The sequence below is a fragment of the Rousettus aegyptiacus genome, unplaced genomic scaffold (genome assembly GCF_014176215.1).
Source record: "Rousettus aegyptiacus isolate mRouAeg1 unplaced genomic scaffold, mRouAeg1.p scaffold_m13_p_7, whole genome shotgun sequence".
Lineage (NCBI taxonomy): Eukaryota > Metazoa > Chordata > Mammalia > Chiroptera > Pteropodidae > Rousettus > Rousettus aegyptiacus.
Genome location: NW_023416310.1, coordinates 43,778,527 through 43,843,457, shown reverse-complemented (window position 1 = coordinate 43,843,457; position 64,931 = coordinate 43,778,527). Strand labels below are relative to the sequence as shown.

Here is a 64,931-nt window from a genome sequence, read left to right as displayed (position 1 = left end):
GGGGCTAACGGCCATTGAGGTCGGAGAACTGTTTATACTGATTCTTGGGAGCCTGCTGCAAGTGTTAGGACAATGCGTTATGAGAAGGGCCATGCACTAGGGCAGCAGTCAAGATGGGCCTATCTGTTTAGCTCATTCTCAGTCTCATCAATTAACGAGAAAGCAAGGCGCCAATGAGAGGAGGAGGAAGAAGAATGGCAGCACGCAGAGCTGGGAGCACTAGTGAGGACCAAAAGCCTCTGGTAGTGTTGCATTGGGGTGATGTTTGGGCAGAGGCTTTCTGGATGGCCCTGGGGATCTGGGATAGAGGTTAGGAGGGAAAAGGAGACTCAACCGAAGGAGGGACTGGGACAAGCTTTGCTTGTTCACCTGTTTTTGCTTAAGCCAACCTTAATTGCTGGGATTTAACTTCTGAATAATGAATTAAAACTCCTACTAGGAATAAATAATGACCTCAGATGTTGATATGAATGATGTGACACATTACTAGGGCCAATGGTCCATTCTCAACAGTCTTACTGGCATGTGTGTTGGCAGATGAAAAGATAGCACTCTGGTGTGACCCAAAAGGGTTTGGCAGTCTGTCCCCAGTCTATCTCTCCCAGGTCACCTTTCTCCGCCTTCCCCCAACCCCTTCTTCTTGTCCTTCTGGACTCATCCCCGTCCCCAGGCACAACTTCATTCATATGAATGTGCTGAGAGTGTCCTCACTGCCCGGTGCGAGTCCTCTCTCTACTCTCTGGAAAATTCTTATTATTCATTCTTCATGTTCCCTGTCGAGTTCTAGCTCCCTGGACAAAATTAGCCCTATTCTTCTCTGAACTTCTACTTTTATTGTAGCACAATTATAATTATTTCTTCACTGGTATTGCTCTGCTAGATCACATATGCTTCAAGCAGGAAAACCAAATTAAATCACGTTCCCTTGCCCTGCATTAAACTAAACGAATGGTCTGAGATAGTCTCTTAGTATTTGGTAGGTGTTTTTAAAAGAAGGGAAGAGAATAAGGGTAGAGAAGCTCTATCTCTGCTATCAATATTGCATGCTGGGATACACATATACTCATTAAAAATGTATATATGTATACACACACATATAGGTGTATTGAAGTACTTGCTGTGTATTATGTAGGTGCTAAGCAATTTTACATGGAGGATTTTATTTAATCCTCATGAGAGCCTCTAAGGCAGGCTACAGTACTTTCTCTATTTCAGAGGTGAAGAAATAGAAATCCTTAGGTATTTAAGTAATTTGACTAAGGTCACATAGCTAGTTATAGAGCGTAAATTCAAATTCAGATACTCATCTGTTACTATTAGTTACCTCCCTTTCTCATACATGTAATGGACAGCTGTTATTTTCTTAGCTGCCTGCCTCCCACTTTAGGAGCTGAAAAGTCCAGACATTGTCAAAGTCTCCCTACAGCTAGGGCGCAGGCACTCTACCTAGGCTTGACTAAACAGATGCATCTGCTAGTGACTTTGAATTGGGCGCTGGTGACATAACTAGGCAGAGACACTGGAGAATCTAGAGGCATCGAGGTGATGGTAGCACGAGCAGCACCACCCAAAGTTCAGTGCTGGGCAAACTGCAGCATCCGTTGTTCAGCGCTGGGGACAGTGGTGGTGGTTTCTTCACTAGAGGGGTTAGATGGCGTGTTTTGGGTTGGGTTTACCTGCTTCCCAACTTTCCTTCTCTGGTCTTTTTCTCTAGCCTGGTCCCAGTAATGTCGAGCTACCCACCAATTTGACAACAAATGCTTTTTTCTGCTTAATCAATCAGAGTTAGTTTTTGTTGCTTGCAGCTAACAACTCCAACTGGTATAATATCCAAACTCATTATCTTGTCTTGAATATAGGTTGACCTCCACATACAACCATTCATACCTGGAAGAGAAAACATGTATATACCCAGAATTTTATAAAAGTTCAACAGAGTAGAGGGTGAAGGTGGAAGATTATGTATCCCTGGGAATAATTTCTAATTTATCTACCCAACTGCCTATTTGTGATCCATATTGCCATTTGCATGGATGATTATGAAAGTTTTAGGTATGTTGCTACAAAACTAGTATCCAGAAATGAATTTTTATCTTCTAAGTGTAATTTGATTTCCCAACTCTAACTCTGGGCTTTAAAAGTTTTGTAATGAATTTAATTTTTACTTTACTAAATCTTTCCTGCTCATTATTGGCAAAAAGTCTTTCTCAAATTGTGGTATTTAAAAAACAAAGATCACAGAGGAAGCTGAATCGCTGGATTATTTAATACAATCTGACTCATTAGAGCCTTAGCTTCTGAGATGGAAAAAGATATGATAGTTTACATAAAAGTTATTGATCCTAAGATGAAATTCACTTTGAAGAGAATGAAATGGGGTTGGGGGATAACTAATCTTTGTGGCCTAATGCAATGAGGGAATTGAGTTTACAGTTTGACAAAAGGGTTATAATTACAAGGCATCTCTGAACTTCTGGAAGAAGCTGCTGCTTCAAATGGCCAAGTGGTCTACTAAGATGTCAGATATTAGACAGGAATAAACCTTGCAAAGGCCAGGGATTTGACCTTGGTATGTCTAGACATGCTAACATGATTACCATCACTCTAATTAGATTATAAAGTAAACATACACTCTACAAAGCAAAGAATTTCATGGGGTTGTTATTTAGAAAATGACGACAAGCTGCTTTCTATCTACTGAGGACACAATGGAAAGGAATGGAGTGGTTCCCAGCAAGGAAAACTTTGTTAGATCAATGGCTCTCAATTAGCGGTGATTGGGCAATGCTGATGGAGGGAGGGAAGTGGATGGTGCTACTGACATCTCGTGGGTAGGCCAAGAATGCTGCTAAACATCCAACGGTACCCAAGACAAACCCCCACAACAAGAATTATCAGGCATCCAAAATGTCAGTAGTGCCGAGGTTAAGAGACCCTGCCTTAGACATAAGGAAGAAATTTCTGAATCTGGAGTTTTATAAATATTGGAATGGGTTTATAGCTCCAGGACTATTGTGAGGTGAGTGAAACACTTGCCTCAGGATGCAAAATTTAAGAATACCAATAACTTCAGTAATCGAGGTAAGTACTATTTTCAAATATCGAAATAAATGTAAAATTTCTACGATGAACAATACGTCAAAATTTTATATAAAGACAGGATCCAACAGAAGTGGGATTTGGGTAGAGGAGGTTAAAATATTATTTACCTCAACTGCTGATGTTTTGAGCACCACATCCCCTTACATTTTGTGCCTCTGTCCCCTCACCATAATTCTGGGCTCCATTGATTTTGACATTATTCTACATTACGTGCCCCTTCTGCTTCCCAAAATGTCTTCAATGGAATTTATTGGAGTGGGATTTTAAATATTTTTTCCTTCTAATAGGCTTGGAGAAATAGTCTGTCTATATCTAATTAAGTTTATATATATGGGATATCAAGTACTTACAACATAATACTGACCCCCTCAGAAATGTCAGGTGAAAGTTTCTAAGATAATTTACTATCCTGGGCAGGGCAAGATAGACAGCTATAAAAAATTATAGTAGTATTACTAATCAGGAGAAATGTGGGCTTGGATCCATGTCAGAATGAACACTCTAACCGTTGTAGATTGCCCTCCATTAATTTCCCTGGCTTCCATCTACGCGTAGCTAGCCGGTTAAGAAGGACCTGCATTCAGCAAATGTACTCGTGCATAAAGTAACTGGATATGGGACCCCACTTAATCTAACTGACATGTGTACAATTCCTTTTGATCTATGCTAACCATCTTATCTCGATGTAGATCTCAACTTTCTATCTGTTATTTTAAAAAATGCTTTAATCAGAGGGTAGCGACATGTTGGGTTGAATTATAGGGTTTGAGTTTAGGATTTTTTTTTTCCATTCTGTTAGAAATAAGGCAACGTCAAGCTTGGGCTTCTTCTTCCCAACCACTTATTCATTGCTATTTTGATGAGCCATTTTGCATTTATTTCTTTAAAAAGGAACAAAAAGAAAGAAAGAAAAGAAAAAGGAACTAAGGAACTCAGTGGTAGATGGGTAAATGAAGAATAATTCTAATTTAATTTGAATTACTGAAGCTAGACAGATCCGCATGTTTTCTTTTCTTTACTTATTATTTTACTTTTCATTTTCTTATTTCTTCTTGGTCCAGAAGTGAATGGAAGTTCATGTACATCCGCCTACTGCTTAAGTGAAGGATGCATTTATTTGTCTAAGATTTGGGACTCTTGAGCTGCCCGGATGTGAACTTTAGTGCACCAGGAGAGGGCAATGTAGAACACTGAGTGGAGAGACTACTCCCCTGGGGCAGAAGTCCTGCAGCCCATTTTGGATTATGCATTATGCGTTTTGACCAACAACAGGTCATAGAATCTAAATTATTTGTGCCTAAGATCTCCTAGTCACAAAATGATGATGAAAATGGTTAAAGATTTCTTAAGGAAATACTGTCTATGTGAATATTAGGTTTGTGGGCTACCTATTGTTTAACGGAAAAGAAACTGTGACCTCAGAGAATTTTAGTTAGATCTTCAGAAAGAAGCTCAAATGAAAAGAATGAGGGCGTTTGTGCTGTCTTCTAGATTCCTGTCCTCTAAAAAGATGTTACTCCGTCATTTTATATAATTGTATAAACATAGACTGAACAAATGAAGGAGCAAGTGGATAAATCAGAGTTTGTTGCACATAGTAGAGATTATTTTATGAAACTTTGGTCTCAGCCATACAGAAAGTATAGGTCACTAGGTACAATGTATTTCTTACTGTGGTTCGTGTTAATCACTGCTGGTAAAAGAGTATCACACAGCATTTTAAACAGAATCCTACAACTACAGTTCATCCTTAAACAATACAAGGATTAGGGGTGCTGATCCCTGCAGTCAAAAATCCAGGTATAACTTTTGACTCCTCAGTATCAATCTATAGTGATAAAAAAGGGGTGTTTGCCTAAGATGCCAGTGGGGGGATTGACTGGAAAAGGCCATGAGCGAACTTTCCAAGACATGTTTCACAGCTCGATTGGAATGGTCCCACATTTGCCAAAACTCATCGAATGTGCAGTTACAATGAATGCATTTTATTATATTTAAATTATACCTTGATAAAGTTGATTTTTAAAAAAATCTTCTGACCTAAAGTACTTTGTCCCTCGGGTCCTGGCAAAATGTTTTCAGCTTTAGATACATTTTGTGTACAGTAGGCACATACTGGCTTAAAACCTAAACTTCCTGTTTAGCCGCCTGCGTAGCCTACAAAGCAATGATTATTGTATTAGTTTTCTTGGGTTATCCTAACAAAGTACTGTAAACTGGGTGGCTTAAACAACAGAAATTTGTCTCACACTTCTGGAGGCCAAAAGTCTAAGATCAAGATGTTGTCAGGGTTGGTTCCTTCGGAGTGCTGTGACGGGGCATCTATTCCATGCCTATCCCCTGCCTTCTGGATGTTTGCTGGCAGTTTTTGGTGTTCCTTGGCTTTAGGTGCATCACTCTGATTTCTGCCTTCCTCCTATGTATGTGTCTGTCTCTGTCTCCAATTTTCCCCATTTTATAAGAATACTAGTTCTAATAGATTAGGGATCACCCTAATGATCTCAGCTTGATTATCCGCAAAGACCCCATTATAAAATATTCACAGGTACTGGGGGTTAGGACTTTACACAATTTAACCTATGACAGTTGTTTACAAATTAACGTAGAGATATAGGATTTGCCCTTGTGAATGTGCTTGTCTCAACAAATACTCTTCCTTAAGCCACAGTCTTGGGAATATTCGCCTGTCTTTCCTGCCTGTTATGTTATCTTGATCTAGGCCAAGTTCTACAATGTCAGCAAAATTGAATTGATTCCGTTTAAGACAAACATTTAGACAGAGAAAAGACAAACATATGTACTCAGTGTTCAGCTATACTGTTCATTCATTCACTGATTTACATTAAAGGCTTAAAGTAAATATCACCCATCCAGAAAGGTTGCTTTCTCTAAAAGAGCATGGCTGCAGCTGCAGTCACCTTTACAAAGTCCACTTTTGAGACCGCTGAGCTGTAATAGCCATAAGCCTTACCAATAAACCAATGGAAAAAGTTATTTTTATCAATATAATTTTACTTCCCTTTTCAGAGTGAAAAGTTCCCAAAGACTGACTTTTCCCCATCTATTTATTTTTCAATGGAATACTTTATTTATTGCTAAAAATTTTAAATGAAGGAGCCAAAACATTTTTAATAGACATACTATATCTGCCTTGTTTTTTCCTTGGTATGTATTAATTTTAACATATAAACTATCATGGAATATTTGGGGAACAGAATTAAAAAATCACCCAAATGTCATTACCCTATAGAACTCTCTCTATTTTTTTTTTCTGAAGTTCTATTCATATAACATTTAGATGCACCAATTGGACAGAAAGTAGCCTTTTCCTTCATAGTTTAGATGAACTTCTTCCTCTTGACAATTTTATTAGTATAACATTTGTGCTATATTTTTGTTCATGGTGAGGATATGATTTCAGATTTCTTTTTTAAACTAACCAGTTTACGCATTCCCTAGGCTTTTCTTTGTATAATGGCTAAAAGGGTGAATCTAATTATTAACTAACCAATCAACAGCTAGATGGGATTATGGTAATGTACCAGGCACAGGAAAAGAAATTAGAGAGGAAGAAAGAGGTCACTGTCCTTAAGAACTCAGAATCCAGTCGAGGAGTTTACAGAAGTGCCAGATCTGAGCACAGATCGAATTCCCTACTGTGTCTATTTACACATGATACTTTTATGCCACCTGCTCTGAATTGCAATTAGATGTTTGCAACAATGGCCAAAGACACCGAGGAAAGTGATAGTGAAAAAGAGGAGTCAGGCTGGGGAAGGTACCCCAGTACTAGCTATGTGTTGACTGCCATAGGAGAGATTCAGTGCCACTTGATCTTGTCAAGACTTTTGCTCCTGAGACCAACAGGCACTTGGGGAGAATGTAGTAAAAAGAATACTAAGAAAGTATTAGGATGCCATATATTACTTGATATGAAAGGAACATATGCTAGTGACATAAGACATAAAAACAAATTTCTCCCCCATTTGGAATTAAAGAAACACATATCAAGGATGGTTGCTAATGAAAATAAGTTTCCATTATCTACCCTGTGAAACAAAGCAAAACAAGTAACTTAAACCGCAGAACACCCCTTTTTAACATTAAATACTTTGTTTCTGAATGTGGAGAAGTAATTATGTTGTTGATGAGATTAAGCAAATTTTGGTAATTAGGATTTTCAAACCCATTATCTCTTATATCTAGATATAAATATTTTACTCTAAGGACAGAGACTTCACAGGAGATCTATCAAAGAATGAGGCCCTCTTCATGGATAGCTATTTATGTTCCAGTTAGCAAAAGTCACAGCTTAGAGCAAGTCCTCAAATTACTCAAATGCTTCAAACATTTCCAATCTTGTTATCAGGATAATCATTTCCACATTTTCGTTCAGGAGTGTGTGAGATTTGCCTCTCTAGAGGCTTTCTGCCAAATTCACCCTTTTTGTAGAAACTGTCACATAACCCAACCCTTACTTCTAAATTAGTCTAGTTATTGAACTACAGTCATAAATAGCAGCATACCCATTTTTCCATTTTTATTGGTAACCAAAAGTACTTTCTAATCATGACTTACTTAATCAGGTCAGGTCTGGTATTGTTGTCCTATCTCTGTCGTTAAAAGTAGCCCCACCAAGTCAGCCAAGGAGAGCTTGGGTACAGAATCCCAGCCTTGCTTGAAATTTGGATTCCAAATGCTATTGGAATTGTTTATAATTTGTTATTAGTGATAAATGACAAAGAGGAGTAGGAGTGTCTTTGTAATTCATGGTGGGTCCCTCAGATCTACCTGAGTTTATGCTAATGAGGTGACTCATGGTGGGCCCAAGAAAGTTTCAGAATAGGAGATGGCCATTATAAAAAGGTCAACCATGTGATTAGAGGGTTAGAACTTAGAGCCAAATGATATCAGCCCAACCTCCAGCGAGGGGAGGAGAACTGGAGATTGAGTTCAGTTATGTGGCCAATGATTCAATCATTATGTCTATGTAAGGAATGTAATGTCAACAAAAACTCTGGACTCCTGGAGCTTGGGTGAGTTTCCTTGCTGGTGATAGACTTTGATGTGCTGGGAGGATGACTTGTCCTGAGGACACAGAGGGTTTGTGTTTGAGACCCTCCCAGATCTTGCCCTATGTGTATCCTCATTTGGCTGGTTCCAATTTTGTCTTTTATATTAAAATTGTAATTATAAGTATACCACTTTCCTGAGTTCTTCATTCCTTCTAGCAAATTATTGAACCTGAGGAGGTAGTGGAAACCTCCAAATCTTTAACCAGTTGGTCAGAAGTGCAGCAGCCTGAGAACCCTGGAGCTTGGGCTGGTGTTTGAATTGAGGAGAGTCTTCTGGAAGACTGTATCCTTAGCCTGTGAAATATGACCTAATTCTGGGTAGTTAGTGTCAGAATTGTATTGCAACAAAGAACTTACTTTTTAATTTTTTAACAGAAGTGGAGGAAGAATTTCTTATGTATACATGAGAACACATAGACTGGTCAATTGCCCGATTAGTTTTCTTCTCTAAGTTTTTTGTTTTGTTTTGTTTTGTTTTGTTTTGTTTTGTTTTGTTTTGTTTTTACACAATAGACTTCCAAGTCCATATTAAAGAAAACAGGTTTTTTTTTGTATATTAAAATGTAGCATGATATTATATTAATGGGGTTATTTAATGCAGCCATTGTTTCAACAGGTTTGGGGTTATAACTAGCTAGATTATTTTTAGTTCTCAAATAGAAATGAGATGATTGGGTCTTTTAAACAACCACTTACAGGACTTGGACACTAAAGCTCTAAGAAATGGGAACTCCACAGAACCATTGAGAAAAACAGTACCTGTGGTTGGAGGTTCCTTGGAGACAAAGACACAAGGGTGGTACCAAAATGGATACTTCTACTTGTTTTGGGAACTTCAGAGGAGAAAAGAAGAAGTTTCCATGTCTCTCACCACAGAGACTCTTATAACAGAAGATTCTGCATACAGTAGGTGCCAATAAAGGAGATACCATGAATAAGGTCCTTAAAGGTTGTATGAAGGCCTTATGTGAGCCCATGTGTTTGATTCTGGTTTCTTGACGTAGCCAGTAGGTTCTTTATGTAATTCGCTAAGCTTCAAGGACTGGCGACTGGAGACAGGGAGCTAGAAGTAGTGAGAGGAGTCATGGCTTCTTAATTATGCTTCTCAAATTTCTATTTATGTTTTCTATTTAAATTAGTGCTGTAAGTACTGACACTTCCAACATGGCCCCCCATCTGGACGGTTGGAGAATACAGGGCAAAGTCAAACAGTCTTTTCTGCTGGGAATGTCCCCTCCTGTCCCTTGGAGAATGGTGAGGAATCTTGGGTAGAGAGTGTGATGCTGAGGCCAATACGAGTCAACTATCAAATACGATATGTGAAAAAAAGAGTTCAAGTCCAAATACTTATGAAATGGTAAATACATTATTCGAGGTCAAAGAACCTTACACTATTCCTTCATTCTTTTCTCCTTAAAAGTGATATTTTAACTTAATTATGTAATTATTAATATTTTAAAAGAGCTGATATTGGAAACATTAACTTTGAACTGTATTTTCCTGTTGTTTTATATTAAAAAGAGAATAGTATGATGAATCCCTATGTTCTCATCACGTAGTTGTGTGAATTTCAGTCATGAGATCTGAGCCAACGATGCTCTAGGAAGTAAAGATGAATGGAAAAATGATCACTTAAACAGTAAGGATGAGATTCTTTGTGAAGAAATAAGACACTGACATTTTTTTAAGTGTGTCTGTTTGGTCCAAATAAGAGGCACAGCTACAGCTGAGACTTCAGAGGGCAGTTGTGGAGCTCCTTCAAAAATGGCCTTGCCTTATGAATAAGTATTTTCAAAATTTTCAGGTAGATACTCAGAAGAAGGGTTGCTCTATTCTTAACTTTTTGAGGCATCTCCATACTGTTTTCCATAGTGGCTACACCAATTTATATTCCTACTAGCAGTGTACACAGGTTCCCTTTTTTCCCATATGCTTTCCAACACTTGTTATTTCTTGTCTTATTGATAATAGTCATTTTAACAGGTGTGAAGTGATATCTCATTGTGGTTTTGATATACATTTCCCTTGTAACTAGGGATGCTGAGTATCTTTTAATATATCAGTTGGCTACCTGTATGTCTTCCTTGAAAAAGTGTCTAGGTCCTCTGCCCATTTTTAATTTTAATTTTTTTAAATTAAGTTTATTGGGGTAACATTGGTTAATACAATTATAAATTTTCAGGTGCACATTATCATTTGACACCTGTTTATTCTATTGTGTGTTTAACACCCAAAGTCCAGTTTCCTTCAACTACCATATATTTGATTCCCTTTACCCACTTCACCCTCTCCCTAACCCTATATTTGACTCCCTTTACCCCATGTACCTCCCCCCATTTTCCTCACCCCACTAGTAACCACTAGTCTTTAGTTCTCTGGTAACCACTAGCCTGTAGTCCATGGCCATGAGTCTCTGTTTGTTTGTCCTGCTCATTTGTTGCTTTTAGGTTTATATCCTACATAATAAGTGATATCATGTGATTTTCAACTTTGTCTGTCTGGCTTATTTCACTTAGCATGATTATCTAGAGGTCCATCCATGTTGTTGCAAGTGGCAGTATTTCATCTCTTCTCATGGCTGAGTAATATTCCATTGTATATATGTACCACAGCTTATTTAGCCTATCATCTATCACAGGACACTTCAGTTGCTTTCATGTCCTGGATACTGTGAATAATGCTGCTATGAACATCGATGTACAAATATATTTTCGGGTATGGGTTTTCAAGTCTTTGGGGTAAATACCCTAAGGGGATTGCTGGATCATATGGTAGATCAATTCCTAGTTTTTTGAGGAACCTCCATACTGTTTTCCATAGTGACTGTACCGATTTGCAGTCCCAACAGCAGTGTATGAGGGTTCCTTTTTCTCTGCATCCTCTCCAACATTTGGTACATGTATATAATGGAGTAGTACAAAGCTATAAAAAAGATGAAATGTTGCCATTTGCAACAACCTGGATGAATCTTGTGAATATCATGTTAAGTGAAATAAATCAGATGGAAAAGGACAAGAACTGTATAATTTCACTCATTTGTGAGATATAAAACAAAATGAAAAGAATAAGCAAACAAACTCATAGACACAGACAAAGGTATGGTGGTTACCAGAGGGGAAGGTGGGTGGAGGGAGGATGAAGAGGGTAAATGGGGTCAAATATATGGTGATGGAAGGAGACGAGACTTCAGGTGGTGATTATGCAGCTGTCATATTATATGGAGTATGCAGGTGTCATATCATAAAGTTATACATCTGAAATTTATGTAATGTTATTAAGCAGTGTTACCCTAAAACATTTTTTAAAATGGCCCTGTTCCTTGGTCGTTCTGGAATCAAAGCCACAGACTGCTGGGAAAACTTTTCCAGAGTCTTCTCCCCTAAGAGAAGGGGGGAACCATCAAACATGCTCGGAAATAGAGCTGTAGAATTCCTTCGGCCTCAGAGGATCTGCTCTGGAGTGAAATCCCCAAATAAAATGAATTGCTAAATACTCACTCCTGGAATCAGAAGAAACTCTCCTCTAAGGAGCGTTTCACTGAGACATTAACACAGCAAGGAACAGAGGAAACACATTTCAACCTCTTGGCTTACTCTCTGGGCATACTAGACACATCATAACAGGCCTTGTAAAACACACCTAATTGTCTCTTATTCTTTAATTAACATCTTGTAAAGTTGACAATATGATTACAATTGAATCAAAGCAGAAATGAATTTGTGCTTTTATTGTCAAACATCATAGCTTCTTCACAGGAACTTAAGAGATAGTGTGGGTAGGAAGGCAGCTGCCTACTAGATAAGGACAAAGCAAAAATAGTGCAATCAGGTGCTCCTTTAAATCTTTAAAGAAGAAAATAGCTCTATTTCATGGTGCCTTGGAGGTGGTTGGCTGCTTCAGGATGAAGCTGAACAACTCTTTCCCAGCCACTGGATGCCAGAAGCTCATTGAAGCAGACGATGAACCAAAACTGTGTACCTTTTATGAGAAGCATATGGCCACAGAAGTTACTGCTGAAGCTCTAGGTAAAGAATAAAAGGGTTATGTGATTTGAATCAGTGGTAGAAAGGACAAAAAAGGTTTCCCCATGAAGCAGAGTGTTTTGACCCATGGCCATGTCCACATGCTACTGAGTAAGGGGCATTCCTGGTATAGACTAAGGAGGACTGGAGAAAGAAAGCATAAACCTGTTCGGGGTTGCATTGTGGATGCCAATCTGAGTGTTCTCAACTTGGTTATTGTGAGAAAAGGGGAGAAAGATATTTCTGGTCTCACTGATACTACTGTGCCTCATCGCCTGGAGCCCAACAGAGCTAGCGGAATACGCAAACTTTTCAATCTCTCTCAAGAAGACGATGTCCACCAATATGTTGTGAGAAGCCCCTGAAGAAAGAAGGTAAGAAACCTAGGAACAAAGCACCTGAGATTCAGTGTTTTGTTATTCCACGTGTCCTGTAACATAAATATCGGCATATTGCTCTGGAGAAACAGTGTACTAAGAAAAATAAGGATGAGGCTGCAGAATATGCTTAACTTGGCTAAGAGAATGAAGGAGGCCAAGGGGGAAATGCCAGGAACAGATTGCCAAGAGATGCAGACTTTCCTCTCTGAGAGCTTCTACCTCTAAGTCTGAGTCCAGTCGAAAATGAAATTTTGTAAGATCAGACATGAAAAAAAAAAAGAAAAAAGAAAAGAAAGAAAATGATGCAGTAAATGCAAACGAATCCCATCCAATGGGAAGGACTTTTCATCAGCTTCCCTCCCTTAGTATAAGACTGTCTGAGAATGGAGCACTAAGGAAGAGTGGGTAGTACCAAACACCAGGTGCAATTTTACCTTCTTCTCTTAGACTATCTCATTGAAAACTACCAACCACCTATGAGAAATGTTATTACCATTCCCTTTTACAGATGGGGACCTGAATCGCAGAGAGAGAAAGTAACTTGCAGACGATCACGCTATTAAGTTCTATTAAATTCTGTGCCAGGGTTACAAGTCTGGAATTGTGACTTTATAGCTGTGCTTTGTACCACTACACTACACAGCCTTTTCCCCTGCTAGACTCTTAAAACGGTATTTCTCAACTTGGAATCCAAAGACAAACTTTCACGAACCCTGGAATTCTATGTGAATTAGCATTTTTTTTCTTTTATGTGATTTTTACCTTTTGGCATAACCTGAAAAAATTAACACAAGCATCTTTGAGGGATTGCATTATAACTGGGTATAAAACTGTTTTGAACTTCTATTTGCCTATGTGAATCTGCCTTCTCTGGAGCCATAGCCTTGAGGAGACAGGGATTTGGTTATTCTTACATGCTGCCGAAAGTCATTCTTGTGATATAGTCCTCCATGGATGAAAGAAAATCTCTGAATATAGTTTGTACCCCTTGTTAACATCTCTCTTGGGCCTTTTTACTTTTTTCATTGGCTGTCAATTCTTATTGAATGTTTTATTTCCCAAGTTCTTTATGAATTTACAGTATAGGGAAAGGGAAGCTCGGGGTTCTCTACTTTCTGAACATTAATTATCTGTATTCCTGTAGTTATGAGATTGTATAGATCATTTTATAAAAAAACTGACCACTAACAAAATTAATCTCCCCTCAAACATCTCCATCTTCTTTACTCTAGAGTCGACCACTTCCTTCCCAAAGCCTGAGAGGAAAATGTAGCTTGATTGCAAAGAACAATCACAAGTGTTGCAAGAGATGCTGTATTTTATTTAGTTGAGAAAAATGATGGGGAAATGGAAAGTTATGGCAGAGTTAAACCCCTGATTAAAGAGGAGAAAATCTGCAACGATTAGGACAGGATTGGTGCTTCAAAATAGTAAGATTTGTCTCAAGGGAATAAGAGAGGTCCTTGGGAAGATTGAAACAGCTTTCACATTTTTCTGTAAAAATGAATCTCTTTGTGGTTGTGCTGTTAAATGAAGGGTATCATGCCATCCAATAACTTTGAAATAACTTTTAATTTCGGAATAATGTTAGATTTATAGGTAAGTTGCAACTATAATACAGAGAATTCTTGTTTATCCCTCCTCAGTTTCCTCTAATGTCAATACCTTAAATTACCATTGTACATTTGTCAAAACTAAGAAACTGACATTCGTATGTTACTATTAACTAAACTCCACATTTTATTCAGAGTTCACCAATTTTTTTCTAATCATGTACTTTTTATGTTCCTGGATTCAATTTAAGATACAACACTGCAGTTAGCATCTAACAATTTTGTCAGAAAAATTTTAATAAGAATCTCAACCAATATTTGATCCTGTCCTGATTCATTCTGAGAATTAAGTTTATTGAAATTAGAATCAGAATTTTGTTACTATATGATAAAATAAAATTTTAACCATATTTTTCTTTAAATTTTTAAATGGGAGAACAAACAAAACCATTCTATACACAATTTATTATCAAATTTACTTCCCACTTGTAGAACTTTAAATTTAACCATTCTTTCATCCTAATAACTATGCTTAGATAACTTCAATAGTTATCTGGTTAGAGAGACTTCCTTAAAATATGCAAAAGAACATGCTCTTAGAATCTGTGGATGAAAAGAATAAGTAAGTTTTATGTCTGTATAATCAGTGGAACTGTGTGTAATATGCACCTATTCTTTGAGCTATAAATTAAATAAATGAATAAATAGATAGATAAATAAATAAATAAATAAATAAATAAATAAATAAGGATTTGATGCATTATAGAACCTTTGGATGAATACTCTGACAGAAATGCATTGTCAGTTATTAATTACTTCTATTTGCCTCTCGTTGCATAAATATCTACCTTTAAACGGATATGCAGCATTATAACAGAAAAAGATTTTCATTCATTACTGGAGTAATATATTTCACCAATATCACTTTTATAATGTTATGAAATAAACTCTAGTAGATACATATCTTAAAAATTGGGGGTACAGCACCTTGACATTTTTTGGTTCAATAAATAACTCTTTTAGTGGATTAACACTTTCCAAGAAGCTAAACTCACTCTTCTTCTTCTTTATATATTTTTACTGACATGTGGCAGTTAGCTTCTCATAAAATTGCCTGGCATAAAAAACAACATTTATTTCTCAGATGCCTGAAGGCTTCAACTAAATTGGCCTACCTCTGATCTTGACTGGGTTCATTAATGTATCTAGGGGATGGGCTTTGAGTCAGCTGGTCTACGCAGGGCTTGGCAGGGTGACTGGGTTCAACTCCACGCGACTCTCATCTTACTCCTGGGATAATAAACTAGCTGAGCCTATCCTGACTGTGATGACAGAAGTACAACAGAGCAAGCTCAGATTTTCAAGCTTCCTCTTGCATCACATCCATTGCTATCCCAATGGCCAAAACAAGTCAAATGGCCAAACTCAAAATCAAGAGATGAGAAAATATATTCTGCCTTCTGATAGGAGGACTAGCCATGTCACATGGCAAAAAGCACAGGCACAAAGATAGCTGAAAAATAATCAGTCGATTACCTGCTTGTTTCAACTATTTAGCTCTCTCATAACAGGGGCCTACCTTACAATTCTAAAAATTCAGTAGAGCCTGGCCTTGTAAAGAATACATATGGGAACATTTTCAAAGCTTTAAATTGCAAAATATAGCACCTAATTTCTGTCATAAAATTTAGAAAAAATAATTAGTAGGTTGAGGATCATGAGTTTACAGTTTCTACAGGTTGGGTTCAGAGCAGTTAACTGAATAATGTATGACCATATGATTGAGAGGACTGATCTCTGAGTCCTGGCCCAAGGTGTTTTCTCTTTTCACCTTGAGCATCAGTTCAGAACACTCAGGTTATTCTTGATGTGGGAACAGCAGAGGACGGTTTTGAAATCAGAGCACAGAGCTACATGTAATTCATAGGAAGGATTCACCCTGAGTAATAAATGTATTTATTACCATTATGGCTATAAACACTGATTATAGGCATATAATTATAGGCATATATGTTATTATATGACAAAGTTTCAGGGAATTTGTAAGGATTATGACAGGAATCAATTTCTTAAATAAGCATAGCCTTATCACATTGCTTTTAAAGTGGCTAATTCTAAGAAGGTTTTTAAATCCTGTCTTTATTCCATTTTTTTGATGTAAATCGTTTAGGATAATAAAGTACAATAAGTTAAGATGAGTGCTACTGTCTGAACATTTGTGACACCGCTTTCCCCCCAAATTCACATGTTGAAATCCTACTGCCTGAGGTGATGATATTAGGAGCTGACATCTTTGAGAGCTAATTGGCTTATGAGGGCGGAGTCCTCAGGATGAGATTAGTGGCCTCATAAAAGAGGCTTGAAAGGGCTCCCTCTACCTTCCCCAAGTGAGAATACAAGAACTTAGCAGTCTGCAGTTGGAAGAGGACCCTCACCTGACCACACTGGTACTACTGTAATATTATCATATTTATCTCTGTAATTCAAAAATAATCTGTGATGAGATGATTTAAGGTGGTAAATGTCCTCTTTCCATTTAGCATCTATTGATGAATCGATTATTATTGTGATGGTTATAAAATGGTGATTTTCTTATGCTATCTATTCAGAAGATAGAAAAAAATTCTAGTATTTTACTTTGATATAATCAAGAGTCTGATCTTATTATATTTAGATAGTCTGAATACTAAGATTTAAGAGACTTCCTAAATTCGACATCGAAATTTTTTCTTTGTTTTCATTAACATCAGAATGATCCTTTTTCCTCCTGTTTTAGTGATATTTTATAGTGATGATTATTGTTAATAATAATATTTATTAAATGCTTACTCTGTGCCAGGCACTGTGGTAAGCACTTACAGTGCCTCATTTGGTCCTCACAGTTCCTAAGAAATAGGTACTATTATTGTCTCTGTTTTCCAGGTGTTACAATTGAGGATCAGAGAGGTTAAATATCTTGCCTAGGGTCACAGAGCTAGTTTGCCCTGAAGAACTGCTGTTGCATCACCTATCATTGTTTGTACTGTAAAGTGACCAAGGGGAAGAAACCGATCTGCACTGGGAATGTGATCAGTGCCTTTATCTTCCATTTCCAAGGCCAGTTGTATTGTTGCATATCCACTGTCTTTCACTGCACCCAAGGCTGGAGTATTCACTAGTACTTTGAGGTGAATTCTGCCTCTTGATGTGAAATGAAGTAAAAGGAAGTGTGTGGTAGCACAATGCAGTGGTTTTGAAATGCTATCAAGGGTTTTTTTTTCTTTGACTTTGACTTAAGATTTTGGATAACTTTCCCCCCCCTAGTTTTACTGAGATACAATTGGCATATAACATTATATTAGCTTAAGGTGTACAACATAAGGATTTAATATTTATATTCCAAAATGATTACCACAGTAAATTAAGTTTATGTTCATCACCTCACATAGTTCTAAATTTTTTTCTTGTGATAAGAACTTTTAAGAACTACTCTCTTAGCAACTTTCAAATATACAATACAGTATTGTTAACTATTTTCACCATACTGTACATTATATCCCTAGAATTTATTTCTCTTATAACTTGAAGTTTGTACCTTTTGACCATCCTAACCCTCTTTAGCAGCCACCAATCTATTCTCTGTATCAGAATTCTCTTATTTTCTTCCTGTTTTAGTGATAATATTATGTCTGGTTTTTCTAGATTTCACTGGTTTTCTTTCCCCATTGTTCTTTAGAGGGCTGAGCAACAATTCAAGCATGAAATAGTAAGGTTTATATGTTGAAATCAGGATTATCGGAGGAAAATGTGGTGAAAGAAAAGAATGGGAGAGTAAAGTAGAGTAAAGGGAGGAAAAAGAAGAAGAGATGGTATTCCCAGTGGTAAATTTGAATGTAAACTCCGTAAGGTGAGGGTCTTTTTTATTGCTCTGTCTATAACATGTAGAATAGAGTCTGGCACATAATGGGGACTCAGTATATTTGTTTAACAGATTGTGGGATCATGGTGCTACTGTAGCGTAGATGGCTCAGTGTATGGCAGCTTAGGATGTGCCCCCACTACATTTCCTTCATGAAAGAATTTACCATACAGTTATAGAAGTGCAGTTGGGTGGCAGCCTCCAGCTGGTAGCACCTTTAGGCTCTGCCTCAGCTTTTAAGCAGAAGCCACAATCTTGCCAATGATGTGTGTAGAGGGGGGTATTACTGTCTGACCCTTTTTGCCAAACATGATGTCCTCAAAGGAGCACTCTCTGCTTCAGAATTCACTGTTGGGTTGGCTGAGACCCTGTCAGATGTTCATTACTGTTTGAGGCTTTCTGCTGAATCCTGCTTCCTCCCTCTTTATCTGTCAAAGACCACCACCATAAACCTCTGCATTTCTAATTCCATTTCCATGTTTGCTTCCTGAAGGATCCAAATAACAAAGCTGTGACAATTTGCCTTGAAGCCTCATTCTCACCTTGGCTAGGACAAACTGTCAGGTTCTGATTTGTTCTGGGTGATAATCCAGGCTTCCCAGGTCTCAACAGTCTTCGTGGTAAGGTTATGTACTCAACTCTCAAAGACAGTGCTCACGAAAGTCTGTGGACTGGTGTTAGTCCATGAACTATTTGTCATTACCTGTCTACAACAAGATGAGTGCAGAAATTGAAATAATCATTTAGCAACTTTTATGGGAATTCGGCATTGCTACAACAACCATATTCTGTGAACTGGTTTTCTTGAATAGGGTATGAATTAGTTTAGTTGTTGTTGAACTCACATCGTGAGTCCCATGTTGTGTGATTTGTGCACTAATCATGTACAGTGAGACCACATTGCTGTATGTGATTAGTGCACAAATCACACAACATGGGACTCACCATGTGAATTCAACAATTAGTTTTGCAGTTGTGACCCTAGAAATGTATAAAATTGCTTTGATCAATAGATCACTTAATTTTCAAGATAACTTTAAAGATTATTGTTAGAATTGGCAATTGATGAAGGATTGAAGGTGAATTTTGAAAATATATCATTTATTTCATTTCAGATAAGTTAAAAATTAATATTATTAGCTTGCTGAAATTACTTTAAAAACTCTTCTTCCAAATTTTGTATGTCAACTGTAATTTAAAAAAAAAAACAACCCAAAATTCTTCTTTCATTCCCATCAGTTTATCTCTATGAGACCGATTTGTCTACTATCTGTAAAAACAAAAGAGAAACAGTTTAGATACATTACCCCTTACCACGAGCAGTTTTTAATCCAGCTAGGTTAGAATAACGAACAAGAAGAAAGCTCATTGCTACTCAGAAAACTTTGGATATTGACATATAGGATGTTTGTTCAAAGGTTTTTGCTAAACAATGGTTGTGGAGTAATAAAAAGTTTGAAATGTGAAAAATGATGCTTACCGCTTATACTACATTTTCATTGAACAATACTTGCAATTTTCGTATTTTTTTCCTTTTATGTTTGTTCTGATCGTGTTTACTGAAATGTAACTTTATTTTTAATAATGAAAAACCTGGGCTGATATTTTGCCTATCTTTTCTCCTTTTTTTGAGTAATTAATTTTTACTGTATTTTACAAAAGCATCTCTTACCGATAGATTGGAAAAATAAAGACCCTGTCTTTAATCTCGGATAATTTGGGAAGCTGCTCTTTTGGAAGAAGCTCATTTTGAAGGGGATAATGGGAGTGTAGTAGGAACCAGTACCTAGGAATGAACTTAAGTGAAAGGTAAAACCTGAAAAATGCTTTAGTAACTAACATTTTTTTTTCTAGTTAAATACGCTCAACTTGTATTTGGGGTTGTTGGACGAATACAAATCTAGAAAAAGGTACGCGGAGTCCCGCCCCAAACGCCTCTGCAACTTTGTCCAGAAGCACTTCAAAGAACCACCTTTGAGAGGAGAGAAAAAAGGGGGCGGGGCTAGGAGCGTGAAGTCATCATAGAGCGCCGCTGGAGCTGTGGGCAGAGCAGGCGCTTTATTAACGTCACCAACAAGCGACTGTTCTCCGAGAGACTGGAGTAGAAGGCAAGTAAGTAATTATTCAAAGCTGGGTTTTGAATTTTTCTCGTGCTTCTGCGTAAGTGTACTTTTCTTGTCCTGGGGTCCCTCATGCATCCTTCCATTGGCTGTGAGGAGCGAGGTCGGACCTTGTTGCCTTTCGGGAATGCGCGCCACCTGAACCTTGGGGACAGCATTGTTACAGGACCCCCACTTCTCGTTCTGTGGCCGCTTGCAGGTTTCGGCTTACTTGGGCCCCTGAAGTCTCTCTCTTGGTCTGGCCTTTCGCTTTTTCGTTTCTTTAATTTGTTTGTTTGTTTGTTTTAACGCCTATAGCACCTGGTATTCCAAGGTGGTCTCCCATCCAAGTACTAACCAGGCCCAGCCGTGCTTAGCTTCCAAGATCAGATGAGATTGGGCCTGTTCACGGTGGCATGCTGTAGACTTTTCGTTTCTTAACTCCAGCTCTCAAATATTGGAAGGTGGAGAATTTAAAAATACATGACTTCACAATTAACTTTCAGAGCTGCCTTCAAACCTTGTTTAGGAGGAAGGCCTAAGGAAAAGGCATAGGAGATTAACTTTCCTATGTCATCCACTCTTACGCACATTCATGATCATGAACTGCCTGCTGTTTCTATATTAGCCCACCTGAGATGGTGGACTAATTTCTACCTTCAGTTGCAATCCATAGTGGATAATTTCAAGAAAGTCTTTTTACTTTATGGCCCAGGAATGTTCACTGCGATTCAAACTTATGTTTTCTGTTCGAAAAGATCTTTAATGTCTTCTTGTTTGTTAACTGCAATTCATTTTATCTTAATAGAGATGTATCTGTCCCATTGAGATGTTTGCTGCCCACTTTTTAACCTATTTGGATTGTGATAGCAGTAGACTGAACCGAGACTTAACTATATGTTGACGTTGGATCTGAAAATAACCAGATAACCCCTACCAAAATTCAGAGACGTTTGCGATTTGTTGAAATGATAGAACTCGTTTTGTTGAAAGATAAAATAATGACAGCGTGAACAGTGGTTTTTCAAAATAATCAAAACAATTCTCAGTCAAAAGATGTTACAGTTGCCTTCAAATACTTGTGTTGTATGTTATACAGTTCAGAGTTGATGTGGCAAGATATTGTGTTAGTCATTTGGAGATACAAATGTCATGCAGCATTAATCTTTCCTTGAAGAAATAGCCTAGTGGGTAAATAACCAGTGGAAAGTTCTGAGCAGAGGAGTGACATGATCTGATTCAAATTTTTGATAGAATCATTCTGGCTGTCTTAAGAATAGATTGTTGGAGATAGGGTAGGAGAACTAATTAGGAGACTGATTAGGAAGGTGTTTTAATAATTCAGATGAGATGATAGTGGCTTCACAAAGTGGAAAGAAGTGAATGCGGTGAGTAGTAGTTCAATTTGGATTGAGCAACTGGAAGGGTGGAATTGTCATTAACCGAGAAGTGGAAAACTATGGGAGGAGCAGGTTTGTGGGTGCAAGATAGGAGTTCAGTTATGACATGTTAAGTTTGAGATGTCCGTTAGCATCCAAGTGGGGGTGTTGAGTAGGCAGTTGAGTCTGTCAAGTGTGAAATTTATTGGGGAGGCCATTGCTGGAAAAGAACATTTGGGAGTTGTCAGTGAACAGATGACATTTAAAATCGTGAAACTGGAGATAGATAATCACCAAAGAAGTGAATGTAAACAGAAAAGAGAAGTAGTAAAAGACCTGAGTCCTTAGGCATTTTAGCCATTATAGGTTTGGGGAGATGTAGAACCAGCAAAAGAGACATAATGAACAGCTTGTGAGGAACAAGGACGATTTGGAGAGTCTAGTGTTGTTGAATTTAAGGTGAAATGGAGTATTCTGTTTTGTCAAACATAGTTGATAGATCAAGTAAAATAAGGATTAACACCTTTGGATTTATCAAGATACACAAGACAAGAGTATTATTGGTGGATATATGATTATTAAATCTGGAGAACCCTAGGAGCAAAGAGAAAGAAGAGACTACTTTTGTTTGGGAGATACGGAAGCCTTTTTATAGAAGAGGGGGCATTTGATGTGGGTTTTAAAGAATTGATAAGGTTTCACTAGGCCTAGAAGTAGGAGAAGGGTGTGAAGAGAGGTACCCAAATAGACTAAAAAGCCTGCCTGACAATTACTTTATCCCTCTTTTCTTCTATCAGTGAAGAAGGCTGATAGGAAAAAGTTGATTTATTTGAAATATGATGTTGGAGGATGCCTTGGACCACCAGAAAGACAAACAAATAAGCGTGCAACATTGCTGAAGGCAAAAATGACAACCGAAGCTGTCCCACTTCGGACACATCATAAGAAGGAGAGTTCTTTGGGAAAGACGTTAATGTTTGGATAAATAGGAGGCAGCAGGAAAAGAAAACCAAACACGAGGTGAATTGAATACATAAAAGAAGCCAGGGGTATGAGTCTATAGGAGCTGAGCACGGCAGTAAAGGACAGGGCACTGTGGACGTCACTCATTTTCAGGGTCACCAGGAGTTGGAGCCTTTAAGAAAGCTTGCATGCATATACAAGTATGCCTCCACACTAACATGTGTTTTATTTCTTAAAAACAAATGGATGTATCATTTCCTGTTCTTAAATTTTTGTTTAATATATCTGAGGAATCTAAACTCTGCATATTTTTTCATTGCTGCAGAGTTTTTATATTGAATGAGTATATCATAATTTATTTAACTAGTCCTTGTTAATGGACACATAGATTGTTTCCTGCTTTAAAGTTTTAGTGTTTTAAAGAATGTTGCAGTGAATGTCTTTGAACATTATCTTGTGGGAAAGTAGACATTTTGAGAAGTTAAATTGCTGGGTCAAAGAATTTTTACATATATAAATTGAAGCATAGTACTTCAGTTTTGAAGCATAACGCCAGGTTGCCCCACAAAAATGCTCAGTTTACACTCCAATTAATAGTGAATAAGAGGCTGTTTCTTTTCACCTTTGCCCATACCAGATCCTATCAATCTTTTTAATTTTTGCTTGTTCGACATGAAAAATGGCATCTTGTTACATTGATTTATGTTTCTGTAATTACAAGTAAGATTGACTAACTTTATGCTTATTAGTCATCTGGATTTCTTTACGTGTGAACTGCAGATTTTCTTTGTTCATTTTTCTTTTGGGTTGTTGCGTTTTTGTTTTGATAACTTGATTTGTAGTGGCTCCTTTTATCTGTCTTTATGTTGCAAATATTTCCCCCTAGTTTTTCATTTGACTCTAAACTTGGTTTGTTGGTTTATTTATTTATTTCCTCATTTTTATAAGGGCCAGGTAAAAATATAAGACATCAGGATTTCTTTTTGTGGGGAAGGAAATTTGTGACATTCTTAATTAGACACCCTTGAATGTCAGCCTTTGTTGGAAATGTAACACAAACCTCATTTGAAGCTACATGCTTTGTCTTGTTTTCATGAGTTTTGTTTATCAACTGTCACAGACTTAGTAGCACCCAGTAACCTACCTTTCCACTCACTCCAATTATATTTGGGATTGAGGTAAGATGTAATTGAACTGCTTAAGTATTCTAGAGTACATATTTCGGTATCCCCCAATTTATGAACTGAGTTGTATTCTCAAAGTTAATTCGTGAATTAGCTATCTAATTTTCCTATGGAAATAATGTACATAGGTTTTTTAAAATCTTTTCTTTCAAAATGTAATTAATCCATGAAGACTAGCTTTTTTTAAAAAAAGCAAATTCAAGATGTTATGTAATTTTAACCCTATTTATTTCAGTTTCATCTTTAAATTATAGGGACATCTTCTGATATAATACTGTTTCCATAGATGACAAAATTCTCAATAATTTCTTGGAGTCATCTGATATCCAATCTCAGTTCAGATTTTCTCAAAAATATCTTTTTACACTTGGTTTTTACGCAAGGTCTCTGCATTCCATTTGGTTCTTATATTTTCGAAGTCTCCTTATTCTTCTTCCTCTACCTCCCCTCCCTTTTCTTTTTTTTTTTTTTTCTTCATGCTATTTGCTTGTTACAGAAACCAGGTCAATTGTTCTACAGAGTATTTCTCATCCTTTTATCTGTTGGTGATCATTGCCTGAATCTATAATTTTATTAGGAGTCGCAAAATGGCATTTTGAAAAAAAAAGGTGTCATTTTTCCACATTTTGTTACCTGTAATTTGAAGAATAGTTTTATTACCTGGGAAGCTGACAATCTAGAATAACAAATGCTGTGGGAAAATGCCGCCAGCACGGCAACTTGAGATGCCAGGAGTGTACCTTTCTCTGCCGTAGTTCTGGTAGCTTACAGGTTTGTGTTGGTCTTCTTGGTGTGTCATCAGCTTGGCTAGGCTGCAGCCCCCAGGTATTCAGTGAAACATCAATCTAGGTGTTGCTGTGAAGATATTTGTAGATGTGATTAAAATCCACAGTCAGTTAACTTTAAATTAAGGAGATCATTCTAGATAAACTGGGTGGGACTGACTCAATCAGCCTAAAGGCTTTAGAAGCAGAATTGAGGCTTTTCTGACAAAAGAGAAATTCTGCCTCTGGAGAGCAGCTTCAGCTCGTAGCTGAGTGCCAGCATGCCCTTCTTGGAAGGCCTGCGCTGCAGATTTCGGAATTACTTTTAGTAATTCTTGTAGTAAATCTCTTCATATATATCTGCTACTGGTTCCGCTGCTCTGGGCGAACCCTGGCTGGTACCAGGACCAATTCCCCTGACTCTCCTGTTCTCTGACAAAAGAGGGATGGTGCTGAGTCAGAGGACCTGCTTCGTTTAGTGTTACCATACAACGAGTGGCTCAGACTGGGACTTTTGAGAGAGAAAAGGGGAGCCGAGCAGGTGGTGGGTAGAAGCAACAGGTGTAAACTGGCACTGTCCTGAGCAAATTGAGACACAGAATCATTCTGTGTGTCAGTCACTGGTGAAACGACATCAAAATGATACAGCCCCTTCAAGGAGCTTAGTCAAAGGGAAGTCAGGTAAATCAGCGGATGTTACCAGACAGTGTGTTGAGTGACATAAGGCTTGCAGTGATGTTTATCCAGACAGAATGGGAGGGTGGCAGAGGGTGAAAGGTGAGAGTAAGTGAGCATGGCACATTTGGAAAACTGCCATCGAGGCTATAACCTTAGGATTGAAAGAGGGGTGCCATGAAAGATGAGGTTAGTCAGATAAGTAAGAGCCACATCCTAAGGGCGTTGGCATCGATACTGCGGGGTTTGGAATTTATCTTCAAGGTGGTGGAGAGCTACTGCAGAATTTCAAGCAGGGCTGTACCATGGCCAGACTATTTTAATAGAAAAAAATCTTATTTTGTAACATTCTTAAATTGAGAGTAGAGAAAAGTTGGCAGTAGGAAGACTACTCAGAGGCTCTTGAAATAATCTAGTCAGTGAGAAGGAGGCAAGCTTGTGGTATAAGGAGATTGAGGCAGCCATATGGACAAGGCTGACTGGATTTGGGCCAGAGAAAGGAGGTGAGGGGTCATTCCCAGGTTCCTGCTGGACTAACTGTTGTGGTTCGCTCAAATCTAAGACCCACAGAGCCAACTGAGATGAATTGTGAGCCTTTATTAGCCGGCCGGCCGGCTGGCAACTGGCTCTCTACCATGCAGGGTTAGAAGAGATCAGCCCCGAGCTCCCAAAAGAGACAGTTTATAAAGCCTAGAACCACACCCTGGTTAACATCAAACAAGATTAATAAACAAGCAGATTACAGAAGCAGAAGTTGGCCCTTAGCATATCTTTGAGCAGATTATCACACCCTCGTTAACAGAATCAAAATAAATCCTTAATGCTGGTTTACTGGAAAATTTTCCACCCTTAACACTACCTTCCTTGAAGTAGAGAACTGAGGATTGGTAGGGGGATGACTTCAGTTCTGCACCTGATGCTGTGTATGCCTCCTTTTCTCCTGTGGGTACTCTGGCTTGCATAACCAGTGAGAGGAGGGAAGGAGTGGAAATAATGTCCTGAAGGGATTTCTGGGAAGGGTTTCCCCACCTCTGCCCCTTAGTGTCGGCCAGATTTTACTGAAGGATGAAGAGGAGCACATTTTCTCATGCCCTGTTCCACCTTTTCACCTCTGCAGCTGGTGCTGTAGAAGAGGTATGTGGAGGGGTGAGGAATATCTATAGAACCCTGCAGGGGAGTGAGGAACAGAGGTGTGTGAATTCTTTCTCTTTTGGCATTTTCCCTTATACAACCTTGGGCAAGTTATTGAAACTCACTGTGGCTCAGTTTCTTGTCTGCAAGGAGTGATGAGTTAATGTGTGTGGTGTGCCTGCCTGGTAGGGAGTGGTGTTGAAATGTCTGCTATCACTGCTAATACCATACATTCACGGCTTCATCCTGGGGTCCCAGTAACAAAGGGAACAGAGGGATGTTTCTGCAGCTCCCCCTGCAACTTTTCCTGTGGAAGGAACCAATATTCAGGAACTATCTATGTAAAATATTAGAAGAAATAATTGAATTGGGGGGAATTTCTGATAATAGAACCTTCATGTTTTAGTCTGCCTTGCCTTTATTACTTAGTTAGGTAAAAGGCAGGTGGTTCAGTTCAGGTTTAATGAGGATAATTATTCTTACTTCCTTGCTTTCAGTGTTCACCTTAACCCATTTTAACAATAAATAACTACTTGTTTATTGGGGCTTAGGGACAGGGAATAATTGTAGGAGAAATCCACATTATGATTCTAGAAAGGGAAACTATTTCTAACAGAAAAATTGGATGAAAAATTAACATTTAAACAAAGGTCTTTTTATGTTTTTTATACTTGAGTATTTGTTAAAAGCCAAAATACTTTGGTAAAAGATGCCTTTAAAAAAAGGTATTATGATTACTTATTTTTATTACACATTTAATACATGCATTTTGAAATAAAACTTAAAGAATGAAGAGTTAAAAAATGAGTCTGCTTTGATCCTACTCCCTAATCCATGCCCCTGCTCAGAGAAAATGTCTATATTTTATGTCTTCTTTTAGATCTTTTTCTATGTAGCTACACAGGTTTTTAAAAATGAGTGGCATATGTTAAGACACATTATATGTTATATACAATGTTCTGTGACTTTTCTCACTACTTCTCATATTACCACATAAAGATTTACTTCTTTATTTTTAATATTCTTTTGGATGGATATGATATAATTCTTTTAATTATTTCCCTCTTAACGATTATTTAGATATTTCCAGTATTTTGTTAGAGGTTATTTATTCAGCATGTTTACTGAATGCCAGACAGTGCTAGTGAACAAAATGTAAGAATTCCTGCCTTCATGTAGTTACCATCTTTGGAGGTGGACAGACAATGAACAAAATAAATACATCAGATGTTATTGAGGATTTAAAGGTAGAGAAGGAGAAAGGGAGTATAGGGCATGAGGAGTGGGGCATGTATATTAAAATAGGGTAATTGGGAAAGGTTTACCAATAAGTAATATTTAAGTGAAGAACCGGCAGGTAGTCATAAGCTCTGAAGCTATTGGTGGAAGAGGAAAGGAGGAGGAGAACATTCTAGGAAGGGAAGAAGAAGCACGAAGGTCCTGGGGTAGGGGCACACCTGATGTGATTGGCAAGGAGCAATGATGCCATTTATGGCTGCAGTGGAATGAGCAAGGGGAAGAGTAGGAGCCACAGAGGTCATGGAAGGCAGTAGAGAAGGCAGATTGTATTGAGCTTTTTAGAGCATTGTGAGGACTTTGACTTTTACTCTGAGTGAGGTGGCAAGCCTTTGGAAGTATATGAGCAGAGGTATGACATAATCTTAGATTTTGAATGATCACTCTTTCTTGATGATGAACTATTGGACTGGAGATACAGAGGCCATATAGGAGGCTATTGCAAGAGTCTAGGCAAGCCACAGAGATGGCTTGGACTGGCTTGGGTGGTAGCAGTAGAGGTGGCAGGATGAAGCTAGATTCTGAATATGTTTTAAAGATAGGGTGAGAGAGAAGAATCAAGGACCACTCTGAAATCTTAGGAACAATTGGAAATGTGGAGTTACCATGGAATGAGATGGGAAAGACTGCAGTAGGCAAGATTCGGAATTCGACTTTGGGCACATTATGCTTTAGAATGTTAACATCCAACCTCAGGTATTGAGCAAGCGTTGGAAATGTAAATTTGTTCAGTGGGGCGGTCTGACCTGGAGATACAAACTTGGGAATCATCACTTTATTAATGAAATTTAAAACACTAAGCTCACCTAGGGAGTAAATAGAATAAAAGAGAATCAAGGACAGTCCTTGGGACACTTCAAGGTTAAGAGGCTGAGGATATAAGAAAGATGACCAAGAAATCAGCTGATGAAGTGGGAAGGAAACCAAGAAAATGTGATGCTCTAGAAACCAAACAAAGGGAGTCAAGGATGTCAGATGATGAGAACTGAGACTTGACCATTGAATTTAACTGTAACTGTGTGTGTGACTTTGACAAGAGCAATTTTGAGTAAGAAATAGGGGGTTCGTTTGTAGTAGATTTAAGAGTGGAGAGAAACTCTTTAGAGGAGTTTGTTCTAGAAGGGAGGTAGAAAATAGGGCTTGTAGCCGGAGTGGGATATGAAGTCAAGATGTCTCGTTTGTTTCTTGTCTAAGATGGAGAAATAAAATGTTGAGCTGTATGGGCAATGATCCAGCAGAGTGAAAATAGATGGAAGAGAAAGTGGGGGAAATTCAAAGAGTTTGAGGAGTCCCATTTTGATGAATTTATATACATGTCTACAAGGATTTCTTTAGACTAGATTCTGAAGAGGATTTCCTGAGTCATGACATTTAAAAAATCTGTACTGACTTATATTCTACCTTCAGTGTATACCTTTCTAATATTGAACTTTGATATTTGATAATCTTTAAAATTATTGCCAATCTGATGGCTGATAGTTTATTTTAATTTGTTTTATGCTTTGTAGGAACTCTGTATAATCCTTGTTATATTTTGGCAAATATTTTTTCCTAGGCTGTTTCTTTTAACTTTGCTTACGTTACTGTATAGATTTTTTTCAGTTTTTGTGTAGTTAAGTCTGTCAGCAATTTCCTTTTATAGCATTTGGGTTTCATTTGGATTATATAAATATTTTATATACTCTTTTAATATGTTTATTTACCTTTTAAAATTCATCTGGAGTTTATTTTTAAGTGTGTTATGAAATAGGTGTCTAAGTTTTCCATCTTTTCCTATGTTCTTAACCAGTTAAATACCATGAGAATTAACTGTTTCTTGAATGTTTGGAAAAAATTACCTATAATAGCTTCTAGGCTTGGATCCCTTTTGGAAGGTAGATGTTTCGACTTTTTAAACACTTTTTTCGTGTGATGAATAGTCTATTTGGTTTATGTACATCTTTTTAGGTTAGTTTTGCTAAATGATTATTTTTTCCAGCACCTCATTCTTTTTATCCATATTTTCCAATTTATTGGTTTATGATTTTATGTGAAGAGAAGAAATACTTAGTCATTTCTCTGTCTGCAGTATAGCCCTTGTATGCACACCTTTATCTGGGCTGCAGATGTTGGAGTGGTCTTTTCACAGCTCCAGAGATTGGGTTAGCTGTTTTTAGCTCTCATGGCCTGGCTCTTACTGCCCTTCATCTTGGGGTTATTTCTAGATTCTCCCCTTTTGTTTGTAAGGAGTTGGAGGCTTCTTGGCGTGTTTGTCTGATCCCATTTTCTCTTTGGCTCACACAAATTTCTACTGTTGAGGTCTGCTGATGGGTATGTGCCCCTCTGAATTTCCAGCATTACTGTGGGCTTATTTTTACATTTCTTCTATCATTTTGAAGAGATTTTTTGGGAGGGATGAGTTAGCCTTTTGAAATAGAAAGACATAGTTCCTGTGTGGTTTTCTTTTATCATAGTTCTTTAATTGCTGGTTGCACAGTAGTTGGACAGCATCTTTACAGCACAAATAGTAATAGTCAGATGGACTTCACTTTTTTTTTTTTTTAAACAAACCTGGATGTCTCAGTGGAATATATACTCTTTGAATAGAAATGTTGATATATTGTGACTAAATATTCAAATAGTACTTTTTAAACTTTAAATGACAGCTGTAACATTTAGAACTATAAAGGTCTTTATAGATCATTAGACCAACTGCCTTATTTTATGGATGAGGTATTTGAGACCAAGAGACATACAGTGATTTATCTAAGGTGACAGTCAGTGATCAAGCAAGACAAAAAAAAAAAAAAAAAAAAGCCCACATCTTTTTACCTCAGTTCTGTAGTGCTATTTGCTATTTTACACATTCTTGCTGTTCTCCCTAGCTATGTAATGAAAGAGGTATTTTTAGCTAATAAAAAAAAAATTTTTTTAAACCTAAAGATGGTACAAATGCTTAGAATTGCTTCTGAAATTTGGTCTTAGGTAACATATGAAATAAATATTATGATATAAATGTGAATTTTAAAAGAATGGACTATCAAGGTATGCTCTAGCCTAAATGAAAACCATATAGTTTATTTCTGCTTCATGTGATTTATGAACTCTTAGAATTTCTTACTATTTTAAAGAAACCTAAGGAATGAATGTTCATATAAATATAAATATAAACATAGGCTTGAAAATGATTTTAGTGATTAAAAATCATAAGATATTTCAGACCTAGCATTTCTCATTTTTTAGTTTAATATACCATGCTGCTAAATCAACACTTAAATTTAGAAGGGCTAAAATATATAAACTTAAAAAAAAAGTTTTGCTTATCATTTTTTCAGCAAGCATGTACTTATGACACTTTCATTGCTTTGCTTGGTCTTTAACTTAAACAGAAAGTTTTTTAAGTGTAGATTTTGATTATTGGCAGTCATGTCTTTATTTCTTGAAAACTACCGAGGGTTTGATATGTGTACATTAGTTGACTGGGCGGGTCTGTTCCTCCCTCACCTCCCCACCAATCCCATCATCTCCAAGCAACTTCAGAAGAAGGGTAATTTGAATGTACTTGCTCTAGAATTATATTCTAAGATTTGTTTAATTATCCTCAGGTTTTAACTCTTATAGCACTTTTGAAATACATGTGACATATCTATATGGTAACCTGAACAGCATCTGTCTCTAATATGAATTCTTAAGAATTTTCTTTCTTTTCTAGTCTGTCATAATGGCAGGAGAAGAAATTAATGAAGACTATCCAGCAGAAATTCATGAGTATTTATCAACATTTGAGAATTCTATTGGTGCCGTAGATGAGATGCTGAAGACCATGATGTCTGTTTCTAGAAATGAATTGTTGCAGAAGGTACTTGAAAAATATAACTTGCAAAACCGAGTGCTGTGTTAGGAAACATATAGAAGAAGTTGCTTAATGATATATGCTCTTTCCCCCCCTTTATTTCAATTTTATAAGTGTTGTTTGGATATTTTTAAGGGGTAAAACAAAACAAAACAACTTTAGGAAATATTTCTTAACTATTTTTATTTTGACTTGGTTCTGCAGAAAAAGGAGCACTTCTTTTTGACAGGCTCTATCTCTGACCTTTTAAGTATTACAATGATGTTATCAGGGTTTCTGGAAACTATAGAACAAAAAAGTAAATTGACTTTGACAGTCGAAAACAAATCTCATTATGTTTCTTCTGTCTTTGGTATTGCCTACGTATTTTAGCCTGCTTCTTATACATAAATGCATCGTGTACAGTGTTTATATTGATAAATTACTTTTGACATACAAAGCCCAGATTGTAACTGCTGAAATTAAAATAATTCAAAAGAATTTTTCTTGGATTATACACATTCCTTGTCTAACTAAAGATGATATACCCTGAATCGAAAATTTGTGGGCAAAAATCACTGCTTAACAAAACTTCTTCATTTTGCAAATTATTTCCAGGTCATTTGGTTATTGGATTATGGGAATGAAAAAAATATTTTTTTGATACCTTTGGCTTGGTGAAAGTTTAAAATATGATGTGATGGTGCTCAAAGTTTGTATTTCTCTCTCTCTCTCTCTAGTTGGACCCACTTGAACAAGCAAAAGTGGATTTAGTTTCTGCTTACACATTAAATTCAATGTTTTGGGGTATGTATATTGCTTTGGAGTTAATTAGAAAGCAAATTTCTATGTCAAAGGCGATTTATTTTTTAAAATGCTAGCAATTTATATACAATTGTACTTCATGGCAGTTTTAATAGTGAGGTATTTATTTATTTTAAATCAGAATACCAGATGCCTGTGAACCACACATACATTTATTATTACTTAGAGATTGAATAATTTAAGATTTAATCTATTGTTTGTGTGACTTTTTTCGTGAGTAACTAGAACTTCTTTAATTATGCTTTTAATTAATACATACACCATTTTATTTCATGAATTCTTTCTCTTGTAGTTTATTTGGCCACTCAGGGAGTTAACCCTAAGGAACATCCAGTAAAGCAGGAACTGGTAAGATTGCAATGGGTTTCTTTTTACTTCACACATCTGTCTGTAGCAGTGTACCTGAAGTTAAGTCACAGTAATTGTGGAGAACAAAATCATTTAGAGTTGAAATTATGAAAATGAGTCAGATTTCATCATGTGTTTAGTTTTTCTTTTTCTTACCTTTGTTAGAGGATTGGTATTCCATATATTACATAAATCTCTGGATGGGAAAATGTTACAATTCTAGTAATTATTTATAACTTCCATATTATTTTTCCTATAAATTCTTGAAATCCTGTTCATCTCTATAACAGCCTTTAAAAAAAAAAAAACTCTTACACAATTTTTAAAAGTATATTCTAGTTGATTTACTAGCAAAGACGGGAAAGTTTCTCCCCCACCTTTTCAAATCTTCCATTAATTCATTTTCTCAGCAGTAAAGAATCCAGTTCAGCAACAAAGCTAAAAGCTTTTTTGGCACCAGTTGTATGTGTACTGTCCAGTAATTCCGCATTAGTGACATATTTACAACCTGTAATAAATCTTCTAGGTTTGTCTTTGTATTCCATTTAGATGTATAAGTACAGTATATAAGGCCTGGTACCTTAAGAGTTTTTGCTGACTTCAAAAATTAAATCAAATCATTCAATTTGAAAGAGAAAAAATAGAAATCAAACTTATGGTTATCTTCTTGTCTAGACTTTATGAATAAGAATATTAATAAATTTATTTGCGTTTATAAAATACAAGGTAAATATATGTGTGAAATACACTTGACACTGTATTATTGTTCTCAAGTCTGATGGTAGTTGATGTGTATGTTATATACAACTTAGTAAAGTACTTGGTCATTTATTTTTAAAAAATGAGCAACCCAGATCTGTCGTCTTCATTTTCTTAATGTGTAGACTAAGACATTTTCTTCTTTTAAAGTTCTTGGGGGCCAATAAATTTATTTTTAAATACAGAAATTGTGAAAAATACTTAAAGCAATAATATAAAGCAGTATGATACCTAGATCTTGATTCGAGCAGTGATACTGGCTTTTAGTCCTAAAAAGTATACATTGTGTCATCTGTTTTCAGCTTTCTAATATGAACTTTACATTTAGAAAATTTCTCAATTTTCCTTCAACGAAGCAATTTGGAATATTTTAATACTTAGTTCTGTCTTTGGAAAAAGATAAACCCATCTGTCTTCTTTCTCCCTCAGAACCCACTTTATGGAGGAGTACATTCATATTTTGGACAAGAGTTGACAAATAAAAAGCATACAAACCTGTTCTTCTTTTCTGACCCTATGACAGACATCACAGAGTTGATCACAGAGTTAGTGTGTGGGACATATATCATGAATGGGGAGAAGCATTGGAAATAGTTAGTTTACTCATTCAACAAATATTTGAGTGGCTGCTAAGAGCCAGGCATTATTTCCAAGTGAGGTGATTCTTCAGTGAATAAAGCTTATAAATGTCCCTGCCCTTGTTGTAGCAGATACCAAACTATCTAGTGGAGGGAGGCAAACGATTAACATAATACAACAAACAAATAACAAATACATATGAATAGATAGTATGTTAGAAAGTTGTATGTTATGGGAAAAAACTTAAATAGAGCACATAGCAGGGGGGAATTAAAGTGATTGGGTCGATCTGCGGTTTTGAATGGTGGTGGCAGGTCCTGTTACCCAGGTGAACGTTTGACTGATGGAAGGAAGGGAGGGGGCAGCTGTGCAGGTGTTTGAGGAAAGTCTTTCTAGGCAGAACGGGGGTGGGTCTGTGTTGGGAGGATGTCAGCTTTTACTCTAAGAGAAGTAGGTGTCCCCGAGAGAGTTTTGAGCAGAGTTGTCAGTCTTTTACAATTAAAAAAATTGTACGGTTCTAAATTTTTTGTACCTGTTTATATAACTATTTTGATTATTTTAATGAAACTTGCTTTTTAGCAGTGATCCATCATTTACTGTGCTATTTTGTGGCTCTCATCACCTTTATTTCTCCAATTGAAGTATAGAATAGTCCTTTATTACAATTAGTGGTCTCAGAAGATTTTAACGGTATGGCAACCTATTATGTTTCTCATCTTGTTAAATCTGTTTAGAACCGTATATGTCATTAGAAAAATGTGTGCTTATCAAAATCACAGTTATAAAATTGAATAAGAGATCTCGTATTTTCATTCTGCTTATTTTAATTGTGACCCTAGAAAGTAACATAAAAAGATAAATAAATCATGCTTCATTTATTTCCTGTTTAGAAAAATTTTACCAGTTGAGTTTGTATGTTACAAGTATATAAGAGCTCTATTTTCGATTGTAGACTTCAGGTACTAAGAGTTAATATATGGATTTAGGTTAATGCTAAGTAAAAAACGTATAAACACATCTATAAACAGGTCAGTGCTTACCTCTGTAGTGATGTCTTAGTCTAGTTCTCTCTCTTTTGAAACACTCAGAACACTTCTGAAATGGCTTTAATGTCTGTATTCCCCCAGACTTTGAATCCCAGGAGAGCACGGAGCAAGTTTATCCTGTTTCCTTATACTTACTAGCTCCACTCAACAGGCAATAAATACATACCTATTGAATTTAATTGAGGAATAGTATAATAAACTTAGTGGTGGCGAGCAGCTTAGTTAATCTGTTGCCTTTCTTCTTCTTCTTCTTCCTTTTTTTATCTTAAAGGAAAGAATCAGAGTATACATGAACAGAGTCAAGGAAATAACAGACAAGAAAAAGGCTGGCAAGTTGGACAGAGGTGCAGCTTCAAGATTTGTAAAAAATGCCCTCTGGGAGCCAAAACCGAAAAATGCATCCAAAGTTGCTAATAAAGGAAAAAGCAAAAATTAACCTTTTGGTTTTGATGTACACATGTTCAAAAAATACATCTTATTGTTTTAAATACATTTATTGTAGATGATTATGTGGCAATGCAAAGTTTAAATGTATTCCTTATTGAATTCATTTATAAAATTTACATTTAAATTTGTAATGCTAAATACTTTTACCCCCCAGAAAGATTAAGTTATCTTCATTGATTTCCCTATAGAGCACTATGAGGTTTTTAACATTGTGGTACATTTTATATTTATAGTTTACCATCTCTCTTGACAGAAGCAACTGTGAAATTTAAGTTAAATGTGTTTTGTAAACATTTGTTTAAGTGAATAATGACTTTATGAAGTATGCTATCTGTAGGTCAAAGTTATAAATACATCTATTTTCACTATAAGAAAAAATGAAATGGCTTGAAGGTCCCATTTTTTTCCTGTGTAGTTATTCAACCATATTGTCATGATTTTAAGAATTGCTTATTTTGATATTTGAAGTGTGACTTTAACACTTTAAGATTGTACTTTAATTTTGGCACTTTGCCTCTATGTCCCATTTAAAGTAAAATATTCTCATTAATTTTAGATGGGAAATGAGGTTCTATATTAATGACTGAATTATGACAATGGCTATATCCTATCAATAAAGGCTGTAAATGTTGCTTAGCTGACAAGTTTATTTTTGTCTTTTGAGTAAACTTGCTCTTGAAATTAGGAAGATAGGTTTTAAAAATCATCAGTATTATAGAAATTTGTGTTTCTGTTCCTGATGCATAGTGCCCACAGTTCTCTTGGTCTCACTTTTCCAGATTGTTTGATTACATGTTTCTGAGGCTACATCATGTACATATAAGTATTTGGAACAACGCTCTGTGTTATATAATGCCACTGAAGCAGAGGAGAAATCCAAATGAGATTACATTGTATTTATAGTCTGATTTATTTTTCTAGAATATTTGTTACAGAGAATTCTGTGTATTAAAATTATTTTTTATGTCTAACCCATGAATTTTAATTATATTTCCTTAATGCTTTCAGTCTTTGAATCCACATCATTATGTGTAGGAATGCCAAGTACAGTAAAGTACTTTAATTTTTGAAAAAGAAGTTGTTAAAATTTTCTGTGTGATTAATTCTTCATAAGTAACCTTGAATAAATGGTTTTCTTAATTTATGGTAGCGTGTATTGGAAATGGTCTAAAATATAATGGATTTTATAAAACATGTTGAACTCTTTCTATGACACATGAAGAGGAAGTCACTGATAGAAGCAGAGAGTCTTCTGGCTCAGACGTCAGACAATTTTTGAAGTGGAAGAAAAAATATAGTTATTTCACTCTTTTTTTCATTTTCATTCTCTCAAATTTTTGGCTTTTTAAAAAGTAATTTCTTTATGAGAGAAATAAATGATTAAAATCAAGTGTAGTCTACATTGGCCTTATTTATTGCAAAGAAATTTATAACTTGGGTTTCCATATGTTTTCTGATTTCATAAAGAAAAAAGTTAAAAATGTCATGCAGTTAAAGAAAATCATTAGCCAACTTATTGGTTTGTGGAAGTCCAACTCTGTAGTCTGTTAAATTTTTAGGACATTCTTACATGAATAAGTCAGTCTTTATTAGTAGAAATAAAAAATAGTTTGAGTATATTCCATTTTATTAAATGTAATTTTAAATACTTAGTACATAATAAGGAGCCAAATGGCAATAGTGCATTAGATGCTTATTGTTTATTCATTTCACAAATATTTAGTGACATTTACATTGTCAAATACTATGCTAGGTTCTAAAGAAGACCACTCCAGCCTTTTATTCTATTTTTATAAAGTGTTATGAAAAGAAAAATCTTTTTGTTCAATTCAGTTTTTCAGAGTTACCAGAAAATTTATGACAAATCGTGCTCATTAACCTTAGTCAGAACCATGAAGGGTGAAGGGTTGATCTCTGACGGTGGTGCGGTTATTGTTAGCACGATTTGTTCCGAATGACAGTCTGCTATACGTTTCGATGTTAATTACACCTTTTTTAATCTCTTTGGGAATTAACAAGTTGGAGAGGTTATAGCTATAGATATTGTTAAGGTTAGCATTATAGACTATTAATCTAATACTAAATAATGAGATTTTGTCTTCTAATATTTTAAGTACAATTTTCTTCTTCATAGTTGCAGGATGGGAATTCATTTTAGTAAAGTAGAAGATGTTAAGAGGAAAATTGAAGCTTGAATTATGATTCCTGGAATTAGGAGGTTATGGCAAGTTGATTGGTTTTTAAGGTACCCTGCAGATTAAAAAATTGTTCTACATAGCTATTAGAAATGGATTGGCATTATTTCTAAATAAGGCTTTGAAAATTGGCTACAAATGTAGGAAATGCTTCAAAAATGGGCAATGTATTGAATATAGATACATTTTTCTTAAGTAGGTCATTGGAGAAAAAGGTGCTTTAGGAATCAATTATGACACAGTTAAACTATAATTTTATGCAAAAAATTATCAGAAATTCTGGCTTTGCAAAGTGACATTAACTGAGAAAGATTTGAACAGTGATTCTGACTGTCATGTAATAGCTAAGTTTGATATATAAAGAGAAGAAAAAGAAGCACTGGTGTCTCATTTTCTCCCTTCATGGCATAGTTAGTAAACTTGCTCAGATAAATTCAGTGGTTCTTTTACCAAATGACCTTGGTAGCAACCTGTTTTATATAAATGTGACCCGAATGTACTTTACTAAACAAAAACATTTCCTTTGTCCTATATCCTGGTCTGAAAATCTTTAGTTTTGGAAATACAAACCATATTTTGTTTATTTTACATGGTAGCATTTTATAGTTGTCATTGACAATTATGTCAGGGGGAAAAGTATACAGGGCTTTATAATAGAATTCTGTAGATTTGTTCTACTTGATTAATTTGCTGTTAGGCTTCTGAGAGCAGGATTTCAAGGAATGCTTTGAATGTTTTTGGTTTGTAGATTCGTTTTCTTATTAGAGTGAGCTGTCATAGACCACTCTTTGGAGCAAACACCCTCTGACTTGGTGTACCTTTTTAAAGTTTATTTTATGGAATAATGTTTAATGTAGCCAGTAAAGCTATCCAGAAAAGGCGATAGCTATAGTGATATCTATTGGTAGTTGAGGTTTAATTTTAATTCCGTACCTCTCCCCCACCCCAAAAAGTGAAAACCAAAACCATCCTAGTTCTGTATTGCTCATCTGTTCATAAAGGGTTGAAAAAAGATGTGAGCACCGCCCCCCTTCCTTGAAGTTAGCAAATGTATCGTGGCAGAATAAGTGCATGCAAGATGTCAATTTTGTAAAGTGATATATTTCAGTCAGTACACCAAATTTGATGGTGGGAAAAATAAGCTTTTATAAATGAAACATTTAAGAGACTTTATTATTTGCTTTCAGTTCAGTGTTGCCTTTAAGGCACAGCATTTCAGTTTGGCAGCTACAATAAATGACTGAAGGAAATTGAAGATGATAATTCAACATTCCAAGATGCTTCTGCTGAAATGAATGTAGACCTACCCAGGGCTTAAATTTAAAGTTTATAGTAATACAGTATTTTAAAGCCAAATACCCAGGAAATTCATGGTGATATGGTTTGAATGAGATGATTCGGAGAAATAGAAAATACCTTCAATTCCTTGTTATGTAGATATTATCTATTGGGGGGCTGTGTTGAAAATATTATTGTAAAAAGAATAGAGTCTTGTTATGCATAATTTGCTGTAGTATACAATTCATCTTGGACCATGTCCAAAGAGATTTAGTTATTAAAATAATGAGAATAATAACAAGGCATCTCTGATTTAGTGCTAGAGCAATAGATTCTATGTTGTAATATATACATTATGTTGTAATGTATCTGGCTGATACTATTTTCATTTAGTGATCTTTGTTTTCTCTAATATGCATTCCTTGACTTATCTAAACAAATCATTTGCTACCCTATTTCTGATACTTATTTTTCCCTTAAGAAAGAAATTATTATTAAAAGTATATACCCTGTGTCATAGTTTCTGGGTTTTGTGGATTTTGACATTTGTGAGTTTTAACATTTGTGATTCTATTTGTGAGTGGCCTTAGGGATCGATGGAGTATATAGTATTTTGCAGTTTTGTGAAGGCACATGGTAATTCCTGCTAAATTCCACTCAGGAAGGTATTACGCAGCTAATGATTCAGCCTGGCTGACCTCTCAGCATCTGCAGTGTTTCTCCTCACTTGTAGTCTCAGTCGTTTATTCACTCATTTATTCAACAAATATTGAGCTCCTGTGTGCCAGGTTCCATAGTAGGCATGGGAAATTCAGCAATTATTCAAATTGTGTGTAGTGACTAATGGCAAACTTTACCATATGAGAAACGGCTGCTATTAGTTGAATTGTGTTCCCCCCACATGTGTATGTTGAAGTCCTAACTCTCAGTACCTTGTAAGGTAATCCTGTTTGGAAATGGTGTCTTTGCAGATGTAGATAGTGAAGTTGAGGTCATTGGGGTGGGTCCTAACCCAATATGACGGGTGTCCTTATGAACGGCAAATTCGAACGTAAACATGCACACAGGAAGAACACCATATGAAGATGAAGGCAGGAATTGGGGTGATATTTCTTCTATAAGCCAAGGAACACCAAAGATGGCCAGCAAAACACCAGCAGCTGGGGAGAGGATGGAGCAGATTCTCCTTCACGGCCTTCGAAGGAACCAACCTTGGCCACACTGCGATGTTAGACTTCTGACCTCCAGAGCTGTGAGTCAACACGCTGCTGTTGGATAAGCCATCCCGTCTGTGGTACTTTCTTAAGGCAGCCCTAGCCAACTAATATGACGGCCACCAGATGAGAGGAATGAAAAAGATTAATAACTTGGGCGTGAAAGTATGTGTAAGAAACTTTATGACGCAAGATGAAAATGTAATTCTAAAGAAAACCAGGAACCTGTATGAACTGATCCAGGAATAGTTTTGAATTTAGGCAGAGATCTCAAGACTGTGACCTTAAAATGTCAAGGGTCTGTTATACTCTTTCTGAAGCCAAAATATTCAGACCTTTCTAGCAGACATTGTCAGTGATGATTGAGTGTGGCATCTTTTAAACTTTGTTATCCTGGTTTGAAGAAACTCATTTCCCTGAAGGAAAGAAAACCCTCTTGGGTTTCCATGGAGAAGAGATTTTCGCCAAGCCTAATATGTGTCATGTGGTCCTTTCCTCATAAAATGCAGCAGTCAAGTTCAGATAATGAAAATAAATACTTAAAACATCTTACACAAGTTACATGTGATTTGTGCTCTCGAATGAGCATATACGACTTAAAAGTCTCATATTCATCCAGATAGAGATACTCTTTTAAAAAATCTTACATTTTTTCAAAATCTTAACTAATATAGCATACTATTCAGTTTTATTTCTTTAAAGCTATATTATATCAGACAACTCAAGTTTTTTAAATTTAAGCCCAGTTTAATTTTTTTACTATTATAAATGCTACTTACTGGTTTCCAGCTTTTAGAATCAACCAGCAGATTAGACATTGAATATAAGAACATGAATGAAATAAGCCTTGACAGTGTAAAAGTGAAGGTATGGTAGAAGTGAGTTAAATGGGAAGGAGAGAAGAGGGCATCTTCAGAGGGTGAGAAATCCAGATGCATACCTGGTAGGTGAATATGATTTTAAGTTCTAAAGGTACCGGCTGTATTATTTTTAATTCTTGCATCAAAAACTGGAAGATATAAGTGGAGGGGATGGTATAAATCCTCATTTTTAGGACGAGGAATCCCAGATGAGGTCCAATAAAATATCAGTGTCAGTATGCGTTATTAAGGTAATCGTCAGAATTAAAGACAAATCATTTACAAGTGATAATCTCATGTGAACACTTTTGGTTCTTTTGTCATGCACATAATTTTTGGTAAAAAGAAATTTGTACTAATTAGCAACAAAATTTGTTCAAAGAAGCAGCACAACAATCATAACCCAGGAAATGTTTTTGAAATGTTAGGTGATAAAATTTTCAGTGATGGGGAAATAATACAAGAATGCTTAAGTGTAGTAGCAAATATTTCATTGTCTAAAAAAACTATATAGAACTGTAGGCATTTAATCATTTCCTAAAATTTGGGCCCAGTTGATTTTTAATTTTAATTTTAGACAAGTTGCATTCCAGAGATAGCCAGAGAAAAGAATTCTTGTTTGGAAATGGCTCTCTTTCTAGTCTGCTTCTAAATGTTATTCAAGATAAGGTTAGACACCAGAACAATAGGTTATAATGAAGTGACAGCGTGATCTTTGTTGGACTGTCTTAATGCTGAATTGGAGGAGGGCTTTTACTGTGCCCAATTTCCATAAAAGGAGGCTAGTTCACAAGAAACATGCTTATAAATATTTTTCAAGATCGATTTTTTCACTAGAATCTAGATTAAAATGGAAATTGTTCGGTATCAGAAGTTATTCACATCAGAAGTGTAGCAGAATGTAAAATCTTTAAAATTTGCCCTAGGAACAATTAAAATTAGGGTTTAAAGATTTGGAATTGCTAGATTTTATCTGTCAGTTTTTAAACTTGTAGAGAACACTAATAAGAACAAACCTAATAGTGTTTGCTTAATTATGGACACTAAAAATTTAATTTTAGCATAAGTCGCCATTTGAAGTTACCCAGCTACATTATGTTGCCTAAATGCATAACATTGGAAGTATTCGTAATTAAATTTCACTCACTTAGCTAGACATTTATAGTAACTTAAAATAATTGAAATATATAGCATATAAAAAAGAAACGTTAAAGCAGCTGTTGAAATAGTGTTACTGTGTGCTTTAATCCTTTTAAAGGAGGTACTATGTGCAGATTGGTTTCTTTCACTAGTCATATGTATTTAAGTTTCTCCCATTCTTTTCATGGCTTGATAGCTCATTTCCTTTTAGTGCTGAATAATATTCCGTTGTCTGGATTTACCACAGTTTATTCATTCATCTACTGAAGGACATCTTGGATGCTTTCAAGTTTTGGCATTTATGAATAAAGCTGCTATAAAGATCTGTGTGAAGGTTTTTGTGGGTATAAGTTTTCGACTCATTTGGATAAATACCAAGGAGTGTGAATGCTGGATCAGATGCTTAGAATATATTTAGTTTCCCAAAGTGTCTGTACATTTTGCATCTTTACCAGCAATGAGTGAAGGTCCCTGTTCTACATCTTTGCCAGCACTTGGTGGCATTATTTATTTTAAAAGCTTTTATTTGTGGAATCTACTATATATTTTTATAGAAGTTCAAAGGAAAAAAAGTGATCAAAAGGGATGTAGAAAATCTTAAATTTAGTGATAAAATTGGAGTAGAACTAGGATCTGCATCTAAGAAGCTAGCAACTAGGACATTCATTCAGAATAAGACTTGAGCTTTAATTTAAAATACATCTTTAAATTTTTAAATTTCCTGACACACTGGAAGACATTTTCAATATATTCAAGTTTCTATAAGGCAAAGTGTTGGAATTATCTTCACAATTATATATTTTTGTCAGATAAATAGATGCTTATTAAGATGTGCATTGGGAAGCACAGTTGAATTTATCAGGGCTTTGTTTTAATACTATCCTTACCAATTGTTTTAAATATTTTTGATTTTTATCAAGACAAAGTGGAATAAGTGATATCTTAAAATTTCCACTGAACAGTCATTTTCACAGCTGGAACACAGGCTCAGTTTATTCTTTTGTACTAGTATCTAATTAAAGCATAACATTCAATTTGAAAAATAATTTACTATTGAATAAAAAAGATTCTTCAATCATCCCTTCCTCTATGAAGGGTAATGGTTCTGTGCAATAATGGGCATGGTCCATGTGTGAAGGTCTGTGCCTTTGTGGCAGCTAACACCAACTCCTGCCCAGGAAGGAGCAAGGCCTTGTTACCTCATTTGTGAACTATACCAGCTGACTGGGGGTGGGGGGGTGGGGTGGGGAGGTTTTCCGTTTACAGGGTTACTGAGACTTAGAGAGGTGAACCCTCTTCCAAGATGACACAGTCAGACAGGCTAGGATATGAGTCCGTCCTGGAGACGGCACCTTTACCACTGTCTTTGCCTTCAGTTTTATCACCGACAGAGGAACTGCGCAGAACGGCGGCTTTGTGGGAGGGGAGGACCTGGGTCAGTCCTGGACGCTGTTTGCTGATTGGCTGAACTTGCACTGGGTTTTCACACACTGTAGCTGGTTTCAGTTTTGGTTTATGTGATGTCCGTGTTAAATCTGCACACCAACTTTTCAGCATGATTTGGAGCCACATTGCATTTCTGATGGTGTGCTCTGTTGCTGGTGGCAGCAATGGGAAAGTCATCCTGGCCACTTGACTAGGTTTGACAAATCCTCCAGCTCAGACCATCTTAGAACTGTTCGATTGATACACTTGGGTATATTCTTCAAAAACTGTTTTCTCCTTTAATTAGTTGATTTAAATGATTGACTCTCCTCCTGGCCATATAAAAGATGTTTTTGATGGAAAATAAGGAGGAGGAATTCTCCCTACCAGGAGATAACTTATTCATGAAAATTTAATACATTTTCTTTCAGCCTATGATCCATTTATACTCAACTACAAATACAATATTTGTTTGTATTGTCCTCCCCCACTTGTTTATAATAAACATTTTAATAAAACAGTTTAAAGATATAGTTGGTTGAGGTAAACAAGTGTTTATTGAGTGCCTACTAAGTGCTAATGCCCAGTCAACCTCTGAGACTACGAAAAATGAAGTGCCGTGATCTCACTCTTTCTTGAATTTACAATCTGGGAGGGGAGTTTTCCTGCAATATTTATGCACAATAAAGTATCCCTTTAAAAGTACTCCCTTCAAAATTTACCACTTTTAAAAATTTGAATTTTCACGCTGTGGGTTTTCTTTAAGATTCTTGCTTGTCTCTTCCATGTTAGTATGTCATTGTTGCACTTATTGATCAAAACCACTAGGTGGCAGCAAAAGAACATAGATGTTCTATTTTTGTTTTTATATATACCGAAATGAAGCGAAAGCTTTTCTTCAGGATTTATGGGTGATGGGGAGAGAAAATACAGTGATTAAAATTTGACATTTAAAGCATATGAGACACCAACACAATTCATCACTAAATGTATGTTACCATTGTCTAAAAATTAAATTTATGCTTTATTATTTCGGAAACCACATTGTAAATTTCTTCTCTTTCAGTTTCTTTTAGTCACAAAAATATCTTTTAAGATTCCTATGCAATTACTTTTCTATTTATAAAAGTTAGGGAAAAAATAACTCCAAGCCAGATATTAAGAAAAACTTGTTTATTAAGAAACTTGTGAACACAGATTTGGAATGTTAAGGAATAATAGGAAGGAGGCATTTTCTAGATAGCCCGTCCATTTTAAATAACATTCCTGGAGAAAAATTGAGTTTGGAGACCTTGTTCATAAACAAGAGTTTGTTTTCCTTTTTCTTTAAAAAAATCACTTAGCGAGCAGATTTAAAGTAATGTGAGTCTCCGAAGATTTTACCCCATTCCTTCAAAGTCGCAATGGCTTAGTTCCATGCTGAGCGAGTACCTTATGTGTGATATATAGCTCCAACAAAAAACATGAAATGGTCATGAGGCAGTGACAAGGTAATAAACACTTATTTTATTATTTTGTAGAGATATTTGAAATCTGTTTAGGAGAAAATACAGCTTCACCTTTCTTCCAATATTTTTCAATTTTTCAACTTAACACTTAAACATTTTTTTCGATTTTTAGACAAAAATGTATTTAGCTTATCTAAAAACTTCTACATGAGTTGCAAAAAAACAAAACAAAACAAAACAAAAACCCTAGTAAGTAAGTGCAGAATGTGCAGAATGGAAAGGTTGCTTTTGTCCAGACTGCTGAGTGCTCAGCGAAGCCCAGCTCTCATTCTGGGGCTTATTCCTGGAGGCCTGTGGAAGAACAATCTTGTGTTTCTTCCTCTGTTGAGCTAGAGACCCACCAGTTATATTTGGAGTCTCAGCCCTTCTTGATTTTATTTCTTGTTGGCAATATTATCGTTGCCTTCAGAGGTATGAGTGATATGGATTGGTGAACCTTATATTACTTGACTCTAAGTGGAAATGAAGTTTTGGAAAATAGAGAAGATTTTTTCCCCCATAATGAGGTGTATGGCCACCAGAGTCTCAATACTCACCTTCCTTGAACAGTATTCAAATAAGATGTTCCAGCAGTATTTATAAGTACTGAGGCCTGAATCATAGCTGATAACCATCCTGGGCTTGGACTCTGGCCATCAGTGTCTGCTGCAAACGAGAACAAGAAGAGAGAAATAATTGTCACTGTTCCCTCCCTTTGGAGCATTCTTTTGTGAGGTTTGGGGGAGGTGAACCAAGATAGATTTGTATGAAATGTATTTAGTTTCTTCTTTAGAAACTATGTAGAGTCACTATGCTGAAAAAGTTTAATTTATTATTTTGAGTAGTCCAGAGTATTTGGGTAATTGAGTATTTTCTTGGAAAATTTCTAGGAAAGTTATACAGACTTCCTCAATAATAATCACCTATAAATTTACCCTTTTGTCTATCATTTGATCACATGATTTTCATTTATTTGTATTGGCCATCCATATATTAAGAGAAATTATAAATAAAGTTAAGCAAAGTTTGTTATGAAAGTAAGCAACATAAAACTAAAGGCTGAAACTAAATATAATTTGTCTTTACAGACTAGAGAGACTTATTTTTCAAGTTCCAGGACTTTTTTTGTTACGGACCTATTATTTTTATGGTTATTTGAAATTTCATGGAATCTGATGATCCAGCCTTAAATCACTCGTTCTTAAAATATATCTTGAGGTACCTATCTCAATACAATATGTCTTAGTGTGAACTATAGAATATCAGAAAGAACATTGCAACACAGCTTTGACTTCTTGGTTCTGTCAGTGACAGCTGACTTTGAATAAACCACTGAAATTACGTATATGTGTCTCCATCTACAAAGTGGGCACAACCTTGTCCTTTTCCCCCCATGAACTCCACCAATTCAACTGAAAAGAAATCAGGTCCTTGGGGAAAAAAATGCTATTTAAAATGGTTTGTTGTTAGTACTAAAATCAAGATGTTTTACATCGAAACGATAAATTTGATGAAAAGTTTCTCTTCTAGTTTATTCTCCTTTTTTTTGTTGTGCCAAATGAGGTTTCCAAGTTAATAGTTGAAGAGGTCACATCAGGAAGTTACAGTTCTCAGACCTTGCACTTGTAAGGTTTCTTGCCTGAAACCTGGCCTTGGACTTGTTGCTTGGTTGTTTGAGAACACGGGCCAGTCCTTGAAAAAGTCAGGCAGTGAAAAATTTCTAACAAAGGAAAAGACATTATGTTATATGAGGAAGTGTCAACCCCTTCTCCGGTTCATGTGGAGAAAGAAGGCCACACCACAAGGGACAGATTCCCCATTTTGGTTACGAATAGAAACTGTTCCTCTCGACTCCAGAGACTCCAGAGCAGCGTTTAGAGCTGTGGCTCTCAGTTCTGGCTCCACATGAGGATTACTCTTGGAGCTTTAAAAATTCCCCACGGCCAGGCCCCACCCCAAATCAACAAATCAGACTTTCTGAGCACAGGGTCTGGGCATCAGTATTGTTTAAAGCTCCTTTGGATATGTAATGACCTTCCAAGGTTGAGAAGCATTGCTCTGAGACTGCAGCTAGCTGAAATAGCAACTTTGGCTTAAACAAGAGAACCGTCTTCAACATCCATTACTTTGTTCTTGCTTTTATTATCTTACTTTTCCAAAGCGAGTCTGTAATTTGAAGACAAACAAAAAAAGTTCATAACAAGATGTGCTCAAAGTCAGACAGTAAATTTGTCAGGGCATCGTTGTCTCTTCCTGGGACAACTCTGATTTGGCTGCCTCACTGTGAGGGAAGGGGTGATTCCTTCCAGCCCATCTACTCACTGAGCCATTAAAAGGAACTTAAAAATGAACTTAAAAAGTAATCTGAGCCATCTCAGATATCACTCAGGTTCTTACACAGTAACATGCAATGAAAGAAATATTTTTCCCAACTTAAACAGAAGCCGATTCAATAATTATAGGTTTTAAGAAGTTGGTGATTTCTCTGTTTTGCCTGAAATAAGACAAAAAAATAAAATAAATCTCACTACTCAAAGTATTCAAATGATGATAAATCATTTATATATGAACACAAACTCAAACACATTCAGGAGATATCCATTGTAGAATCGAAGTTCTGGGAGACAGACACAGATTCTGGACCTGAGTTGGCGCTGGGTAGCTGGGGCCTTAAACATTTCTTTTATTCTTACTCAACTTTCGTTTCCTCACTTATAAAAGGGGGATGCATCTAGGATTCTGGCAAGCCAGAGACTTTATCTACTACTATGATCCTTATCTAGTATCTCTGCTGTAGAGATTTGAAGTTCCAATTAGTTATAGACCTGCCTTAGAAAAATTCCAACCACAGGTGATAATTTTTGCTGGGTGAGTATAAAAAAACGTTGATGTCATTTACTATCAATTGCATTTTCCCCTTTTTATGAGGAAGATAATGCAGACATTGGATTAAATTTCAAGGCTGTCTTAGAAAGACACATTACACAGAGAACTGGGAAATATTCTTTTCACTGATTATGTTACAGACACTAAAGTTTAATATGTGCACATAAATCAGCAAAGTATATGAGCTAGACTCTGACATATTTTAAAAGGGAACCTAGCAGTATACTTATTTGTTTGACTTGTAGTTGGTTATGAACAAATTGTTTGTTAAATGGTGAATGAATTCGAAAGGTTGAAAAGCAATTTCTCCGTCTCAAATGCTAATTTGAGGAGATTCTAAAAATAAGTATTTTTTGGTCATAAAGTACGTGGTTTTTTTTTTCGTTTAAATTGGATTTCCTTAAATGGTTAAAATTTGAGTTAAGTAAAATTGGAAAAAACATCATTGGATAAGAATGACGATTTTTAATTAGATAGTGCTTGGGCTAATATATAATCATCTTGAAAAATTTACAAATGTTAGAGCAAGCTTTGAAATATCTGCAACCCATTTTTAAAAAAGCTTTACTCTCAATGATAAAAACTTCAGGGGTGTATGTACATCTAGTTATTCTTATGGTTATATCAGCTGTGATAAATTTTGTGGTTATGAAGCATAGTTTTGTTAATAGTTCGAAGAAAATGGAAGTTATAGTCTGATACAACATTTTTTTTTTTAGATTAATACTTTTAAAAGACAATATTTTGGTCAAACGAATATTTTATTACTTTAGATTAAGTACCTATAAATTGAGGAACCACTTGAGAATTGGAGGAATTAGAAAACTCTGTTTTCCTAGTTCTCTTATTTAGTGTTGAGAAGAAAGGAGGAAATTATGTTTCAGCGTCTTGTGCTTTTAATAGTGGTGGGCAGAGTAACTTGGACAATCCCTCCTGCTAAGTCCACCTTGAAAAGCTGAACCCAAACCAGTAAACAAACAAACAAAAACTGCTTAAAGGTCTTAGAACATGAACAAAACAGTGAAGAATTCCAAGGTGAGGATTTAGAAGTAGAGCAAGGCTTAGAGAGGTGATCCTGGAGGGGGTTGCTTTTCCTCTTTTCCTGAGAGGTCAAGTGGTCATGCAATAGTTTTGATGCTCTAGGAAGCCACCATGACAGGGATGGTTGTCCGGGGCTCACCCAGGTTAGTACTCGCCTCCCCCACTTTGAGTTGGTGCTCTAGGAGCAGAGGGAGGTGGATGGGAATTTGATCCAGAGTGGTATTAATTCCAGGCATCCATTGAAGAAAATATAAATCCCTCCTGGAGAAACAATATCATTATCCAAGGCCTCAAATTACTTCTACAAGGAATTTCACAAATATAATATTTAGGGCATAATAAAAAGTACCCAGACAGGAGACATGAATGAAAGCCAACAGAAACAACACAATGCAAATAGACTCACGAGGGCTTCAGATGTTAGAATGATCAGATCTAGAAATCAAAATAAACATACCGACTTTGGTGAAGGTGGTAAAGGACAAGATGGAGAAAGTTGGCTGATGTGGAAACTATAAAAAAAGACCAAATAGAAAATCTGGAACAGACCAGTTAATGATGAAATCGGAAGATCTCAGTAGTTAGGTTTAATAGCTGATTGACACAGCTGCTGTGAGAATTAGTGAACTACCTTATGGGTTAAAGAAAATATTCAGAATGAAACCGGGGAAGGAAAAAGCTTGGAAAATCAGAATAGAGGGAAATAGACATAGAGTGTGAAGTGAAAAGCTCGAAATTATGAGTAATTGTAGTTCCATAAGAGGAAGAAAGAGAGAATGAAATTCATCAAGCCGCAAAGAATGCCTAACAAATCTGAGACGAGATAAATATAAAGAAAATTATATTTTGGCACATCATGGTAATAAAGCACCCCAAAAAAGCCAGGATTAAAAAAAGAGATAAATCGCGTTCAAAGAAGCAACGAACTGACAGTTAACACAAATGATAGAAACTAGAAGACAATGGAATCATTTTTTAAAGTGCTTAAAAATAGATCATTACCAACCTAGAATTCTAAGCCTGTTGAAAATATCCTTCAAGGATGAAGACAAAGACATTTTAGGCAAGCACTAAATTTAGAGAATTTGTCATTAGCATACTCACACAAAAGGAAATTCTAAAGGGTTTTCTTTAGACAGAAGGAAAATGAATACAGATGTAAATCTGAAGATGAAGGGAAGGCTGAAGAACCCACCCCGCAGAGAAAGTATATGGGTAAATCTAAATGAATATTAATTGTATAAAACAGTGTTAATAACAATGTCTTCTGGGTTTTTTAATGAATGAATGAATGAATGAATAAAGTATGTAAAATATACAACAGAATGGCACATAAATTGTTAAGGGCAGATACATGGGGCTAAAATGTCTTAAGGTCTTTCGTATATCCGAGGGCGAAGTGGTGTTACATCTTGATAAGATGCCATCTAGAGTCGCCTCTAAAAGAGTACGTAACCTCTAAGGGGAGAGGACCTGGAATAATAAAAAAGGAAATGTTTTTTTCAATGAAATCTGAACGAAGACAAAAAGAGCCACAGAACAGGCAGGAAAGGTGAAGAGTACTGAGTTAGACAGTAGAGTTAATCTAAAAGAATTAGTCATTATATCAAAATAAAAATGGACTAAAATCATCCATCGTATAAAATTTCAAGAGATTTGTCTCAAGCATAAGGATACAGAAAAATCAAAAGTAAAAGGATGATGAAGTCTTTGATGTACCAGGAAGATGTCACAAGTCTACTTTTGTATGTAATAACTTCATCTCAAATGTGTAAAGCAAAAATTGACCGAAACTATAAGTAATAGAGAAACTGATACTCTCAGTAATTGACAGAACAAGTAGAAAAACAACTGCAAAGGTATGATTATTTTGAGTAACATAAGTAATAAACTTCCTTGTCTCTTGCTTGGAATAACTGAAGATAATGTGCTATAGTCCCTCCCGGCATTTTCTGGTGGGATTAGGCTCCAACTGCCCACAGTGGTAACGTCCTTGAGAACACACCCCTCCCTTGCCAGGGGCTTCTTTACCTGCCCGCCGAGGTTTCCAGGGATCGCCTCTCAGATGAACCGCTTGTCCTTGTTTCTTCTGGAAGGACCTAACCTAAAATAACCATCATCTGAGGATGACACCATGGTTTTACATTCTCATTCTTTCCACGTGGAGGTGAAGAAAAAACTCCGTTCTTAGGGGCTATTGCGAGTGCTCTGAGGACGGAAGTTTGACCAGAGATGCCGTTCGTGTTTAAGAACTGAGTCCTCAGGAGTAGACCTGCCCATTTCCTCCGAAAGTCAGGATTTCTCCAGCTGGGCATTGCTGACATTCAGAGCTGGGTAATACTTTGTGGTGGGGGCTGTCTTGTTCATTGTAGGATGCTTAGCAGCCCCTGGTTTCTATCTGCTAGATGTTAGGAGCATCCTTGCCCCAGTCCTTGGCCTTCAGACATTGTCATCTGTCCCTTGGGGCCTTACTTGCTCCCAGCTGAAAACCACTGAGTTAAATGGAGGGCATGCGGGTCTAACAAGGCAAGTTTATTTAGGGTCCTTGAGGATTTCTAATCACATAGCAGGAAGGAAAAGACAGATTGAAGGTAATTTAAAAAAAAAAATCCTAATAAAATAAGAATAAAAGTTATATATCAGAAGGATTTTTTTGTGGCGACGAAGGTTCACTGGCGGTGATACCTAGTCCAAGAGGAACTAACATCTTCAGGGAAGCTGGCGGCTGGCTGGTGTCCTGAAGTGGCTTGGGAAGGTGTCACTGAATTTCTTAGAGTGCAGAGTGGGTGGAGTCCGTCAATAAGAGGAATTTCATGAAGAGCTGGGTTCTGGATTGAATGGTCCAAGCTGTGAACTGAGCTTAATGCTAAAATTGCAACTTTGTGTCCCGAGGTTCAAACCTCCTTGGGAAAGGGAGAGAGGTATGTTAACATCCACTAAGAGTGTCAGTTTCTCTATTACTTGTGTTGCTGTTTCAGGCATGGTGGTAACAATAGCCTAAGTCTCTCACAAAGAGCAAGTAAAAAGTCAGTGCTCCGAGGATGTGTAGGAAACCGCTGGGCATGGCCTGGTGTACTTCAGAGAAACGGTGGTGGCGAGGAGGGGCCAAGTAAACCCGCACCCCAGGGCGCATCTCTGAGGGCCCTGATCTGGGAATCCGATGAGCAGCAGGAATCCAGGGACCTGGCCTCCAGCGTGCAGGTGGATGGTGAGCATCTCATGTTTCTCTACCTGCTGTGCCTCTAGTTTGGTGCGGTAGGAAACTCAATCCTATACACGGACAGGAAGCCAAGAATTCTTTGCACAAATATGACTCAGTCAGATTATTTTGTAGAGCAACATAAGGGCAATTGGGAATTGGGTGTTTGACACGCTCCGTTTTCATACTAGGTGTTAGAGATAAAATAAGACTATCCAAGGCCAGGGGAAATGCTGGGGAAAAGGGATTATTATCATCTAGTTGATAGTTCAGAATTCTGTTCCTTTCCTCAGTTCTAGTTCTCAGAGGCTTCACAATCCCTTTTCAACATTCTGGGAACACATTCCAAACTTATTTGAGCTGTGCTTTTACTTGCCTAAAATATAAGGAGATTTCACCTCTACTTTTCAAAGTGACTCCACCTTTTCCTGTGCTGAAAACCTCAGTGTCTGATTCTATCATCAATCTGAAATCTTGGGGGAAGACAGGGGTGTTACTAGAATGTCAATCTTTTAAAAAATTATTGAACTGTCATGGGAAATGAGCTACTGCAGCTTCTGCTTCCTGGTCTACATCAGTGATTCTCAAAGTTTAGTTCCAACACCAGCGGCGTCAGCATCCCCTGGAAACTAGTTAGAAATGCAAATTCTCGGACCCATCCCAGATCTGCTGAATCAGAAACTCTGGAGGCAGGCCCAGCAGTCTGTGGTTTAATAAGCTCTCCAAGCTATACTTTTTCAAATTTGAGAACTACTGCTCCATAGTCTTGGGCAGCGGTCCCACCCCTTTTGGCCCCAGAGACCAGTGCTGCTATCAGAATCTGATGCCTGATGATCTGAGGTGGAGCTGAGGTAGTGGGGCTGGGGAGTGGCTGCAAATGAGGCTTTACTTGCTTGCTCACTGCTCACCTGCTGTGCAGCCCGGTTCCTAACAGGCCACAGACTGGTACCAGGGCCCAAGGTTTGGGGATCCCTGCAGAAGAAAAGACTAAGTGAGGGTATGACCTCAGGTCACAGGTTCCTTCCTGGATTCTTGCACCCAGGAGGGACCTTGTCTTTGCTTGGCTGCCAGGGGCGCCCTGACACCAGGCCCTGAGGAAGAATGCCTCTCCGGATCTCAGACCTCTGAGTAGCACCTAGGACATAGACACGGGGAGTGAAGATTCCTGCCACCAGGTCGCAAGGCCTGGCTACTTCCCAGTGGAAAGTAACAAACTCCCTTGTCGGAAATGAAATGTCATTGCAACTACCTGCCAACACAGCTCTGGTGCTGGCCTGCGGAAAAGCTTCCTCTGCCTGCTCCCTAAAACAAGTAAGAATACTGGCCATCCTTAATGAGCTCCAATGATGTGCCCGGCGCTGTGCTAAGTAAGCCCTGTACAGACACGCTTCGTTTAACCATCACAACTCTCTGTTGTGGGTACTTACTGTGGACTGAATGTTAGTGCCCCCTCACATTCGTGTGTCGAAGTCTCAACCTGCAATGTGATGGCGTTTGGAGGTGGGGCCTTTGGGGATGATTAGGTTTAGATAAGGGTGGTCACGAGGGTGGAGCCCCCTCGATGGGATTAGTGTCCTTATAAGAAGAGGAAGAACCCAGAGCTTTTATGCTCTGCTCTCCCTTTGCTGTGTGAGGACAAAGCGAACAGGCTACAAGCCAGGAAATGTTCTTTACTATGACCTGACTGTGCTGGCGCCCTAATCTCAGACTTCTGGCCTCCGGAACTGAGAGAAATAAATTTCTGTAGTTTAAGCCACTCGATCAATGCTATTTTGCTATGGCAGCCAGACCTAATACAATACTGTTATATCCCACTTTAGAAATGAGTAAACAGGCTCAAAAAACCAGGGGACCTGTCTTGGTTCATCCGACTAGTGAGCAACAGTATTGGTTTAGTTATGGCCTGTGTGATTCCGTCCTTGTCAACTTGAAGGTCCTACAGTTCCTGGGTGGCTGAGAATTTAAATCCTTGCTTTTGACTGGGCCCGTGGTGATGTGGCCCTTTGTCTCATCCATCACATATGCCCAGCCCTTGGGACAATGATCTGGGCCTCAATTTTCCCGGATGCTTTCTCCAGAAAGTTGCCCAATTTGGGGAGAAGCCATGTTACATGGGTGAGCTTAAAAGCACCACAAGGCCCTTGCATGGGCCTCAACTCCCCCTTTTTCTTATGCACCAGCCCCATGAACCCGCTTACTACTTGTGACTTGCTCAAGTACCACATCATGAACTCTCTGCTCTAAGAAGGCAGTTCTTTCTACCTTTCAAGACTATACTATCTCACCTTGAGGCTGCTTTAATCCACTCCAAGCAGATTGAGGTTACCTGGTCTGTCCCTTAAATGTTTTTCATGGGCTGTAGTCTGTGTTTGTCTTGCTTCTCTGGTGAGCTTGTCCCTTTTAAGAGCAAGGACAACACTGGAACCCCAGCCATTCGGTGAGGCTAAAGCAGAATCCTGAGGAGAAGGATAGCTTTTGTGACTGTGAACAGGCTGATGAGTGTGTGTCGGGGTGGGGTGGAGGGTGATGCTTGCTATTGGCAGAAAAAGAACACTGCTCTTCGGGATGTATCTGTGTTTGTGCTGACATTTCATGTTTGCAAAACTCACAGCTTGATGTGTTGATTCAATAAAATCATCAAGGGGATGAAATAAAAATCCCCAGAAGATTGGTAGACAGGAGAGCTGACGGTGTGAAAGGCACCAGAAAACACTAGTCGTTACACAAAGCATTGCTAGGAGAAAAAAAAAAAAACAGTCAAGGATAAAAGGCCCAGCAGGCAACAGGGTGATGGCAGCTGCTCTGAGTTTGCCGTGGGTCTCTAGTGATAGGCTTTTATCCTATTAGAGCTGATTGACACAGAACTTATTAACAAATTAAGAAGTGTTTATTTCTTGAAATATTTTGGACACTATACCAACTTTTTCAGGTGGGTTGTTGAAAAGACTCAATTATGTCAGGTTGGCTTGAAACTAGGAAATGAGCTGGCACTCTTCAAAGTTAATAAAACATCATTTTCCCTAAGATTTGCAGATGTGACTCAGTTCCTGCATTAAGATGTACAATAAAAGCCTAGGGCCGAGGAGCCAGCCCTTTGCCAGGCCCGATGAGTCTTCTACAACTAACATGCTCCCAGCAGGTGGGAGTCTCCCATGTGCTCTCTAGGTTTGAAGTGTTTTGTTTTGTCAGTTACTCTCACCTCCACGTAGGCCACTCTGGCCACTAGGCTCAGGGCAGGAAAACCCCTGTTGCTTCCTTGGGGCTCGTTGGAGGTTACCTATAGATCTGCTTTGGCATGGTGTGACTTTTGTCTTCGTGAAGAGGGAAATTTTATTGATTTCATTTGTTTGTCCATTGGGATGGGCTCATGGCAGTGGCAGTGGCCACAGTGGCCCAAACCTGAGTTTTTTTCTAGATAAAATGCATTCCGGTGGTGACTGGGAATGTTCAAGGGGAGGACTGTTGTGTTCAGCTTCTCAAACTATCAGTTGACTATGGAATCTGCCCCACGGGGAGCTAGGCCAGGCTGATATCCCCAGGATAGAAATGTTACCTCGACATTTCTCCCTCCGTCTTCCCCTATTGCTAAATTTCTTTTAAAGAAGGCTAAGTGTTCATACTTCAGGTAAAATAGTGTTTTTCAATCAGAACTCCAAAGAGCTTTCATTTAAATTGGTTATATCAATATCTACATATAAGATAGGGGTCTACAAACTGTGGCCCGTGGGCCAAATCTAGCCCACCACTGCCTTTTGTAAATAAAATTTTATTGAAACACAGCTGAGCCCATTTGTTTATGTACTGCTTTGATGCTACAATGGCAGAATTGATTAGTTGCAAGAGAGATTGTGTGTCCCATGAAGCCTAAAATATTTATTATCTGAATCTTTACAGAAAAGTTCGTTGATCCTAGATATAAAAAATTAAAACGAGAAATGTTTAAAATATTTATTCATTAAAATGTCAATAATAAAACCATTATAAGAAAACAGATTACATTTTTTAAATTAAAAAGTCCTTCTATACTTTCCAAAACAAAACAAGAAATCATGTAGTGAGACTCAAGTAGCATTGTTTTACACTTTTACAAATTTCTTTGATGTTTGGCTTAATGGGAGCAGCTGGATTCTTACCTGCTTCTGCATTTAATCTGTTGTGTTAGGTTACTTTGTTTGAAGTAGATGAAGAAAAATCCAACCTCATAAAGGTATGTAGTTAGAAAAGGGAGGAATATTTTAAGTCATTTCAGATATTTATGGATATTCTTCTTTGACACTATAACAAATCTTGACAAGTGGTAATTTCTAGGAAGTTACATGTAGAATATGAAACCATAGCGATGAAAATTTCATACTCTCTTACATTAAAATCCACTGGTTTAAATTGCACCTCGAATGGATCTTATACCCATGTAAGATTTTGTAACATGATGCATTAATTATTTTGAAAATATTAGTTCACCGAGTTAGTTATTCAACTCTTCCAAATGTTGACATATTTCATTTTGTATCACATCAAAATATCACATTTGTTAATTTCACCATTGAGCTCATTAAGAGTCTTTAAGCTGTCAAACTCATGGTGGTGCATACAAGTTTTCCAAAATTCTAATTTTTGCTTTAAAGCTCAATTTTATAATTGACATCAAACTCTGTCAGTCATTTTCCTTGTCGAGATACACTCATTTCATTCATTTTCAAGAAAATGTCTGCCAAATATCCAAATCTGTATAACTACATAGTTTGTGTGTCAGTCCAGTAAAATGGTGTATCATTAAAAAAAAAAAAAAAAAGACCAATTCAGCTTGCAACTCCAGCATCACACCAGAATATTTCCCAGGGACAACCATTGCACTTCAGAATGCAGGAGAAGCACTTTTCGGATATTTCTCACTTATTTACACAATATAGTTAAAATACCCTCAAAAGTTGTGATTTATTCAAGTTAATACTTTTCCAGCATTATCAAGAACATTCTTAAGTAAAACTGTTTTTCCTTTTTTGCGAGTATATGATGGCAAAGAGTACGATGGCTACTGGCTCAGCTTGAGGCCACTGCCTTGGTATAGGCTCAGGCGCCAGCAGATTTACCCTTTCACCTCGTCGCTTTTGTGCCATCAGTGCAAATGTCAACACAGTGAAGAAGACAAATAATGTCTTACTATTATTTATGAACATAGTTTTGACCTTGCAGATCCTTGAAAGTGTGTCTGTGGACCAGACTTCGAGGACGCCCTGAGAGAGAGAGGGAACAGGCTGAATTAAATTCTGCTGGTTCTAGGAGATGCCATTGGGCAAAAGGTTCCATGATTAAGTGATGGTGGGAAATGCAATATACCGTATCGCACTGTTGGTATTTCCCAGTGTTATCAGATTTGAAAGGCTTTCAGAAGTCCTCAAGAGACAACCATCCGAATGGGAAAATACGTTTGCAAGCAATGCTTTCTATAAGGACCTAATATCCAAAATATACAAAGAACGCATACAACTTAATAACAACAAAAAAGTGACTTATAAATGGCCAACAAATATTTGAAAAGATGCTCAACATTGCTAGCTATTAGGGAAATACAAATCGAAACCACAATGAGATGCCATCTCACACCTATTAGAATAGTTATAATCAACAGGATAAGTAAAAACAAATGTTGGAGAGGATGCAGAGAAAAAGGAACCCTCATACACTGCTGTTGGGACTGCAAATTGGTACAGTCACTATGGAAAACAGTATGGAGGTTCCTCAAAAAACTAAGAATTGATTTACCATATGATCCAGCAATTCCTCTACTGGGTATTTACCCCAAAGACTTGAAAACCCATATCCCAAAAGATATTTGCACACCGATGTTTATAGCAGCATTATTCACAGTGGCCAGGATATGAAAGCATCTGAAGTGTCCTATGATAGATGATTGGCTAAAGAAGCTGTAGTATATGTATACAATGGAATATTACTCAGCCATAAAAAGAGATGAAATACTGCCATTTGTGACAACATGGATGAACCTTGAGATATCATGCAAAGTGAAATAAGCCAGATTGAAAAAGTTGAAAATCATATGATATTATTTATATGTGGGATATAAACCTAAAAGCAACAAATGAGCAGGACAAACAGAGACTCATGGACATGCACTATAGGCAGAGGATAGGGGGTGGAGGAGGAGGGGAGAGGTAGACAGGGTAAAGGGGGTCAAATATGAGGTAGCTGAAGGAAACTCTACTTTGGGTGGTAAACGCACAATAGAATATACAGATCTCAAGTTATAATGTATACCTGAAAATTATATGATTGTATTAACCAATGTTACCCCCAATAAACTTAACTTAAAAAATTTTTTTTAAAAAAGTCTTAAAGAAAATAACCATTTTTTAACTTTGGATTTCCCAAACTCATTTGGGTAAAACATCTTTTTCCTTTTTCAATATATGGGAATACTCTTTGGGAAACCGGAGCCCTTAGGGCATAAATATGGCTCTGGGGATCCCTCCTAAAAGCAGGCTTTGATGGGCTGGGAAGTCGTATGTCAAAGGGCATGGAGAATAGGGGTAGCCTGGATCCTCCAGAGTCCGACCCCTGGCCTGAGGCCAGGCCCTGGTCGTCTTCTCCTTCCTTTCTGGGCTGTGTTCCAGTTAACGGAGCCAGTGACTGAGCGACAGGGAGAGAATGCAACCTTCTTAATCCTCCTGCCCAGCTTGCGGCCCTGCTGCCTACTCCCCATAGAGAATGCCAGCAGATCTCCACAACTACATTTCTCACATTGCTGGGTGGATTTTGAAGAGCTGAGCTAAACAGAAAAGGTACAGACATCTGTCCTGAACAGGGTGGGAGATGCCTCAAGCAGCACTTGGCAGCTAAGAGTTTCTCCTTCAGCTCCTGCTTGTGTTTGCGGGTCTACAGCCTCACCAGCCCAGCCCTGGGGTACTTGTGATAATCACGTGTATCCTTTTATTGATAAGAAAATGCCCCTTCTGGAGCAAATATAACGATCAAGAAGGTTTTGTTCTTAGTGAAGTTGAGCTTTCAAAGCTTGTTCCTCAGTCCCCCTTCATCCCCTCCCGATAAATACCTTTTGTCAATTTATATACAGATCCCCTTGCTTGGGGCTCCCCTAAACTGTCCCAAGGCTCCATGCCTGCTTAGTTTAAACAGATTCATGTACTGAGTTTTTCCTACAGGTCGGACAAACCTGGCAAAGGAAGTGTGTGGGCTGTTTCTCTATGAAGTCTTTCCCAATGCTCCCCACGCAGACCCAGGTACCCCATCCCCTCTGGTTGGTGCCACTGATGTCATGTGTTACAGACAATCGCTTTCAGAGTCTTTTGTGGAGCATCCACTTGGAAAAAGTGCTGCCCCGAGGGTGTGAGTAAAGGTGAAACAAAGCAGATCAAACCGCACGACGCGGGCAGGTTAGGTGTTCACAGATAGTCCCCAGTGCAGGGCGGAGAGACACAGGGTCCAGGGGAGCCTCGGCACTAGGCTAGGGTGGGGAAGAAAGGGCGGGAGCATTTTGGCCTGGAATAAATACCCTTGGAGGCCGCGTGGAGAAGGTGGCATTTCTGTTGGAGGTTGAAGTCTGGGTAGAAGGTTGACCGGACAGGATTTGCGTGAATGCTGGCAGTGCACGGGGAAAGACCCGGCGGACAGAGCGATGCGCGAGTCAGGCTCCGCGATGGGGAGGGAGGTGTGGACAGGGGATGCTCAGAGTGCTGGAGGGCTGTGAGGAAACAAAGGCCTCCTTTAGGGAGCTGGTTGTGGGACCAGGAAGAAAGGGGAAGTTGACTTAGTTTTCTCTGCTATAAAAGAGTGGGGCATCGAACTAGATCAGTGGGGGAGGAGAGGGGAGAGGGAAGGCGGGGCCGCAGGGTTCTATTTCTACTCCCTTTCGATTTGAGCACCCCTGCTTTTACCTGTTTATAATCTGAACTTTGGAGTAGGACTTCATTTGAGCCAAAGATTGTACTGTTTAAAAAAAAAAAATACACAGAAAATCACCAGGTGACATGTCTGCTAAATTTCCTCCCATCTCTAAATTTATTTCTCATTTCTAGGTAATCTCAACTTCCTGATGCTTCCCGTATATTTTCTTATGCATTTGGCCTTTTGTTCATACTGGTCAGAGTGTTCCTAGAAGTTTCTAGAAGGCAGGGAACTTCTATATACTTTGATTTTTTGTTAAAACATCCTGCTTGGGTATGCGCACAAGGATGGAGTGCTGCAGGCAGCATTCTGAGAAGGCTTCTGAGGCCCAGGGTTTAGCTCTGAAAGCTAGCCAGCAAGCCCATAAAGGGTATGAGGAAAATTACACTAAACTGGGCAAGAGACCTGGGTTTTAATTCTGCTTGCTACTTCCTAGCCCTGGGCCTGGGACCATTCTCACAGACTCTTTTGTTCTTGGTTTCATTTTCAATGAAATAAGGGAGTTGTTTTAAAGCCATACTCCCCAAATGTGGGCCCTGCAGAACTGTAGGCTTTATTGTAGTGTGTCCAGGCTGTCCTGCAGACTGTAGACTAAATACAAAATGTCTTGCACAGATGTAATTATTTTTCAAATATATTTGGAAGTGGTTGTGACATAAAATGCAGGTTCATTTTAAAGTATTATTGAATTCATAGTGGCTACTAATGCAAACATAATAAAAACTAACATTTATTAAATGCTTACGAGGTGTGAATTATACTAAGTGCCTTTCTCAGGTTGAATTTTCATTCCCAAAGAAGAAGATTTCTATGCAGGGGATTTATGTAGAATTTCTTTCAGGGAATTAGAAAAAGCAGACAGAAGAGAAAAAAACCAAACAAGGGTGTAATTTCAGGTGAAGCCCCAGGCTCAGGCTGACAGCAGGGGACACTCGGGGTGTAAATTACGTCATGGAGTTTGTCCTCCCTCACTGCTGCATAACTGGGCTTTCACACTCCTTCCCCAGTCAGTCTCTGGCTAAGGGCCACCCCAGCGGAGTGACAGCGGCAATCTCAATTTATGTTGGGGGACATAACTCCCAGATACTTCTGGCTTTTTATGCCTTATCACAGAATAGTTTCATAAGCCTTCAAACAGTTCTCTGGGAAAAATTATATAGGCAATTAGCAAAAAACAAGAACAAAGAAACCTAAACAATTCTTAACATATTAGCCAGGGGACAGGTGCATAGGAACCATGAAAGTCCTCCCAGGTGATCTAGGGGAGTGTTGACAGTATCTGCTACAATTCCTTAGCTCTTTCTATCTTTACAACAGCTGTAGGAGGTCCATGTTACCTCCATTTTATAGAAGAGAAAACAGGCACAGAGAGGTTAACAAACTTGCTTATCGTCACACAGCTGTATACCCAAGATTCAAAGCAAGAAGTCCGTGCTTTTACCACCATACTGCATACTGTTCACTGCTTCCCAAAATACAACAGCAATCATATGTGTAATTAAGAAAATTCTGGGAAGGGGTGGACAGATGTTGGAGGGCTTGTGTGGTGGTCTAACATTTGATGACATCACAGTCTCTTGACAGTGTTGTGCTCTGATTTCAAAGCAATTTCAGGGGCAATTTGGATTTCAATTATTTTCTGTCTTAGCCATCATTCTGACTTAAGCAACTTTAATCAAAACCAAAAGATCCAACTGTAGTCTGGTAATAGCTAAGAAAACAATGAGCGAAGGTAAAAGATTTTTAAAGAACTACAAGGCACTTAATGTTGGCAGAAGAATTGAGAGATGGCCATTTGGGTGGGAAACAATGTGATTGGGATTTCTAATTCAGCAAAAATGACTTAATTGGCAACATATGCCTTCCAATCACCATATGGAGAGGGCAAGTGACGTGTAGGTGGGTACGTATGGGAATGGTGCAAGATGGCAGGTTCCCAAGTACGGCAAAGGGTAAAGAGGGAGGGTTTCTCCTGTTCAGTGTTAAGTTCTTGTCATTGATTCTCTTATCCCCTCTGTAGTCCTGTGTTCATGAAGATAATGACACAAAGCTCTCATCATAGGTTGCTTTGACAATTCCATGGGCTGGTGAAGCACCCTACAACTGCACCATGTCCAGTACAGTAAGTGCTCGGCCTGAACCCACAGTGGTTCTCCATCAGGGACAGTACCCTTCCCTTCCCCCAAGGTGTTTAGAAGTATGGGGGGAATCTTTTGTTGTCACAATGGATAGGCTGTCACAAAGTAGTCTGCAAGTATGGGGGCTACTGGAATTTAGTCCCCAGGGGCCAGCGATGCTACATATCCTATAATGCACAGGACAGTCCCACTTGAGGAAGAAGTCTCACTCTAAATGCTAATGACACCAACACTGAGAAAGATAATCATCAAGTATGAGATAAAATAGCTCCAGAAAGGACTCGTACTTATTTAAAGTACCTCTGGAAAATCACATGTGAAGTTATAAAGAGGCAGAGCCCCTCAGCAGTTAAGGCTGCTCAGATGGAGTCACCATGTGTTTGGTAGGGAGCGCACTGTCACCGGCAGTATTAAAGAAGACATAAGAATCTAGGCGAAGTTTGGGAAGAAAGGAATTAAAACTGAGCTCTTGCCAGAACTTGACCATGCTGGCATTCTGTTCTTGGACTTCCAGCCTCCAGAACTGTGAGAAAATGACTTCTGTTGTTTAAGCCCCTCAGTCTACGATATTCTGTTACAGCAGCCTGAGTTGACTAATACATCTCTGAACAAGTAAACGGCCATGTTATTTGAGGGCCACGTGGCAGAGCAGCAAGTCTTTAGGAGCTGAGGGTCTCAGTTCTACTACTGGGAGGATCCAAACTCTGCCAACAACCAGTGAGTTTGGAAGGGAACCCCAAGTTCCAGATTTTGAAAATGCAGGCTTTTGAGATCCCCATGACACTCAGCTAATGGTTGTCCAGGCTCCTGACCCACGGAAACTGCCAGATAACAAGAGGGTTGTTTTAAACCATTAAGTTTGTGCTGTTCATTACACAGCATAGAAAATAAATTCGTGGCGCCTGCTGGAGGTCTGCCTTTGCTTGGGCACAAGACAAGATTTTGAAGAGGAGGTAGTCAGTGTTTCCTCACTTTCTTTCTTAGCGCCACTCAACTGAAGTTTTGTACTTATATGATTCACATGATATCATCTCAGGCAAAGCAAGGAGACTCTCTGCGTTGGCTTCATCATTAAAAGTCCGGCTACGTTGCTTGTTCCATGTGTGATGGTGTTTGTGCGGTGAAGCACTTTCTACGTTTTCCTATGCAGGTAGCCCAGGATGGGTTCAATTAGGAACTGCAAAGCAGAGAGGATGAGAAACTCCTACCAGCCACGGCTTAAAGGAAAGGAGCGATGCCGTAGGAGACCAGTGATTCCTTTCTGGATAATATTTTCAGTTCTTCTCTCCTGTTGCTGACAGTTGCTCTTTTTTTGTTTTCAAGAACATTCTACCAGTTGGCCTGCAGCCGGAAGTGTATTTGGTCACCAGGAGGTTGTCTGCCCTGCTTTCCTCCTGGGGAGTCAAAAGAGCTGGGAACTTACCCTGTTACTTCAAGTTTCCAGACTCTTTGGACTCAATGTCAGCTTGAAAGAAAGTTATGTTTTGCTAGAAAAAAAATCTCTCCAACTCTCCCTCCTAGAGAAAGAAAATGCTTTCACCAACTGGGGCCCTGGTGAGTGTGAATTGTGCAGTTTCAAGGAAACTTGACCCGGTGTGTTCCACATTGTGTTGCACTTGATTAAGGATTGTTTCATCCTGCTGAAGGAGTCTCTTTTCCTCATGACTCAAGTCCACTTCATAATCCTTCTCTGAAAGCCTGTTCCTTTTCATTATGTGGTCATAATTATTTCTCTGTCGAGTGCATAACCTAACACCTCTCCATACACAGTGCAAAGGTTTGAAACCATCATAAGCTGAATACTCACCTTCAAAGCCATTATTTCAATCATTAGAACACAGTTTTTTCCTCAAGAGGACATTAACATTTGAAAATGTGTCAACCAGAGTAAGAAATTCATCATGATCACGGACCACCTGCCAACTGATTAAAATACAATGTTCTGATTTTCCTGGATTTTTTTTTTTTTAGACGAATCTAACATCTGACATGAGTTTACATTTTTAGGTTGCTTTAGTTCAGATTCTGGTAAATTACTTGTGAAGGCCAGAGAAGTTTGATTTTTAAATAAGAAGGTGAAAGAGAGATGCAGGCGGAAAAGGGCAAAGGGATTGGCTGACGGCATCAGAGCTGGTAGAAGAGACCGGTGCCCAGTCCACAAAGCTCTTTCCATCAATGCTGGACTCGGAGGTGACAATGGTTTCTGCATTTGGCCCTTATAATTCTGAGCAAAAATGAGTCTGGTTGCTGTGCTGAATATCTTAGAAGTCTTTAAGAAGATCATCTCTGCAGTTCAATTGGTAAGAAGTCAAAGACAAATATTCCACTCCTATCTAGCAAAAAGCCACATCTCATCACTAATACCTTTGAAACCATTAGTTGAAAACATCTAGTAAGAAAAAATGTGTGGGTTGGAACATGAAATATAAATTCTCTGGAAGGTGGAATATGGGGGTTAATATTTTGTCAACCCAGGGGGTTTCTGGATGTCTTTTTGTCAAGGTAACATTACTTCTTTCTAAAGCTCAAGAGAGGAAAGGAACCAGCAAAGTAAGATGGTGCAAGTAGAGTGACTGTAACCATTCACCTTTCTCTATTGGAATGCGTTTGAAATAGGTAATATTTTTGGTTAGGTATTCTGTAGCTCCTTGCCATTGGGTCCAATTTCTTCCAGTTATCTAGTGCTGCCTAAAAAACCACTCAGATCTTAGAGATTTGAGACATTAATATTTACTTTGCTTATGAATGTGCAATTAGGGCAGGGCTTAGTAGGGCTTAGTAAGGCTAGGGTTGGGATCCTCTGAAGGCTCAT

General features: G+C 37.7%; 1 protein-coding gene and 2 pseudogenes across 2 annotated transcripts; 2 read left to right on the top strand and 1 right to left on the bottom strand.

Annotated features, from left to right (window-relative positions):
- The first annotated feature begins 12,078 nt into the window (after window positions 1-12,078).
- LOC107506922 lies at window positions 12,079-12,826 on the top strand (annotated as a pseudogene).
- Window positions 12,827-20,078: 7,252 nt separating this feature from the next.
- C1D (C1D nuclear receptor corepressor) lies at window positions 20,079-36,736 on the top strand. 2 transcript variants are annotated; one of them, XM_016137881.2, is made up of 5 exons: window positions 20,079-20,138; window positions 31,213-31,359; window positions 32,073-32,139; window positions 32,450-32,505; window positions 35,161-36,736. In XM_016137881.2, exons 2-5 carry the CDS (start codon window positions 31,222-31,224, stop codon window positions 35,323-35,325), a joined length of 426 nt encoding a protein of 141 aa, XP_015993367.1. In that variant the 5' UTR covers window positions 20,079-20,138; window positions 31,213-31,221; the 3' UTR covers window positions 35,326-36,736. The 2 variants fall into 2 exon arrangements, with proteins under 2 accessions (XP_015993367.1, XP_015993366.1); XM_016137880.2 differs by having other exon boundaries at window positions 20,079-20,142.
- On the bottom strand, window positions 20,439-20,556 carry LOC118605911 (annotated as a pseudogene).
- Window positions 36,737-64,931: the final 28,195 nt, after the last annotated feature.

Coding starts and splice junctions, on each gene's coding strand:
- C1D (XM_016137881.2), top strand. CDS start 31,222: ATGGCAGGAGAAGAAATTAATGAAGACTATCCAGCAGAAATTCATGAG. Junction 31,360..32,072: donor GAAATGAATTGTTGCAGAAG/GTACTTGAAAAA, acceptor CTCTCTCTCTAG/TTGGACCCACTTGAACAAGC. Junction 32,506..35,160: donor ATCCAGTAAAGCAGGAACTG/GTAAGATTGCAA, acceptor TTTATCTTAAAG/GAAAGAATCAGAGTATACAT.